Here is a 72089-nt window from a genome sequence, read left to right on the forward strand (position 1 = left end):
CTTGGTAATTCCTGCACTCATTCTGAACTAAAACAAAATCTTTGTTTCAAAAATGATACATAAAATGTATTTGTAGTCCATAAATTTCTGTTCTTTGAAACTTTCCTTGTCTTTTCTTACAAAGCATTGAAATATTTTGAATACCACCCATCATCATCGTTTAATTATAAGATCTTTGAATTGCAATACCTTTAAGAAGTTATATTTTTACAAGAATCTATGTCTCCAGGAGCCCCTGTGTAACACCTTTAGTGAATGCTCATTTGCCTTATTCGTGCACATTTGAGTGATGGAGACGCCATGGCCTCTTGAGGCTACCTATCCCTTTTTTATATAGCAGTTACAATTAACCAACATCATAAATTAAGCCAAAATTTGCTATCTTGTGACTTTACTGGTCACAGAGACACCAAATCTCTAGTGTTTCTTCCCCTCTTTCTATTCACTCATTCCCTAGGTTCAGTCACCCAGGCCTGTCAGTCCTACCTCCCCTGACTGTCTTTGTATGTATTCCCCACTTTCATTCATATGCCACCTCCCTAAATGAGCACTTTCCAACTCTACCAGAATTAGTGGAACAGCTTTCTGAGGGGCCTCCCTACTTTTAGCTTATTGATGCTACAGTTCTTTCCTAACGTCAAACCCAGCTTTCTTCTACAACACTGTTTGAGCTCTTCTCCTAGAATATCCAGTAGACTCTAAGAGAAAAGGTAATAGTACTTTTATTAGTGTAGGTAAGGTAACACTTGCTATTATGAAACACAGACACACACACACACACAGGCTCAGTGGCCATTGGGAGCACAGACTCCTTCCATCTTCATCTTTTGGTACTCTCTTCTTCCAAGACTTCAGGGTTTTTCCCTTGCAGGCTGAGAACCGGGAAAGAGATGGTGGAGAAAGCTCATCTGCTGTTAATCATGCTGGACTGGAAGTGACACACATCACTTCCATTCAAATTCCATTGTTAAGTCATGTAGCCCCACTTAGAGGCAAATTGGGAAAAAATGGAGAGTCCCTGCCTTGGCAGCAGCTGCCCCAAATCAATGGGGAATGGTACTATAATATAGAATGGGATGGCAAATCTTTAGTAAACAATTGATAGTCATTTTTTTTTAACCACGACTAACATTTCACAGTAGAGTATCCAAAGCAAAGTGTTCTCAATATTACATTTCAGCTTCAACTTTTACCTTATCTGTTCACAATCCTTAAACTCCATTCACCATATTACTTTTTTTTCCCCAACAGCACCATTTACCGAGATGTCCCTATGTCTTTAGGTCCATCTTGGAAAGCTTTTTGTTTTTTCACCTTTCCCACTTCCACGAACCCTTGAAATCCAAATTTCAAGTCTCAGCTTAAATTATGTTTTTCTCTACAATCTACTTTAATAATCCCATTGTAATTAGCTCCTTCCAAATTATTTCCTAGCACTTCTTAACTTTTAGCAGGGTTATTTATATGCCTGCCTCTCCAATATTTTGTGCATCTTCTTAAAAGTTTTACCTTCTTATATCTCTTTTCTGTCGCCTTACTCTGTTGGCAAATAATGGCTTGTCATCACAGCTATCACTTATAGAATCTGCTATGTGTCAGACACTAGTCTAAGTTTTTTTTTTTTTTAAAGTGTAAATTATCTTACATGATCCTCATAACGACCCAATGAATTAGGCACCAAATAATCCCTATCTTGTAAGAAAAAAACTGAGACACAGAATGGCCATGCACTTTCTGCAGGGTCCCATGGCGAATAAGTGGTGAGTTGGGATATGAATCCAACCTGACCCCAAAAGACACTCTCAATTCCTATGCTATAGCAGATTATTGCTCAATAATTATTGGATATATTTTAGCCACAGTTTGTAATTCTGACTTTCCTCACAATGTTACTTGAATAACCACACATCATTTTCATCTTTTTTAATAATAGTCTCTATTACTAAAATTACTAAGCATTTGTTATTCTCAAGGAAAGACATTCACTGGAACTTTAATTCCTTTAGCTTTCAGTTATGAAACCAACTTGAGATAACTAATACTCTTTTGCATGTTTTGTTACATAAACTCCATGTTCTCAGGGTCAATATAAAAAGGTCTTCAAAACTTAGGAAACTAATAAATATCAAAATTTAGAATCAGGGAAATCAATTTCACAATTGATGTTATATTTATTAGTTTCCTTGATTCTAATATTTTTTCTTATGAAAATACAGTTTTATTAACTACATTAACAATCATTCCATAGATTTGAAAATAGATTCGTTAAGTAATTCCACAGTTCTTTCATGGTATATTTTCTTCTTATCTTGCTGCCTGCAAGTAAATAATGTAAATGAGGATAAATTTTGCTTAGCGATTAAGTCTATCCTTAGATGCAGAAAGTCCTTGAGATCTTTATAGCTTCATGTAGAGATGCGTTTCCTCAGGTTGGCATCAGGGTTTTTTTCCCCCCGTTTAGTCATACTTACTTTTATCAGTCTTCTGGATCTTTTTTTATCAGTTGACTTGCTTTCACATCATGAGCAATATATAATATCCATGTATAGAAATAAATATCTTCTGTTTGTACATGTGTGAAAGAGACAAAAAGGAAAGAGTGTGTTCATTATCATGAGTTTGTGAGCAAGATAAGCCATCACCAGGATAAAAATTTAAAAGGAAATCAGGACTGCTCATCATTTGTTACTCATCTGTGGTTTCTAGGACTCCAGGTCAAATACGTTGTTGGAGGAGGTCATTAAGAGGATGGAACAACCAGTTGACCCTGGAGCTGGACCTGGGCAATCAAAGTCTCTTCATCCCCCTGGCCTTACAACCTGCCATTCCCACAGTGAAAGCCATTTTCAAGGAGGCACCCTTGAGAGAGCAGTGTGTTGTGGAGACTATTCTGAATGGTATGCATGACTGAATTCTGTTAAGGGCTTTATATAAAATTTTAAGATGCTGGCTGGCAAATGTGGAGATCTACACATCTCCTCAACTTGCTGCCTCCAGGAGCAAGCCTCGTAGGTAAATTCCCTTGTATACTAAACTTGCCACCTTTGATTTCAGGTGGCCTGCCTCTTCCATCTTCCTGACCCTCTGTGTGCGGCAGCCAGTTGGCAAATCAATATTAACATCCTTTTTTTTCTTGAATGTGGAAGTTAGTATATACATTTAAATAGATTAATTTTCACAATGTTTTCTTTATTCAAACAATTAAAATCAGAAAACAAATATGTTATACACTGAATTACCGAGTTTATTTCCATTTTAGTCACCAAAATGTCACTAAAGTGGGTCTTTTTAGGTCAACAGATTAGGAAGGGGGTTTCTGTGGGGATATATTTACTGTGCAATGTTTCTTGAAGCCATAGGCAAAACATTTGATGAGAATCTTAGACTAAATACGATAGTCTATAGTGACAAAGAAGGGATGGAGTTCTTTAAAATAGATAGAGATGTTGCTTATTTTACTTCACTCTTGGGTTTCAAATTGTGTATTTGGGGGTCACTGACATGTTGCCATGGTCCAACTGATGTTACTTCTTCCAAAATGTCTTTGCTCTATTCTATCTTGCTATATCATGTAAACTCTAAATGAAGTTTCTATTTATGACTGGAAGTTTGAGACAGCTACTTATGAAATGTTCTATAAAGGATGCATATTTATGTTTTCATTTCTACACTGTATTTTTATGGCCATATGGCTTATATGATTGGTTAATTAGCAACAGAGTCGGTAAATATATATTTAACAATTTACTGTGTTCAAAGATGGCATTATGCCAAGCATCATGGGATATAAAAATGATTTTAAATATGATTTATCCTCAAGATATCTGATCAATATAGTAAAAAATAAATAATTTAAAACAAAAATAGGATTGAGTCCCAGCTTAAGGCACTGCTACCTAAAAATTGCACACCAATTTGTTCCCTACCAACATGTTTGTTTTCTGTCCTATGGAAACAAGATACTGATAATTATCAACAAAGTCTTGGCAAACAAAATTCTTTCACAATAATGTAAAATATATAAACACAAAAAAGAATTAAAGCCACAGAAGAAATTGTATTTCTCAAAACCTTGGAATTAGAATCTTGTATTCATTATGGACTCTAGTTCCCAAAGGAGAAATAAATCAAAGATGTTCACTTGGGTTCATTATCACTTTCACAGTTGCACTTTTAATTGAAATTTTATTGACATAATTGTAGATTCACATGTAGTTCTAAGAAATACAGAGATATTCCATATATGTGTACACTTACCCAGCTCTTCCAATGTAAACATTTTGAAAAAGCATAGTACAACAACAAGGATATTGACACTGATACGATCCAATGATCTTATTTGGGTTGTGTGTGTTTGTGTGTGTGTGTGTGTGTGCACACACGCTTAGTTCTATGAAATTTTATCACATCCAGGGTTGTATATCTACCAAGACAGTCAAAATACTGAAAAATTCCATCCTCACAAGGATCCCTTGTATTTCATTTTTACAATCACATCCAACTTTCCCAGCCCTTCCTAGACTCTGCCACCATTTCCAAAATTTAGTCTTTTCAAAATGTTATATATACTGAATCATTCAGTACATAACCTTTCAAGACTTTTTTCCTCGCTCAGCTAATTCCTTAGAGATACATCCAGATTGTGGCATTTATCAATAGTTCATTTCTTTTTATTGCTGGGTAGTATTCCATGCTATGTATGCCCTAAAATTTGTATATCCTTTCATCTGTTGAAGGAAATCTGGGCAGCTTATAGCTTTTGATTATTACAAATAAAGCTGCTATAAACATTCGTGTACAGGTCTTTGTGTATTCACAAGTTTTTATTCCTCTGGGATAAATGCCCAAGGGTGCAGTTGCTGGGTCATTTGGTAACTGCATGTTTATTTCCATAGGAAACTGCCAAAATTTTTTCTAGAGTGTAAGTTTTGCATTTCCATCAGCAATGTATGAATTACCTATTATCTATGCATGCTTGCCAACATTTGATGTGGTAACTTTAAAAAAAGTATATAAGCCATTCTGATAAAAGTATAGTGATATCTCATTGTGCTATTAATTTCCATTTCCCTGATAGGCTAATGATGTTCATCATCTTTTCAAATGCTTATTTGACATTTGTATATTCTTGTCAGTGTAATGTCTCTTTATACCTTTTGCCCATTTTCTAATTAGATTATTTTTACTATTAAGTATTGAGATTTCTTTATACAACCTCTAATTTTTTTTTGTCAAATGTCTAGTGAATTAGCTTCCTCTTGCTGCTGTACCAAGTTACCACTAAATTAGTGACTTAATACAAATTTATCTTCTTACATTTTAGAAGGTCAGAAGTCCAAAATTAGCTTTATAAGGCTACATCCAAGGTATCTGTAAGGATGGTTCCTTCTGGAGTCTACAGGGGAGGACATCTATTCCTTGCTTCTTGTACCTTCTAGAGGCCCCTGCTTTCCTTGCATTGTGACTGTATCACCATACTGTCTGCTTCCACCATCACACTGCCTTGCCCCTGTCTAGTCCTCTTGAGTCCCTCTTGTAAGAACCTTTGGTAACACTGGTCTTCATTATCCCCCTCCTCATAATACAGGATCATTTCCCCATCACATCTGTAAAGTCTCCTTTGTCATATAAGATAACATTCACGGTTCCTGGGATTAGGACACAGATATCTTTGTGGGGGAATTATTCAACCTACCACACATGATTTGCAAATATTTTCTCCAAGTCTGAAGCTTGTTTTTTCATTTCCTTCACATGGACCTTTAAAGAGTCTAGTCTTAGATACTATTTTATCCCCTGTGTTTTTCTAAACGTTGTATAGTATTACATTTTCATTTAAGTCTATGATTCATTGTGAATTAATTTTATATAAAGTGTGAAGTTTAATCAGAAGTTTACTTTTTTGCTCATGGATGTACAATTGTTCCAGTCTTATCCATTGAAAAGGCTATCCCACTTTTATTGAATTGCTTTTGCACCTTTGTCAAAAATCAGTTAAGTACATTTGTGTGGTTTTATCTCTGAATTCTTTGTTCTGTTCCATTGATCTGTGTGTCTGTCCTTCTGCCAAAACCACAAAGTCTTTTTCATTTCTGTAGCTATATAGTATAATTTAATATTGAATAAAGTGGTTCCTCTAACTTGATTGTTCTTTGGCAAGACTGTTTTTAAGCTATTCTGAGGCCTATAGCTTTCCATTGTAGAATAAGCTAGTCTGTGCCTACAAAAAAAACCCAAAAGACAAACAAACAAAAAATAAAACAACAATAACAACAACAAAAAACCTTACTGTGATTTAGATAGAAGCTGCATTAACATATAAATAGATTTGGGGAGAATTGACATCTTTACTGCACTGAGTCCTTGAATCTGTGAACACAATATGTCTCTCTGTTTAGATTTTCCTTGTTTTCTTTCATCAGCATTTAGTAGCTTCCAACACAGAGTTCCTGAATATGATTGTTAAGTGTATATATAAGTATTTCATTTTCTTTGGAGGAATTATAAATGGTACATATGGTGTTTTTAACTTCATATCCATATGTTCGTTGTTAGTATTTACATATATAGATTACTTCACCAGTAGCTGTTGTATCCTTTGACCTTGCTGAACTCACTTATCAATTTTAGAAGTTTTAGATTTATTTTGTATAGGTTCCTCAAAATTTTCTGTGTAGACAATCATGTCATCCTAAAATAGCAACAGTTTTCTTTCTTGCTTTTCAATCTATGTGCTTTTACATCTTTTTACTCCCTTATTGCACTGGCTAGAACTTCTAGAACTATATTAAATAGGAGCGGTGACAGTGGATATCCTTGCCTTGTTCCTAGTCTTAGAGAAACACATGCAGTCTTTCATCATTAAGTATGAGCTTAGCTGTAGGGTATATTAAATAAATTAAGTCAAGGTCATTCCTGTCTATTCCTAACTGGTTGAGCATTTTTATCATAAATATATGTTGCATTTTGTCAAACATTTTTTGTGTCAATGGTTATGATCATCTGATTTTTCATCTTTAGTTTGTTGATATAGTGAGTTACATTAACTGATTTTTAAATATTGGATAACTAGGAAAAATCTGAATAGATCATACTGCATAATACTTTTTAATTTCAAATTCCACTCCTTCATTGCTAGTATATAGGAAATTAATTGATTTTTGTATTTTAACATATCCTTCAAACTTTCTATGATTGCTTCTTAGATTCAAGAGTTTTTCGTCGATTCCTTCAGACTTTCTACATGTTGATGATCATGTTATCTGTGAACAGGGACAGTTTTATGTTTTCTATGTTGTATACCTTTTATTTCCTTTGCTTGCCTTATTGCATTAGCTGGGATTTCCAAGAGAATGTTTAAAAAAAATGATGAGAGGAGACATCCTTGCCTTGTACCTGGTCTTAGTGAGAATGTTTCCCACCATTATGATGTTAACTATAGGTTTTTGTAGTTATTCTTTAACAAGTTGAGAACGTTCCTCTCTATTCCTAGTTTACTGAGAGTTTTTATCATGAATGGGTGTTGGATTTTGTCAGATGCATTTATAGCATTTATTGGTAAGATCATGTGATTTATCTTTTTTTTTTTAACCTATTTATGTGATGGATTACATTGCTTTTTGAATGTCTAACCAGCCTTACATATATGGGATAAATCCCATTTGGTTGGGTGTATAATTCTTTTTATAAGTTGTTGGATTCAATTTGCTAATATTTTACTAAGGATTTTAAAATCATTGTTTGTTGATAGATACTGGTCTGTAGTTTTCTTGAAATTTGTCTGTTATTGATATTCGGATAATGCTAGCTCATAGAATGAGTTAAAATATATTCCCTCTGCTTCTATCCTCTAGAAGAGATTGTAGACAATTGGTATAATTTCTTACTTAAATGGTTGGTAGAATTCACCAGTGAACCCATCTGCTTTCCATTTTGGAAGGTTATTAATTATTGATTCAATTTCTTTAATAGAAGCCTAATCAGATTGTCTGATTCTTCTTACATGAATTTTGTCAGACTGTGTCTTTCAAGGACATGGTCCATTTTATCTAAGCTATCCAATTTGTGGACCCAGCTTATTTTCAGAATACCTTTATTATCCTTTTAATGTGCATGGGATCTGTAGTGATGTATACTCTTTCATTTCCAGTATTAGTAATTTGTGTCTTCTCTCTTCTTAGCCTGCCTAGAAGCTGATTGATTTTATTGATCTCTTCAAAAACCAGCTTTTGGTTTCATTGTTTTCTATTGATTTTCTCTTTTCACTGTTATTGATTTCTGCTCTAATTTTTATTATTTCTTTTCTTTTGCTTGCTTTGGATTTAATTTGCTCTTCTTTTCCTAGGTTCCTTAGGTATAAACTTACATTGGTTTTAGATCTTTCCTATTTTCTATTATATGCATTCATTCAATGCTATCAATTAGCCTCTAAGTACTGCTTTCACTGCATTCCACAAATTTGTTTTAGTTGTGTTTCCTTTTCATTTAGTTCAAATATTTTAAAATTCCTCTTGAGATTTGTTCTTTGACCATGTATTATTTTGAAGTGTGTTGTTTAATCTCCATGTATTTGGGGATTTTCCAGTTACTTTTCTGTTACTGATTTCTAGTTTAATTCCATTGTGGTCTGAGAGCAGGCATTACATGAGTTCTATTTTTTAAAATTTGTAAAGGCATGTTTTTTGTGTCCCCGAATGTGGTATATTTCAGTGACTGTTCCGGGGGAGCTGGAGAAAAACATGTATCTGCTGTTGTTGGATGAAGTAGTCTATAGATTTATTATATCCTGTTGATTGATGGTGTTGAGTTCAACTATGCCATTGCTGATTTTCTGGCTGCTGGAACTATCCATTTCAGGTAGGGGGATGTTGAAGTCTCCAACTATGGTAGTGGATTCATATATTTTTCTTTGCAATTCTATTTGGTTTTGCCTCACATAGTTTGACACTCTGTTATTAGATGCAACACATTAAGGATTATTATGTCTTCTTGGAGAATTGACCCATTTATCATTATGCAATGTCCTTCTTTAACCCTGATAGATTTTCTTGCTTTGAAGTCTGCTCTGTCTGAAATTAATTTAACTACTCCTGCTTTCTTTTGATTAGTGTTAGCATGATATATTTTCCTCTGTCCATTTACTTTTCACCTATATTTGTTTTTGTATAAAAAATTAGGTTTCTTTTACACGATATATGGCTGGGTTGTGTTTTTTGGTCCGCTCTAACAATTTTTGTCCTTTAATTGGTGCATTTAGATCATTGACATTCAAGGTGATTATTGAAATAGTTGGATTAATATTCTTCTTCCCATCCCATCTTGTATCATTACTGTCATTCATTTCACCTATATAAAAACATATGTAGATAGATAAGATATATGCATAAGTGTACATATTCAAATACATTGTTGTTATTTTTATTTTGAAGAAACTGTTATCTGATAGATCAATCATGAATTAAGAAAAGTTTTTATTTTACCTTCACTTCTACCTTTACTGCTTTGAGGCTCTTCCTTTATTTATGTAGACCCAAGTTTCTGATGTAGATTATTTTCCTTTTCCCAAAAGATCTTCTTTTAACATTTTCTGCAAGGCACATCTGTTGGCAAAAATTCTCTCAATATTTGTCTGATAAAATCTTTTTTCCTCTTCACTTTTGAATGATAACTTCACAGAGTACAGAATTCTAGGTTGGTGGGTTTATTTTTTCTCTCAACACCTTAAAATTTTCATTCCACTCTCTTCTTGCTTGCATGGTTTCTGAGAAGTCAGATATAACTGTTATTTTTGTTTCTCTATAGGTATGCACCCCCCGCCCCCCCTTTCAGGATTTTTTCTTTATTTTTGATTTTCTGTAGTTCTAAAATGTTATGCTGAGGGTAGTTTTTTGTTTTTTGTTTTTTTCCTGCTAGATGTTCTCTCAGCTTCCTGGATCTGTGGTTCGTTGTCATTATTGTTTCTCTTTTCCTTCTCTTGGTATTCTTCTTATGCATATGATACACCTTTTATAGTTGTCCCACAGTCCTTGGATATCCTGTTCTGTATTTCTCAACTTTGTTCTCTTTGCTTTTCAGTTTTTGAAGATTCTATTGATATAGTCTCTAGTTCAGAGATTCTTTCCTTATCCATATCTAGTCTACTAATAAACTCATCAAAGGTATTCTTCATTTCTGTTATATCTTTTCTTTTTTGACCTCTGGCATTTACTTTTGCTCTTTCTTAGGATTACGTTCCCCATCTGCTCTTGCATACTGTCTATTTTATCCATTAGCGCCCTTAGCATATTAATAACATTGTTTTACATTCCTACTTGGATAATTCCAACATTCCTGCCATGTCTGGTTCTGATGCTTGCTCTGTCCTTTCAAGTTGTGTATTTTGCATTTTATTATGTCTTGTAATCTTTTGTTCATAGTGAGTCATGATTCACTGGTTAAAAGGAACGCTTGGACATAAATCTTTAGTAATGTGGGGTGAGGGGTGGGGGTAGGGAAAGCATTCTATAATCCTATGATTAAGTCTTAGTCTTTTAGTGAGCCTATGTGTCTAGACTATAAACTTCAAAAATGTTTCTCATTTTTTTCCCACTTACGTGGTACAGGATGGCTGGAGTGGGGTGCAGTTAGGTATTTCCCTTCCTGTATGCCAATTTGGCTCTGATAATGACCCAGAAGGCTAGGCTCTGGTTAACTATTTTCCCCCGAGGAAAGGCCTTGTTTATAACAGAATGCTCTGGCACATTTCAAAATGGTTTCTTTTCACCACCTCCTGCTGGAAGAGGATTTTTCTCCAGTATTTACTGTGGAAACCTGGTTGAGCTTCTGGATGTAAATTTCACACATATATTGTGGGACTCTCCTTATGACTGGGTTCCCTGGAGTTTTTAAATTTCAGAGTTGTCTACACTTTGTCATTAGCAGTTCTTCAGTTACAGTTCAGGTTTCCTTGACAGGCTCCCTTGGTGGTTTTCCCTAGTGAGTCTCTGCTCTGATAACCTTATGACTCCCTTATTTGCTGGTCTCCAATCTTTGAAGTAGTCATTTGTCCTGTGTCTTTCTTCCTCCGTAGGGTGATCCAAGAACAATTGGTTTTAAATCTGTTCAGCTTTTAATTTGTTTTAGGATAGAGTGACAGCTTCCAACATCCTTACGTGTGGAAACAGCCAATTCTTTTTATGTATTATTGAATTCAGTTTACTAATATATTGGGGGATTTGCTGCTTAAGATCATGGGATATAACAGTCTGTAGTTATCTTTTTATTGTACTCTTTTTTTTTTTTCAGTTCTGGTATCAGAGTAATAATGAACTTATAAAATGAATTAGAAAATATTCCTTCATTTTCTAGAAGTGATAATGTAAAATTGATGTTAATCTTCTTTGTATGTTTGATGGAATTCTCCAATGGAATCATCTGGGCCTGCAGACTTCTTTTTCAAAAGCTTTTAAGTTATGAATTTAATTTCTCTAGTAATTTTCTGTTTATTCAGATTATTATTTCATTTTGGTTGAATTTTGGTAGTTTATGGTTTTTAAAGAATTGGTCCATTTATTTTAAGTTAAAAAGGTTTTGACAGTTGTTTATAATATGCCCTCATTCTTTTTTTAATGGCTGCACGGTGTGAGGTGATACCTCCTATTACATTTTCAATATTGGTGTTTTGTATCTTCTTTTTGTTTTGTCTGTCTTGGTAGAATTTTATTCGAATTTTATCAGTTTTATTAATTTTTCCCCAAGAACCAGCTTTCTGTTTATTTTATGCTTTCAATTTTATTCCTTTCTGGATTGCTTTTATTATTTCTTTAATTCTGCTAACTCTAGCTTTATTTTGCTGCTATTTTTCTAGTTTTTTTTGAGATAGAAACTTAGATTATTGATCTAAAATCTCTCTTTTCCCATATAAGTATTTGGTGTTATAAATTTTCTTCTCAGCACTACCTTGGCTTCATCACATATTTAGAGAGTTGTATTTTCATTTTCATTTAGTTCAATATATTATTTATCTTATTTGAGACTCTTTTTGATTAATGGATTATTTAGAGGTTTGTGTTGCCTAATTTCCACAAGTTTTGAAACTGTAAACTGTCCTGTTGTCTCTCTGTTATTGATTTCTAATTTGATTTTGTTATGGTCAGGTAACATACTCTTTAAGGTTTCAATTATTTTAAAATTGTTGAGTTATTTTTCATGTCCCAGGATATGGTCTGTCTGGCACCTGTTTTAGCTTCCATGGTTTTAGACAAGAAATCCATTGTCATTCAAGTTGGAATCCCTCTAGAGGTAATGTCTCAAGATGTTTCCTTTGTCTTTGGTTTCTTCCCCAGGAGAATCATCTCTGCTCTCCAGCCCTGCCTGTGGAGATGGAGGACATTGATAATAAATGCTCTGGGAACAGCTAGTGGATTCATGGCTTCTGTTCCCTCCAAACTCAACCCCCTACGTGCCTCACTGACTCTCTTCTGCTCTCTATCTTCTGCTAAATTAGACAAGAGACAACTAGTTCTCCTTTGGTTGTCTTTCACATTATTTTCAGGATATTTATTCGTGCTTAGAGGTAAAGAACAGGAAGAAACAGGTATACACTATCTAGTCTGGATGGGAAGTCCAGTCATAATTGCAAATTAAACCATTTTGTATTTTAAATGTCCCCAAATATGAGATTAATAATGATTTATTTAGCATGTTATATCATGAAGATATTACAATATATTATATTATAAACAAAAGCAGGTATTATAAGTCAGTGTGTATGTTTTAGTCTCAAATTTCTAAGTATATAGGCATATTAAAATATGCACAGAAAGGAAATATATCAGAAATATTAAAAATAATTATTTCTAGATGATGGATAATGGCTAATTTTTATTTTTCTCCTATTTTTATAACTTCCAAATTTCTTGAGTGTGCATATTGTGCATATTTATATTATTATCAGAAAATAAGTAGGAAGCAGTCAATGGAAACAATTTTTATAATAGGGAAGAAAGGGGAAAGTGTAAGAGGAAGGTTGGCCAGTGCTATTAAGAATATTTTGTAAAAACTTCTGTTTGTCCACATTATCCTTCCAAAAAGAGGATCCAGGAGAAAAGGGTTCATGTAATAATATCCTTCCCTATAGTTGTGGGATAACTAAGCAGCTAAAACAAACAAACAAAATTAAAAGAAAAAGAAAGAAAAGATAAGGAAAGAAAAGAAAGAGCATGGCTGCTAAAGGATTGTGTTATCCCAGAAGAAACCTAGCTCTTGTCCTTGAACGTTTGTGATTCAAATGCATACATAAGACACCATTGATGAAACAGATATAAATGCCTGAAAACAATTACAGACATCCCTTCAGGAGATTTTTTCATATCCTACATTCTTTCTTTGCCTATCGCCACTTCCCATACATAAAAATAATTGTCTCAACAAGGTACATAAACAGTTATAGTCCAATCACAGACTGGTCTTATGTACAACTAATCTGTAAGAGTTCAGTACATGGCTATTGCAATCTCAGGATCAATTTATCTAATATCTCAAACCTCAAAACACAAGCAACACCAGAAACAAAAATATGTCTTAGTTACCTTGCATATTTCAGATGCCAATTTGGGTTGGCCTAAACAGGAAGGGCAACTTATTGAAAGTAGAAAGATGCAGGGATAGTTCACAGAACAGGTGAACAATTAAAGCACAGTTAAGACTAGAAACAGAGAAACATCAATGATATCAGCAGAAGGAATAAATGGAACTTATCTCTCATCTCCAATATTCACTTGATTAACAAACTCATATCTCTTGTGTCTCAGTTTAAATTCCTGGCATTGGGGAGCACAAGCCAAGGGGGAGACAGACCGAGAAAGAGGGAGAGATTTAATTTTACCAATATATGTGAAGTATCCACTTTTTGTGTTATGGACAAATAAAAACATGATTGCTAAGGACATATTTTGGTAGGTAAGTTGGGCAGTTATAATTACTCCACACTATATTTCACCACTTTGTTGTTCAACCTACATATACTTTTCTTATACATAATTCAAAATACAGCCAGTATCACATATACAACTAGAAATGCACCCATAATATCTCAAATGGAGATAATCAGAAGCCACATCTACCATCTATATTTTATTTTCTCTTTTTTTAAGAAAAAAGATTTTATTTATGTATTTATGTATTTATTTATTTATTTGGAGAGAGAAAGAGAGAACACAAGCAGGCGGAGGAATAGAGGGAAAGGGACAAGCCGACTCCATGCCGAGCTGGGAGCCTGATGCAGGGCTCTATCTCATGACCCTGAGATCATGACCTGAGCCAAAATCAAGAGTCAGACACCTAACCAACTGATGATGGCGCCCCCTAGCATCTACATTTTTAAAACATTCCATCTAACAGCTGCAGAATACACATTCTTCTCAACTGCACATGGAGCATTCTCCAGGAATAGATAATGTATCAGGCTACTAAACAAGTCTTAATAAATTTAAGAAGATTCAAATCATATCAATTATCTTTTCTGACCACAATGGTATGAAGCTAGAAATCAAATACAAGAAGAATATTATAAAATACACAAATATTTGAAGATTAAACAACATTCTCCTGAACAATCAATGGGTAAAAAAAAAGGAAATCGAGAGACAAATAAAAAAAATATCTTGAGACAAATGTAAAGGGAAACACAACAACAGATCAAAATGTATGGATGCAGCAGTTCTAAGAGGGGAGTTCACAAAGATAAACAGTTGCACTTAAAAAAAAAGACAGATGTAAAATAAAATAAACAACCTAAATTTATACCAAAAGAACCAGAGAAAGACAAACAAAGTTTGTTACCAGAAGAAAGTTAGCACAAGGTAGCAAATAAAAAAGATCAGAGGAGAAATAAATAAAATATAGACTAAAAAGACAGTGGGGTTCCTGGGTGGCACAGTCAGTTAAGTGTCCCACTCCTGTTTTTGGCTCAGGTCATGATCTCAGGGTCGTGAGATCGAGCCCCACCTCAGGCTCTGTGCTGGGCGTGGAGCCTGCTTAAGATTCTCCCTCTCACCCTCTGTCCTTCCCCCTCCTGCTTATGCATGTGCATGCTCTCTCTCACTTTCAAAAAATAAATAAATAAATAACAAATAAAAAAATTAATTTTTTTTTTTTGAAAAGGTGCCCCTGGGTGGCTCAGCTGTTTAAGCATTTGACTTGTGATTTGGGCTCAGGTCATGACTCATGGGTCATGAGATCGAACCCCATGTTGGGCTCTGCACTCAGCTGGGAGTGTGCTTGAAGACTCTATTTCCCATCTCTATCAAAAAATGCATCATCCCTGGAAGGGTCCCAAAAGAATGAAGCAAAGAATATATCACTAAGAAATGCTAGAGGAGGCAACACCTTGTTTTACTGGGCAACAAAGTAATTTTGTGGAGATTTTGCATCTTATCTACCTATTTTAGAATTTAATTCAGAATGTAGATGGTAGTCACAATAATGCATATTAAAAGTAATCATTTGAATTGAAAACAAAATTAGACTCTTTCTAACAGAACATAAATCTCATTTGGTTAATTGTATTTATGATAAGAATCGGCTTTGCTAATCAATTTCTATCCCATAAGCTGAGTTAAATATATAGTTCAAGGGTTTGATGCAAATAAATTTAAAGCAGATGGTAAGGTAAATGCAGTTTGTTTAAAAACTGCATTGGCAAAGGTGTAGTAGAACTTGTATTATTTCCATTTTCTCAACCCTCTCTGATCATACTATGTTAAATAAGAGGCCTCTAACTGAAAAAATAGCAAGCATCATCAATAATCATTGCTGAATTTCTTGAAAGGATTTTAGACACACATTTCAGAGACAGAACTAAATAACCCTGGTGACTAACAAATCATTTTGCCTTCTAGGCAGCTTTTAATTCTTTGCTTTCAGTTAATCAGATCAATAAAAATAATTTTTTATGATATACCACTATATGATTTTAGGTATATAACTAAGAGGAATTAAAAATAATGCGTTATTGAATAGCTAAAGTCTTCCATTTCCATCTACATCTTATAAAAGTATTTGCAAGTGTAAATCCATAAAAACTAATAATACAGAACTCATGCTGAACACTACTTCGTTCTACCAATAAATATTCACTTGTGTATAAATTAAACAATTTTTAAAAGTCCAATATCATGTTGAGATACATTTCCAATGTATTTTATTTTTAATAATTATCAAAATTGATTATATATTTTTGATCAATTGTTTAATAGAATAACCACAATAATTTTAATCCTGTAGACATTTTCAAAATTCAGAGACTTACAAACACACATATACACATACACAGCTATAAACTGCAGAGATGTATGATCTGTGATTAATAAGTTTATCAAACTTAAAATATATTATGCTAGGATAAAATTTTGTGGGAAAATTAGAACAGAAATACACAAATATGAAAAATATAAATTTCGACTGTAATACCTTTTACTATAATGTACTTTTAATAGACTGAGGTATCAAATTAATATAAATATAAATATAAAGGTTATGGCCTTTATATTCAGTTGTATATATTTAAAACATAGCATAGGGGTGCCTGGGTGGCTCAGTCGGTTAAGCGTCTGCCTTCTGCTGGGGTCATGACCTCAGGGTCCTGGGATCGAGCCCCACATGGGGCTCCCTGCTCAGCGGGGAGCCTGCTTCTCCCTCTCCCTCTGCCCTTCCCCACCTCCACTCGTGCTCTCTCTCTCTCTCAAATAAATAAATAAAATCTTTGAAATAAATAAATAAATAAATGAAAAGTAGTATAAATGAATTTGAAGTGTCAATATTTATAACACACATAGATTATATCATGTGCCACAAGTAAGTTATGAAAAACAATTATGTGTCAACTTAAAAATTTGTAAGAGTTATGGAATTCTTAAGGAAATTACTTTAACAGTATTAGACTAAAAAAGTTTGAAAACTACTACTAAGTAACCCAAACCCATATGAAGTGAGTGGTGTATTAAATCAAGTTCTTCAGTGTTACCAAATGTGGAGAGATTTCAATGAAGTTCACCAAAGATGGCCATGTCAGGTTTTCTCTCTGCCACTCGTTCTTCTACCACTCCTCTTCTGTGGCATTTTCTTGCCATAAAGCCTTCTTCCATTCATTACTTGTGATTTCTTGCCACTTCATACTTGCCGTACTCACAAATGCTTTCTCAAGCAACGGAGATTTCCCAGCCTTGTCTCTCTGCATATCTCCATATCTCCATTACATTTCGTGCTGTGGTGATAAGCAGACTTATTCTTACTGGACTCACTTGAGGCTCTAAAATCCACTACAAGTGATGATTTCTCTGATTTTTTTTTTTTTTTTCGTTTCCTGAATTACCTTGGTCCCACTCTAATAACTGGGATTTGGATTCATCAGGGTCATGGTTACCCCAATCACGTAAAAGTCCAAGTCACTGAGCAACAACTTAGTACAGCAACAGCAAGACCCAGGGAATTGGTAATTAGGGCAAGAAAATTTTTTTTTTCCCTTGAAAGTCTTCATCTTATATGAATCCAATAGTTTCCTCATCAAACTGTACTCATCCCATCTTTATTGCATTATCTACAATATATTCAAAATACATTCCCAAGCAATACCTATGTTTTATTATTCAACAAAGGATAGTCCAATCAGAGTCAGATCAGAGAAGATGATTTATGGTAAGGTGGAAAGGAAGTAAGAGTTTTCTAACGGAAGGATCTGAAAAGTTGCTGGCAAGGCAGCCAGGCAGTGTGGGAGCAAAATGTTCTAGGAAATATTTTATTTTTATTTATGTTGGCTATGAAATAAATATTGCATAGTTGAATCAGTGGATTTTATGTGTCAGGCACTATTTCCTGCTGCACCCAATCACCGCAGAGCTGTCAGAAGCAAAGTGTGTGTTTGAAGAGGCTACCCTCTCTGAACAGAAAAAGAAAAAAACCAAAACAAAACAGGAGGGTTGACAAAATGCATCCTGATGAGTGTCTCTCCCTGTTTTTAAAGCTTTTTGGGTTTATTCCAATTTTAACAAATGCGAACCCTGCATGAAAAGTAATTGAAGGCAATAGTTTCAAAAAAGACCCAGTGAGGGAAGAGGGAAGACTTACATTTTCTAAGCAGATAACATTACATAGGTATAATGTATGTCTGAAGAATATGAGACAGAATGGTTTCATTGCAGATTGGATACCTTTTCCCTTTACTCAGTAGCAGAATACATAGAATGTGATGAGATGAGCATTTTATATTGTGGGTGTCCGGTCACTGACCTGTATGTTACAGCCACATCGGTATAGATGAGCACCAGGAACAGGCCAATGAGAATGCCCCGAAAACAGCAAATGTCAGGAGAGTACAGGCAGGGAAGCAACAATAATTCAGCACGTGCCCCTGCACAGAATTTGATTGGAATTACATGGCAGAAGGATGGCTGATGATAAGGCCAGAGAAGGCCCAGCACACACACCTGAGATTTAGGCTAGCCTTTTAAAACAGCTTTCCTGGGCAGGCCTCTTTGTATTCTGTGTCCTCGCCTCATTCCTGAGAGGCAGAGCTCCAGAGACTGAGACATTGGCTTTTGGCTGTTTATTAATTGCTGTATATGTTTGCTGCTGTTATGTGACTCAAGAGCCTTAAGTTATGAATAATTAAAACCTTGACTCTCACTGGGCATAAACTATGATATAATAATAACAGTCCCTTCAGAGTATCCCTTAATACTGCATGGATACTAAAATTATTCCCACCTCTCTCACGCGGCCACATACGCACACATTCTCACTAACATAGTCAACTCACTTGTTTCTTAATAATCTCAGTTACACTGAATTCTTTTAAAAAAACTAGCACTGATTTCTGTGTTCTAAAAAAATCCTTTCTTTTTGCTGTAATGAAATAGGTTAAAATAATACTAAGTAATGAAATTTGTACCATTTCAGCACCTTTGATAATGTCGTATTAACGGACATACTATTTGTCCTAAAAGATAGCAGATAAACGCTTTATCCTAAATGGGCTAACTAAACAATTTTGAGTGCTGAAAGTCTTCAGAGCGTGGCATTGTTTTCCTTTGTCCAGCATTCAGGCACCTCCTAGATTCCCAGGTTTGAGCATGCGTCCATATATTTGTTTCTCCTGTACCTCTGCTCACTCGTGGCCTCAGCTGGTTGAAAGGAAAGGAGAATTTCTAATGGTGAAATTATAGGCATTTTGACAGGCCAATGGAGAGATATTCTGAGGGTGGGGAGCTTCCCAGCATCCCTCAAATTTAAATGACAACAAACAGTAGGGTTTAATTTCTTCAGTCCAGGTTTTAGCAAGATTCTTGTCAGTCAAAGACATTCACAAAACACCTGCCCTATATAAAATATTTCTCTTCACATACTAATTCCCTGCCTGACACTTGGCAGTTTTTATAAAGAAAGATGGGAAGCTGAGTATTTGCTCTGTAGAATGGAAATTTGATTCACAGCAATTTACTTATTTAGAATGAAATTCGACCATGGCAAAGCTGTTCATTCCTATGGTTTTCATTGTAAAGAAATCTTGCTTGCACCTTAATTTACGCTGGTTTCTTAATTTTAATAAAGGAGGATATTTGCTGTTCAGTCTTTGAAATATATTTGGGTAGGCTTTTAGCAGAAGTGTAAGAGTACAGACCATTGCTGAAAACAGCTGTAACTGCGTCTTACCTTCTTGTACGGAGAAATGGGGAAGATGAGAAGCTAAAAAACTGTGATCGCACCATTTACATTATTTACATCCTGCATTCCAGCAAAACGTAAAGCCCTTGTTTTTTTCATCTTTTAGTGCACTCTGAGGTGGGATTTTTTTTTTCCCAGTTAGCTTCAGATATTGTTTTTCTTTCATAGAATAATTCTTGCTAATGGGAAATCTGTGGATCGGCTGCATTCTCTCAAAATAGGCTCTTTACTACACTTCATATGGATATTTAATTGGCCAAGTTAGACACAGTCCAGTACAGAAATGGGAGTAAGAACTCTGAGGATCATATATTGCAACACTTTCATTTATTTGCTGAGTCAGTATCTTTATAAAATGAGGAAAATAAATCTGACTTTCTTAGATACTGTAAAGATGAAAATGAAATAATACTTTTAATTCTTAAATAAAAGATCTGAAACAATCCTGTAAACATAGTTTTTTCTAATTGTTCCTCTCTGCTTCTATTTCTGTCACTTGTAAAGAAAGGGGGACTCAAAATCCTTGAGAGAAAAGACTACATTCTTGCGTAGCATAACCTTTTAGAGGAAAAACAACATCGTTAAGGTGTAATTGACATACAATAAACTGCACATATTTAGAGTAAACAATTTGATAGGTTGTGTGTACATATCAGTGAAACCATCATTACAACCAACATGGTGAACATATCTATCACCTCCGAAATGTTTCTGATACCTCCATTCTTACCCCCATTTCCATCCCTCAGATGACAACTGATCTGCTTTACATCACTGTATTTTTGCATATATTTTCTAGATTTCACACTAAATGGAATCAATCAGTATGTACTCTTTTTTTGGAGAGGGGTTGTCATGTTTCTTTCATCCAGCACAATTATTTGAATTATTTATTCATGTTCTGTGAGTATTGATAGTGCATTTATTATTGCTGAGTAGTATTCCATTGTATAGATGAATTTGTTTATCCATTCACTGGTGGGTGGGCATTGGTGTTGTTTCCAATTTTAGGCTGTTACACATAAAAACGTTATGAGCATTTGTGTGCAAGTATTGAGATGGGACAGGTGTTTTCCTCTTTCTTGGAGAAATACCTCGAAGTGGAATGGGTGTATGTTGTTTTTGAAAAAAACTAACACACTGTTTTCTATATTGGTTGTACCATTTTGCATTCCCACCAGGAAATTAAAAGAATTCTAGTGGGTCCACATCCTCATAAAAACTTAACAGAAGTCTTCTTAAATTTTAGCCATATTAATAGCCATGTAGTGGCATCTCACTGTGGTTTTAGCCTGTTGTCTTAATTATTTGCTAATTTGTCAGAAAGATGGACATTGGAGGGATGTAAAGTGACAAGAAGTAAAACTTTAGTTTTCTAGACCTCTCTGTCACCACAGGGAACTCTGAGAAATGGGAAGAGTTATTTATGTCCTCCCTATTCTCTCTACAATTTGATTGCATTTATTTATTCATTATTCACTATTATAATAACTTAATACAGTATTTGGAAAAGTTACATAAAAGAATAAATATTCATGTTTCTCTCACCTTGTTATTTTTACTATTCAGATTTTGGTCTATTTCATTCATTTTCTCAATCATAATAAAATTACTAACATCTATTAAAGACTCACAATGGCCCACAATTAAGGTAGATAGTCTAATATATCTCATACAATTTTTTTCAATAATCTTGTAAGTAGATATTATTTTCCCAACATATAAATTAAAGCAAAACAAAATGAAACAGAGACTTGGACAAGACTTATATGATAAGCTAGTAACTAGCAGAACCCCAACTTGATTCAATATATTTCTGACTCCAAAGACTATGTCTCTTGAGTTGTCTGGTTTCTAAAAAAATCCAATTAAAAAGAAAAAATATATAGCTGAGTGTTAATGATATTGAAAGCAATTATTCATTAGAAGTCATGAAACTAACTTAAGTGTAATTAGAAAGATGGAATAAACAGACTTGAAATAATCAGCGCGGCATAGTGAACCAAGCTTCTGTAGACACAGCTCGTGTCCCAAGCCTGCTACAGAACAGTGCTGACACCTTGGCCAAATTACTTTATTTCTCTGATTCATTTAACGTCTCTCAGATGAGGTTGTGTTAGAAGAACTCTAAGTCAAACTGTAGCTCTGAAATGTTTTACTCTATTTGGAATGGAGAAGCAGTAAAATGGGTTGAATGACCTCCAGATTCTCAGCTCCTGGGTAGTGGGATCTAATTCAAAGTTGATGATGATAAATGACAGGGGGATATAAGAAGATTGTTGGCTGATCAAAATATGGCAGAGGCACATTGGATCTGCAAGTGCCAAGTAACACATTTAAAGAAAAGAAACAATCTACTGAAGTAATTGAACTATGAAGTTTGATTCCTTATTCAGAAGAAAGCGTTTTTGTTCATTGCCACCTGGTTTTTAAAAATATCAGCTCAGAGCCACAACAAATGCCACATTATTTTTTTCCTTTCTTTGAATAGTTATAATTTATATATAGCAGAAATAACTCTTTTTTTAAATTCCATTAATTAACATATAATGTATTACTGGTTTCAGAGGTACAGGTCTGTGATTCATCAGTCTTTTTTTTTTTTTTTTTTTAAAGATTTTATTTATTTGACAGAGAGACACAGCGAGAGAGGGAACACAAGCAGGGGGAGTGGGAGAGGGAGAAGCAGGCTTCCCGCTGAGCAGGGAGCCCGATGCGGGGCTCGATCCCAGGACCCTGGGATCATGACCTGAGCCGAAGGCAGATGCTTAACAACTGAGCCACCCGGGCGCCCCTTGTGATTCATCAGTCTTATATAATACCCGGTGCTCTTTACAACACATGCCCTCTTTAATATCCATCACCCAGTTACCCCATTATTATAAGCAACAAAAAAAATATATGTATAATCCATAAGTCAAACCAAGATTCACAACACCTGGAAACCTTTCTCTGTTCATTTTGCTTTAGACATTAAAATGAAGCAATAGACATTCTAGAAAACATTAAACCAAGACGTTAGAGAATCTGTGTTAGTATCTAGGAATGAAAAGATTAAAAACTATTATTCAATGTCAAAAACTAAAAGCTGAAAGTTTCTATATTTGAAATGTAAAACTAATTAAAGGTATAAATGAGGAAAGAAAACTTGTTCATTAAATCGATGGATTCTAGAACAAAATGTTGATTTTAGGACAAATAAAAATAAGCTACTTTTTCTACCCGTGGTTTATAATGTATGAGGCTCATTATCACTTTATGTGGTATAGAGTAGATGGAACATATTGAATTTGAACAAGATGATTATGGAGAAACAACTGATATTTGAGCCATAAATGCATATTGAATGAATATAAAGATTACTTAGCAAACATATTCTTTATGTTGTATTTGACATTGGAAAATAGCTTGGGTTTTCTTCAGATTCATTGATATCAACAATGAAAAGAACGCTGTCGGAGTTTTAGTTGAATTTTCTCACTTTATACCTGAAGAGATTGAGACTTGGAAATGTGTAGAAAATTGGTCATCTCATGAAAGACAGCCAGCATTTCTACAGAAGCATTTTAGGGCTGTTCTCAGGCTAAAAATGACTTGTGTGACCTTTGACATGATACCCAGACTTTCTAAGACAATTTTTTTCATATATAAACTATAAATGTTAATATGTGTAACTAAAATTTTGAAAAAAAATTTAAATAACATTTCACCAAATCTAATACATTATTTATTCTAATAGTCACCTTTATTTTTTGTATCACTAAGAAAAAAACTATAATTCTTTCTTTCACTTAGAATTGTGTCTTTTATTCATATTTAAAGAGATATTTAAGGTTTATCTAAGTATTAAAATTGAAATGAAAATAGAAGAAAAATACAGTGGGTTAGTTATTCCCCAAACTTAACAATTTCAGAGCATGACTATTTTAAGTCACTTTGAAACTCAAATTGGTCAATGTTCATACTGTTGCTCTTTGTTTGTTTGTTAGTTTTTTAAATCATAGTATTGTTCTCTGTGCAGTTAAAAGCATTAGTATTGAAGATTTTCTTAAGAGGGTGATACATTATTATCTCTGGGATTTTCTCCCACATTAGTAACACTCATTCTAGAACTGTTTTTGCTGGCAATTTACTATTTATCTAAACATAAAATTTCATTTTTTTCTCTCTCATTTCAATCACTAAGTGCTGGAAATGCGAACAACTTTTGTTCAAAGTCAATAGAAAGTTTCTAGCAAATTGACTGTCAATGTCTTAATGATGGTCTTGCTTTGTGGAAAAATCAATCTTATCTGCCCCTGGTTTCTTTGAAGTTTCCTTCATCTATTTTAAGGGATCCAGCAATATTCATGCCTTTAGTTATAGGGCTTTGTTTATGATAAGCAACTCTTTCCCACAAAGTTCAGAAACAATACGTAACAGAGATTATTGCAGTTCTGGCTATCTTGCTTTCTTAGATCCTGAAAGCATTTGGCTGTGGCATTTCAAGAAAAATATGGGATTGTGGTAATTCCTCTGATGAATTGTTCATTTACTAACATCCAATTTAGAGTTCATTTCCATGTTTATCTGCATATACTTGTTTTGTATCTGTGCACTTTTGCATACTGGATTATTATTTTCAATACCTTGACACATTGTAATATTTTTTTTATTTTTTTTAAAGATTTTATTTATTTATTTGTCAGAGCGAGAGCAAGAGAGAGAGAGAAAGAACAAGCAGGGGAAGCAGCAGGTAGAGGGAGAAACAGGCTCCCCCCTGAGCAGGGAGCCCGATGAAGGACTCGATCCCAGGACCCTGAGATCACGACCTGAGCCGAAGGCAGACGCTTAACCAACTAAGTCACCCAGTCCCGACACATTGTAATATTTTAAAACTCATTTTAAACAGCATTAAGCCTAACATGTGTAGTAGTAACAAGTGGGTTGAAATGAGAAAAATCTGAGCAGCGATGACCACGTGTGCCCATGTGCAGGCAATATCAAGTAGACAATTGTCTTGCACACAAAGACTGTAAGAGGTCATCTATTTTAAGAAGAATCTATTTCAACAGGTATTAATATATGAGAAATGGCTATCACAACATTAATGAAATATGATATATTAAACATTTAACAATGTCCGGCTTACCAATGTGGTAGCCATTGTTGTTGTTATATTATTGTTATAACATTGTCTAATGGGACATTTTGACATTCTTTATTAGTTTTCTGACGGTGCAACAGCTTACTCCTAAGACAGTGATATTACACACTGAATGGACATGGTTTCCTTGGAAAGTCCAGGTACCCTGTCTTTTCCTGCCTTGATAAATCATACTTTGGTTCTCAGAATTGAACTTTTGCCATAATTCTTATTATACAAAACAATAATTCACTGCTCCCTCAGGATATTTATAGAATCCAGAGCTTATATCATCTGGTCACAGAATCGTTTATAAACACATTTTTATAATGAAGAATATATTCATTTTGACCTGGTGATTAAAGGACTTTTTATCCATTTGTGAGTTCTGAAATATTAATGAGGGTAAAGCTTCTTATTGCTTAATCAATTTTAGATCCTGTGACTTTAATGGTCTTGCATGTTTTCAAATACTTGAATAGTTGAGCATAGTTTCAACACCCATATCTGATAGAGTTACTTAACTAGAAACCATTTGCCCCTATATTTCTTCTCTGCTAATTTCCATTTATTTTAACAGGCTAAATACTAAGGTGGAGTGCTATATATTAGATAGGTAAAGCTCATAAACAACTGTGAAGTAGTTATATATATTACTGTCTGTGTAGGCCAGAAAGGAAGAAAATGTTATTAAAGTGCATCGGTGTCAAAACTCTTTAATGATAAGCTTACAAAAATTGGGTTCTATAATATCTGAAGGAAAAGCCTATTTTGGAAGCAGTGATTACGTAGATGGCATCTACCCAGTGAATCTGGGGATTCATCTTCAAAGATGGGACCTTGTGAGTGAAAGCTGTGATTCACACATTCACAAGAGTGACGTTTGTTACACAGACCACGGAGTGACCCTTCTGCAAAAATAGATAGATCAATAAATCTTCTTTGAAATATATGGATCTTTAATATAATAAATCTACAGATCAAAGGTTTTCACTTTCTCCTTTTAACATAAGTACTCTCAGTATCATTATACCTGTTTCACCCACTGGGAAAGCTATTCCCCATCTTTTTAACAAGCCATTAGACTATACTATCCCATTATTCTTTAATACTTTGCTGGAGGGTTTTTTTGTTTTGTTTTGTTTTCCAAATGAACTCCACCTATTTTCATTCACTTCTAAGGTAGAGCTGTAGGTAGAAAAGGCTTAGTCTGGACTCAGAGACTTAAAAGGATCACTTCTCCTTGTAAAAACTTATTTAACCTTGAGCAAGTCACTACATGTCTTAACAGCCTCTGCTTTACCTAAAAATATCTTCATTAAGGTGTTGGGATGATTAAAGAATATACATGAAAGCATCTGGCACACAGTAAGTGTTCAATCGTTTGTTTTCCTTCATTATTATTTTGTTTCAGTTAGTTCTAATTATTTAAATGTTTGTATTTTTTATACTGAATTCCATTTTTGTTCAATGTGCTGTGCAGTTAGTTAATTGTATTATTGGCTGCAAGCCTTCATTCTGTCTGAACCCACACTCTTAACCATGTGACTTTTCAGTTTCTCTGTTAAAACAGTGAGATGTATTCCTGCTCCTAAGCATGGGTTCAGCCATGTGACAGCCTTTAGTAAATAGATATGAAATAAAAGTGAAAGTATGCCTTAAGAGGCCTTGCATGTTTTTACTTTATTAGGACTCTTTCTTTCTTTCTCTTTCTTTCTTCTTTTTTTAAGATTTTATTCATTTGTCAGAGAGAGAGAGAGAGAGCACAAGCAGGGGGAGCGGCAGGGAGAGGGAGAAGCAGGCTCCCACTGAACAGAGAGCCCGACGTGGGGCTTGATCCCAGGATGCTGGGATCGTGACCTGAGCAGAAGGCAGACGCTTAACCGATTGAGTCACCCAGGGGCCCCTCTATTAGCACTTTCAAATTTAGTTTAAAAAATGTAGAGGAACATACATGCATTAATTATGGGGCATATTCATACCACTTTATTCATTGTTTATCTAAAATTCAAATTTAACTGGTGTCCTGTATTTTATTTGGCAATCTTATCTACCATGCCTCTACCATTTCCTAAGAACATACCAGATCGCACTTTGGTCCTATCTAGGAAGACGATGAAGAACAGGCAGAACACAGCTGCCCTAGCCTAAGTGCAGCATGCAGTCGAGATGCCAAAACAAACAGAAACACTGTCATTACTCAATTATGCATGCATAGATAACATGATGGTGTACGAAGAAAGTCAAAGAGAACCTGAAAATTTTTGGAATAAGTAAGTGATTTTAGCAAGGTTTCTAGGTAAATTAAATATATAAAAAATGTATTTCTATATTTACCAACAAAGAAATTGAAACTTAAAATTTTAAATATAATACCATTTATAATGAATCTAAAAACATTGATTACTTTGGAATATATCTAATGAAAATACACAGAACTCTATAATGAAAAATAAAAATGAGCACTGGTTATTATATGCCACTGATGAATCACTAAACTCTACCTTGAAACTAATAATAATGCACTATATGTTAATTAACTTGAATTTAAATTTTAAAAAAGGGTTAAAAAAAGAAAAAGAAAAAACATTTTTGAGAAAATTTAAAGAAGATAAATAAATTGGGAGATATACTATGTTTCTGGATTAGAAAATTTTGTATGTTTGAAAATATCAAGCCTTTCCAAATTGATCATTAGATTCGACATTATCCTAACAAAAATCTTAACACTTTTATTTATCTGTGGATATGACAATCAGTTCTAAAATTTATTTGGAAAATGTAAGGCCCAAGAACGGCCAAGGCAATCTTGAAGAAGAAAAAAGTTGGAGGACCTACAATACCAGATAAAAAGATTGATGTAAAGCTATGTAATTAATTAACAATATATAAAAGGATCAATGGCTAGAACAGCCAGTCCAAAAAAAGAGCCTATCTAAATAGAATCAGTTTATATACAGGAAAGGCAACATTGCAATGCAGTGGGGAAAAAATCTGATATTGTGAATAAATGAAGTTGGGTCAATTAGACATTTATTTGAGGGAAAATACATATCACAAAGATAAAATCATTATGAATTACAAATATAAATGTGAAAAGTAAAACAATAAAGATTTAAAAAAAATAGAAATTTGGTCTTAGAGTCTTGGAATGGAAAAAAATTTCTTAAACGAGACAAAGAGACAGTAAATTTAAAATAAAAGATAACAAATTGGACTGTAGTAAAATTTACCACTTCTGTTCATCAAAAGGCATCATTAAAAAGTAAAAGGCAACCCATAGGTTGGGAGAAATATTTATCATATGTATTATTTATATATTTATTTATATTATCCTTATATCCAGAATATATAAAGAACTATAAACAACTTAGATTAGATAAAGACTGACAAACTCATAGAAAATGGGCAAAAACTCTGAACGGACACTTCAAAGAAGAGAATATTCAAATGGTCTTTAAATATAATTTTCAACCTCATGAGTGAAATGTCCATTAAAACCACTGGCTTGGCATGAAATAATGCAAAAATCACCAACTGTATGTGAGGATATGGAGCAATCAGACTTAAGCACTGCAGGCAGGTATTTAAATGTATATAACCACATTGGAAAACTGTATTTATGGAAGCTGAAGATATCTGTACTCTCTGCCTCAGAAATTCCATTCCTAGGTCTGTACTCAACAGAAATGGGCACATTTGTTCACCCAAACACACTGACTAGTGTGTGTATAGACAAAACTCTCTCATCAACAGTAAAATAGATAAAACTGTGACAAATCCAGAAAATGGAAAATAACATAGGAATGAGAATAAACAATCGGTCACTATACACAACAGTAGATAAATCTCAAAAATTAAATATTGAGCAAAAGAAGCTGACACAAAAAGAGGACATACTTTAAATTCCTTTAGTCAACTGCAGACTGACCAAACTCATGTATTCTATTTCAGTCAGAATAGTGATCACGCTTTGCAAGGAACAGTGCTGGCTATATGGGAGTGTGGGGGATATTCTGGTGTTCTAGTAAGGGTCTGTTTGTTGATCTGGGTACTGGTGACAGTTTATAAAAATTCGTGAAGCTTTACTCGTGTGTGTGTGTGTGTGTGTGTGTGTATCTTTTTTTTATTTTATACTTCAATGAGAAATTTAAGAAGAGGAGATAGAATGGTATAATGGAGGCCAGAAAAGAGTACATATAGTTCCAGGGGAGCATTAATGATTGCTCAAACCAAAGCATGAATTTAGCTGAATGAATGTGATCTGAAAAAGTTTCTTTGCTTTTGTGAAATTAGAAAGAACCGTTCTTTTTTTTTTTTTTTTTAAATAAGGTATAATTGACATATAACATTTATTTCGGATGTACAACATAATAATTCAATATTTGTATATATTGTGCAATGACCGCCAATATAAGTCTAGTTAACTTCTATCACCATACATAGTTACAATTTTTTTTCTTGTGATGAGGACTTTTAAAATTTAGCAATTTTCAAATATGCAATACATTATTATTAACTACAGTCACCATGCTGTACATTACAAAGGAGAACCATTCTTTCTGAACTAAAAAAAGACGAACATGACTCTTATTTTTTAAAATGAATTTGTTAAGATTTTGTAAAAGTACAAATTAATCACTTGATAATTTCTTCCATTAGTGGCCAGCTAGATCTTTTAAAGCAAACCTCACATCAAGGACAATTAAAAGTTTTTGGAGAAATGTTTTAAATATCTTTTCTTCTTAAAAGATAAGACAGAACTTGGGGAGCCTGGGTGATTCAGTCTTTAAGTGTCTGCCTTCGGCTCAGGTCATGATCCCAGGGTCCTGGGATTGAGCCCCGCCTGGGGCTCCTTGCTCAGCAGGAAGCCTGCTTCTCCCTCTTCCCATGCTTATGTTCCCTCTCTTGCTGTGTCTCTCTCTGTCAAATAAATAAATAAAATCTTAAAAAAAAAAAAGATAAGACATAACTTAGCTAACATAATAGTAAACTACTTACCTGGCCAAGATTCGGGAGGAGATGGGAACCTAAGCAAGGAGCACTTTAGACTTTTTGGTAATTTCCACAATTAAGAGATAAAAGTTCAATCTGGAGGCCCATGAAATGTGAAGTCCTGGTTAACACAGTTAGCTTTGTGCTAGGCCCCTGAAGCAACTCTAGATAGCAACTCTGAGTAGTGGTAACTCCATGCGGTAACTCTGGGTACTACCAACCCCAGGCCCCACCAACTGAGGCTTGTTATTGTTGTTACTTGGTTATTTATCTTTTAGTGACTGGCTGTATTATTTTAGTGAAACTATTTCTCCTTCACAGTTTTAAGCCTCTGATACTGTTCCTCAGAGAAATGCAGGCTTGAGTACGTCCAGTCACCCTGGGGTCACATGGTTTTTGGCAGGGCTCTCTTACTTTCTTTCCCTGACCACACCCAGCTTTTAAGGTCCATTGATTGCTGGCTGATTGCTCCATAATTGTCCAACTCGGCCCTAAGCTTGAGGTGGTACAATGGCAAGCTTGTCTCTCAGTTAAATCCCTGATCCAGGAACTGAGCACTCAGGGGAAGAAGGGGACAGCAATGTGCAATCTTTTCCAATTGTCTCTCCTGGCATGGGGAAAATTCTTGTTTCTTTCCTGCTTTATGAACAAATATTTTTCTTTTTATAAAGACTCTTACTCATCTATTTACCCAGGTAACAATAGATTTGGCTTGTAGTAACTCCAAATATATAATTCCTGAAGGGTCCTGGGTGGCTCAGTTGGTTAAGCGCCTGACTTTTTTTTTTTTTTAAGATTTTATATCTTTATTTATTTGAGAGAAGAGAGAAAGAGAGCGAGAGGAAGGGTGGGGAGAGAGGGAGAAACAGACTCCCAGCTGAGCAGGAAGCCTGAGATGGGGCTCAATCCCTGGACGCTGAGATCATGACCTGATCAGAAGGCAGATGCTTGATTTCAGCTCAGGTCATGATCTCAGGGTTGTGAGATCAAGCCCCACATTGAGCCCCACAACTGCTGAAGATTTTCTCTCTCCCTCTCCCTCTGCCCCTCCCCACAATAAATAAATAAATAAATAAATAAATAAATAAATAAATAAAATGTTTTATATATATATATAATTCTTTAGAAAAATTTCCAGTTATATTTCCTTCACTAGCTCTATCACAATATCCTAAATTACATTTTTTACTCTTTTTTTTTTAGAGAATATCTGATGCAATTGGTGAATAATTTAAATAACTAGAATGACTAAATGGAGGGTGAGCATTAAAAAATAGCAATAATTTTAAAAGCAATAATCAAGTTTCCTAGATTAAGACATATATGTGTAAGCATGGTAAATCATGAAATCATGAAGGATATTGAATTAACACAATTAAAGTAATTGTGTTAAACTTGGTCAATCAATTCCCTTCCTCTCTTCTTTCCTTCCTTTTTTCCCTTCCTCCCTCCCTCCCTCCCTCCTTCCTTCCTTCTTTTTCCTACATTTCTCCCTCCTTCTCCTTTATCTTCTTTTTCTTCTTCTTTTGCATTTATAGGTCAGGAGTGTGCACTGTTGAGTATTTACCTAAATAAAACCATCTTGTAACCTATATTTATAGGATATATTTGAATTAAAACATAAGAAAAAGCAACACCACCAACAAGGGACCTCTTGTTCATTCCCCAATTTTTAAATTATATCCAAAAAACTGTGTAGATAAAGCAATATAGAGAATTTACTTTCTTTGAAGTGATTAATTTTGATTGATTAATTCAACCCATGCCCATAAAAAGTTAAGCAAATTTAAACAGAAATGAATTGAAGCTGCTCGGGGAATTCTGCCAAAACCTTGAGTCAAATGAAATTTAATCCTTCTAGAGGTCAGATTTGGAAAAGAGAGATTCCTCCTCTGTTTCTGCTTGTGAGAGCCACACCACCTAGCACTGCTTTTGGAATCTTGCTCTGGGCTAGGCTTTAAACTCATCATATCTTAAGTTGTAATAGAAATGATATGTAAGAAAACTCAATTAAGCTTTACTTAAATTTCTTCCTGAGATCTAGCATAACCAAGTGGACATACACTTATTCTCAACATACGGTAACTTTTATTGGATTGAAGTTTTTCCAGACTGAACTTCTGGCATACATGTCCTACCTTGGACTTTGTCCATTTAGTCACCATACATTAATGTGCAAGGTATTTTGTTCAGCAGTGCCTTTAGAAAGTATTGAAATGATTATAATATAGACCTGCCATCATGGAGATCAGATTCTAGCAGGAGACATAACAGAATCTGTACACAAATTGCTACTATTTAGAGATTTATTATGAGTGCCATGTGACCAGTGGAAAGACCCTTGAGGAAGCTAAGATAATCAATGCTGTGTTAAAGGAAAAGACAGCATTTGATCTGGATGCCAAGACTGAGGCAGATTTCACAAGGTGACAATAATAATAGATAAAATTGTACTGTTTTAATATGTGCCATGTCTTATTCTATGTTTCTTACATGGGTTATATCATTTAATTTTCACTTACATTTATTTAATGTGATAGATGTTGCTATTATACTCAATTTGTAGATGAGGAAAATGAGACAAAGAATGGTTCCTCTTCCCTTTCAGAGAAGAAATAGATGTGAACTTCTCCTAGAAGGAAGAAAACATATATGAAGATTGAAGTACATATACCTACAGTTAGTCAAATTAATTTGTGATGCACTTATTTAAACTTATTATATAATAGAAGTAAACTAAAATGCAAAATTTTTCCCAAGATAAAGGTTAACTCTTTGAAAGTTTCATAATATTTACTTTCTGCTTGGTAATATTTAATATTAATTAAATAAATAAATCATAAAGTATTCATCTATTGTGTTCAAATGTTATTTTCTAATTATTTATATGGGAAAGATAAATCTATCAAGAGAGGCTAAGATAAACAAATGTGGACTTTTCAAAAATAGGAGAAGACAAGTGGTTAACTACATGTTCGAGTAGATACCTCTTTAGGGTTAAAACTTAAGAAATGAAGAGAATGGTAAATTCCTTATATTTAATCATTCTAAAAATTTGCATGTGTAGAGCACAGTGTGTTATCACTGCTGTGAGCTCGACAGTGCCTATTTCTTTTATTTGTTTTTTAAATGGGAGAGAAAACTCCCTCATAAAAGGTTAGGCACTTTGTCCCATATCATATTCTAGTATCATCATTGCACTTAAAAAAGTGGAAGATTATTTACTCCCTGAAGCCCATTCACAACTGAGAGGTTTATCCCCAGGGTTTCTGTCTCTTGCAAATCAGATGTGTATGAAATGCCCACTGATTTCAGAAACAGCTCCACAGTTGGAATACCATCATGGGTCATGAAATATGATGAGAAATCTAGCAGTGTCTCACCCACAGAGTTGATTATTACACTGGGATTTATAAAGCAACGGGTTCTTTTCTCCTTTGTGGAATTGTCTCATTTTTATCTCCAATCTTGACACCTCGTCTTAGAATACTCTACATGAGAAAATAAGTGAATAGCAATTATATATTAAAGGCATTTTTGTAAAACTGTATTATAGAGGATTCCCACTCAAGAGATATAAACATAACACTACCATGTCATGTGCCTATAACATTTTTCATGTGTCTGTGTGAGTGTGTGGCCAGTCACAGTTATTATAGTTTCCCAAATATTAAAAATATGTAAGAAATTATTCACTTTGCACTGCTGGTCTGAATTCATGGAGTTAGATCCACCCCCCACATACTAACTTCTTCATGCTGTCTGAAATAAGAGGAGCTTCTGCTCACACAAGGAGAGACATAAAGTAGGTGTGCTGAAGATGACATAAACCAAATCCTCAAGGAGGAGAGAAGAATCTTTGTGATACATTGGGCTGCAATGACAGAGGACCCCTATAGTGAAAAGGAGCTCCCATAAATGGAGAAGAAAAAAAGTAAAGCATGGAAGCTGTATATGGACCAAACATAATAGAATTAGCATTTTCCAAATGCTTAATATGTGGCAGGTATACCTGTCTATTAGCTTTACACTGTATAGTAATCCGACACTGCATATGATAGTGTTTTCAATGGACAAATGTGGAAAATGACCTTCAAAGAAGGTGACTGTGTGCAGGAACTCACAACAGCAGTGGAGGCTTCAGAATTCTGTATGGGAAGGTATCAAAAGGGTCAAGATAGTTGGAAGACAGGGCTTAAAAATGAATTTTATATAACACTCTAGATAATATTAAAGAATGAGGGAAGGGCAAATGCAATTATCTGAGGGGTCAAGCTAAAACCACCTTGTGTTCTCTTGTGTCTGCTGACGTGGCTAGTTGGAACAGGCTGGGACTCCCACCCATTCTGTCTGATTCCAATATGTGTTTGTTGTTCACAGTATCACACTGCCTCCTAAATTGTCAGGTTCAACATCACATTAAAGTTGAACTTTGAGTGATTATCTAAAGAGTAAAACTGAATTACAAAAGCCTCTCTCCCCAAAAAGAAAGATGAATACAAATTGTTTCATTAGTCTAAAAACTCTCTATTGCTCACTTCCAAACTGAAGATTGTCACCAGTTGTCTGCATCCCCAGGATCTCCTGGACCTGAATCATAGCTCTGAGCTGATGGTCACACTGAGCCCACAGTAGCATAGAAAGACAACCCTAGGGGCGCTTGGGTGTCTCAGTCGTTAAGCGTCTGCCTCCGGTTCAGGTCATGATCCCAGGGTCCTGGGATCGAACCCCACATTGGGCTCCCTGCTCGGTGGGAAGCCTCCTTCTTCCTCTCCCACTCCCCCTGCTTGTGTTCCCTCTCTCACTGTGTCTCTCTCTGTCAAATAAATAAATAAAAATCTTAAAAAAAAAAAAAAAAGAAAGCCAACCCTAAGCATACCATTGGTCTCCTGTGGAATTTGCATAGCTGTAAGTCCAAAATCTCTTTCATTAGCAGTCACAGTAATGTCCTGATCAGCCTGCTCCACTTCAGCAGACATGTGATGAGCAGCCCGAATAAACCACAACAAGGAAAAAAAAAATTTTTCATACACCATAATGATACTTTTTGGGTTATCCCTATGTCAGGTTGCCAAAGAAAGTACAGAATATTCAGTTAAAGTAGAATTTCAGATAAGCAATGAATAATTTTTAATGTGAGTATAAATATATATGCTAGTAAAAGTATAAATATTAGCATAAGTATGTAAGTATGTCTATGTAGTATTTAGGATATACTGATATTAAATATTAGTATTTATCTGAACTTCAAATTTAATTGGGCATTCAGTATTTGACTTACTAAATTTGGCAAATTTACCTATGTGCCAGTCAAAGACCTAGTCTCTGGACTCAAGGAATTCAGTCTGGAGAAATAGATATATACACCTCGATTAAAAAGAAAAATGGTAAGTTCTTAAAAAATATATAAAATGCTTTGCAATCTCAGAAGAGGAAGTGCCTAATTGAGAACGGGTGGAACGAAGACATATCAGTGTCTTTCTGTTTTACAGCTGGAATCAAGTCGGTAAATAAATGGCTATATATTAGCATAAAGAGCTTGCTAAAGAGTTGGGGAAATAGGGCATAAATATAGGCAAAAGTAGCAAACCATACAAAATAATAATAAAAGAAATACCACAAGGGGTTATGACCAGTTGCTAAATAAATCGTCAGTACACTACTACCTAAGAGGACTTAATTTGTTGCTCCTTACACTACTCATTGAGGAGAGATTTGATTTATATAGCAGAGGAGAATCTCTCTAAGTGTTGGGTAGAATCAAGCATTCACTTGTGCCCCCAAAGCATTTTATATATACTCTTATTACTATACTCCTCAAATATCTCATTAGTATTTGTGTCCTCTTTTAGACTATTAATTCCTTGCAGGCAGGGAGTTTTTTTGATTTTCTTGATATTCTTCTTTATTTCTTAGGCCCCTAAGTAACACATGTACAGTGGAGGTGCTCAGCAAATATTGAACTGACTCTGTTGGAATTAATGCGGGAGGAAATACCCCTTTAGGGGAAACGAAGGAAATGCTCCTTCAGGGGAAATAAACATAAAATGCTGAAAATTGAAGTGATAATTGTGTAATGCCTGAGTGTGAGTGCGTTTGTTTGTATGTGTGCTAACATGCATGCTTTTTGACAGCGTGTGGTGACCAGCATACCACAGAAGCCTGCAGCTACAAAGTTATTATTTGGTTTTAGTAACAGTGAAGATAATGAGGAACAAAGGAAACGGATAAGAAACAGAATTCACAAACCAAAGATATGATAGCAGAAAATAGTTTTCATTTATGTTATACAATTTTGTCCAGAAGATAAGCTTTTATCATTTTAATCCCTCATCTTCCAAATGTTATCACTCTAATCAATCTCATACATATTACCTAAACTATTGAACAAATGATCACCCCTCAATCCTGTCATTTTAAATTCCTTTTGTTCTTTCATATGACCCTACTTTTTTACCAACACAAAATGAAATATTATATATGCATATACATATATCCAGCCTGAAACAAGAGCCTCATGGAAGCTAGGGGAATTAATTAATATTAATTGATTATAGTTGTTTGGAGAGAAACAGATTCCTTGTGTTCCTTCCTCTCTCACTTCCCAATTGCAGCTATTTTGCTCTGTTGGTTGTCCTAAGTTCTAATTACCTATACTCTCTACCATTTATTTTTTGCCATCATTCTTATTAAAGCAAAAATTGTGTGTGTGTGTGTGTGTGTGTGTGTGTTAGAAAAGGGCTTAAGGAAATAACCTATATAAACATATAGCATGTAGTGATTTTTTTAAATGTATACTTTGTGTGTATATATATGCATATAAAATACATTTTATATATATTTCATATCTATATACATAAATATATATATATATACATATATAATGGGCTTAAGCAGATAGCATGAATGATATTTTAAAGAGTATTCTCTTTGTGTGTGCACATTGTTTTGCTTAAAATCAAATTTTGATAGTAAGAACAGGTTGAATCATCTATTTTTTATAGAATACCAGGTATACTGTGGGTGCTTAATAAATGTTAAATAATAGTAATCTGCTCCTATCCATTGATCCTCTGTCTGCAATTAAACAATGGGGTGCCAAATTACATATCAAGCAGTTTTTATTAGGTTATATTTTTCTAGGCAGCAGGAGGGGATTCACAACACTATGCATTATAGATCTTCCTCAGAGCAACTTACCATGCAGTTTAAATACATAAATTTCTGACCCACACCCTGCAGCGAGATTGTCAAGGCTAAAAGCAATATTCAGACTGTTTGCTTTTGCTTTCTTTCTCTCTTCCTTTACTTCAATTTTATTACTTCTTATGTAATAAATAAAGGCTTTTACATTTTTTGAGCAAATTTTTATTATACTTGAAATTGGTAAAAATTCCCCATGCCAATTTTAAGTTTTGATATCAGTAACTCCTTGGTGATTTTCTTTTCTTTTCTCTTTGTGTTTTGGTTGTATTTTTTTTTAATTTTTGGCTTTTTGATTCAAGTATATATTATGCTTTAATTGTTACAAATAAAAGATATAACATTTCTAAAGCAGAGGGACAAAGGGGGAGTAATTATTTTGTTTGAAAGAGAGATGGTAGAGAATGGAGCACTGGTACATATTGATCATAAAAACTTAGAGTGTATCTTAAATATCTAGTCCAACTCTCAATCTAAGGAATTCCTCTTTATTTTGTCCCGGTCATGAAGTCTGTGCAATCTGCAAAAATACTTAAAATGATGAGGAAATCACCTCCTCAGCAATTCTAAGATGGTTTTCTTGAAAAGATAAACAAAATAGACAAACCTTTAGCTAGACTCACCAAGAAAACAAGAGGCCTCAAACAAAATCAGAAATGAAAGAGAAGTTGTTACAACTGATACCACAGAAATATAAAGGATCATAAGAGACTACTAAGAACAATGTGCCAACAAATTGAACAATCTTGAAGAAAAGGATAAATTCCTAGAAATATACAGCCTACCAAGAATGAATCATAAAGAAACAGAAAATCAGAATAGACCAATGAGTATGGAGATTGAATCAATAATTTAAAAACCTCCCAACAAAGAAAAGCCCAGGACCAAATGGTTTCACTGTTGAATCTTAACAAATATTTAAAGAATAGTGCCAATCATTCTCAAACTTTTCAAAAAAATCGAAGAGAAAAGAATATTCTTAAACTCATTTTAAGAGGCCAACATTACCCTCATAACAAAGCCAGATAAGGACATTACAAGAAAAGTAAACTATAGGTCAATATCCCTGATAAATATAGATGTAAAAATTCTCAGCCAAATACTAGCAAACTGAATTCAGTAGCACATTAAAAGGATCATACAACATAATCATATAGGATTCAGTCCTAGAATACAAGGTTGGCACAACATATGCAAATCAGTAAATGTGATCTGTGCCATTAATAGAAGGAAAAATAAAAATCACATAATTATTTTTATAGGTGCAGAAAAAGCATTTGACACAATTCAACTCCTTTCATGATGAAAACTCACCAAATTGGGTATAGAAAAAATGTACTTCAACATAATAAAGGCCACAGATGACAAGAACACACCTAACATCATACACAATAGCGAAAGGTTAAAAGCTTTTCTTCCAAAATCAGTTATAAGATAAGGGTGCCCATTCTCACCATTGCTATTCAACATTAGTACTGGAAGTCTTAGCCAAAGCAAATAGTCAAAAAGAGAGAGACAGAAAGACAGAGAGAAGTCATACAAATTAGAAATAAAGAAGTAAAATTGTCTCTGTCTGCAGATGACATGATATTCTAGATAGAAAACCCTAAAGATTTCACTAAAAAAAAAAATTGATAGAACTAATACATTCAGCAATGTTTCAGGAGACAAAATTAACATACAAAAATTAATTACATTTCTATACACTAACAATGAATTATCTGAAAAAGAAATAAGGAAAACAATCCCATTTACAAATGCATCAACAATAACAATGCAAAAACAATAATATACTTTGGAATAAATTTAACCAAGGAGATAAAAAAAGCTGTACACTGGAAATTATAACACATTGATGAGAAAATTGGAGAGAAAACAAATAAATAAAAAGATGCCCCTTGTTCATGGATTTGAAGAATTAGCATTGTCAAAATGCTAATAATACCTAAATAAGTCTATAGATTCAATGCAATCCTTATCAAGATTCCAATGACATTTTTCAAAGAAATAGAGAAAAGAATGCTAAAATTGGTATGGAACCAAAAAAGACCCAAATAGCCAAAATATTCTCGAAAAAGCAAAACAAAGCTTAAGGCACCATATTTCCTGATTTTAAACTATATTCCAAAGCTATGGGAATCAAAACAATATGGTACTGGCATAGAAAGAGACAGATAGACCAATGGAATAGAATTGAGAGCCCAGATATAAACTCATGCATATGTGGTCAACTAATATTTGACAAGGGAACCAAGAATACTCAAGGGGAAAATATAATCTCTTCAATAGTTTTAGAAAAAATGGATATTCACATGCAAAAAAATGAAACTGGTCTTCTACTTTATGCCACTCACAAAATTTAACTTGAAATAAATTAAAGACTTAAATGTAAGACCTGAAACCATACAATTCCTAGAAGTAAACATAGCAAAAAAATCCTTGACATTGATCTTAGCAATGATTTGGTGGATATGTCACCAAGCACAAACAACAAAAGTAAAAATAAGTAAGACTATACAAAATTTAAAAAGTTTCTGTACAGCAAAAGAAAGGATTAACAAAATGAAAAAGCAACCTAAGTAATGGGAGAAAATATTTCCAAACCACATATCTGATAAGGGGTTAATACCAAAATATATAAGGAACTCATACAACTCAATAGCAATAATAATAACAATAATAATAATAATTTGATTTAAATGGACAAAGGACCTGAATAGATATTTTTTCCGAAGAAGAAATTTAGATAGTCAACAGGTACATAAAAATGTGCTCACTATCATTAATCATCAGGGAAATGCAAATCTAAACCACAATGAGATACTACCTCATACATGTTAGAATGGCTGTTTTCAAAAAAGACAGGAGATGACAAGTATTGACAAGGATGTGGAGAAAAGGGAGTCCTTGTGTACTGTTGGTGGGAACGTAAATTGGGGCAGCCACTACAGAAAATGGTATGGAAGTTCCTCAAAAAATTAAAGAAAGAACTACCATGTGATCCAATAATCCCACTTCTGGGTACACATTTGAAAAAAAAAATCAGGGGCACCTGGGTGGCTCAGTTGGTTAAGCAACTGTCTTTGGCTCAGGTCCTGATCCTGGAGTCCTGCGATCGAGTCCCACATCGGGCTCCCTGCTCGGCAGGGAGTCTGCTTCTCCCTCTGACCCTCCTCCCTCTCATGCTCTCTCTCTCTCTCTAATAAATAAAAAAATAAAATAAAATAAATTTAAAAAAATGAAAAAAATCAATATCTGAAGTGATATTTGCACTATATGTTCATTGCAGCACAAACAAGGGAATAACCTAAATGTTCATTAATGAATGAATGGATAAAGAAAATGTGGAATAAATAAATACAATGGAATATTATTTAGCAGTTAAAAAAAAAGGAAATTCTGTCATTTGTGGTAACATGGAGTAGTTTTGCTGACCATCACTCTCAGACACCCACGCTCAGATTTAGGACTTCCTGTGCCTTCTCTCTGGGATCTGCATATTTGAAGATTCTGGTTCCCAAAGGGGAACACTTTCACAAGGGGCATAGAGAAAGAGCCAGGGGATTATATGTTAAAATTGCCATCTGGGAACTTAGGGGTCATTGAGTCAAGAGAAGAGCAGGCAAAGAGAAAAGATACCACCTTTGTAGAGGTAGATGACCCTGATCATCAGGATGAGTTAGGCCTGCTATTGCATCATGGGGGCAAGGAGGAATACATGTGGCATCTAGATGACCCACTTGGGCACTTTTCACTCATTTGCTCAATTATAGAGGCAAGTAGCAACCCTGACTTGGAAAAGGTAGAGTGATCAGGAGCCCGGACTCCTAAAGGATGAAGGTCAGGAAAGACACTGACACTAAGAGAGGGATGAAGGTTGAAGACATTTAGAAACTGGATAGTGAAAAACATACAAGATGAGAGTCCTTGAAAGCCTTAGAGCTATAGTAGTGATAGCTGTATTTCATCCCATTCACCTTAATATTTCAAATTTCCCTCAAAATCCCAAAACAAAACAAAACAAAAACAACAACAAAATAGAACGAAAAACGTGTTCCCAGAATATATATGAAGAAATAGATCCCAGTAGCCTAAGGTAGCTGTGGTAGATGCTATGATGTGCAACCCACATGACCTCAAAGAAGATCATGAACATGTATGTAACAGGTTCTTTTTTTCATCCAAAGAACAGTTGTTGAGCACTTTTATGCAATTCGGTACTGTTCTATGTGTTGGTGATTTACCTGTGACAAAACGAAAAAGGCATATTTATTTAATGTCTACCAATAATTCAAACCTCCATGAAAGGATAAATAGTAATCTTCCTTGTTTACTGCTATATCCACACAACTTATCAGAATGTTTAGCACCAAGTAGTCTCTCAATAAATATTTATTGATTGAATAAATGAATTAATTAATTTATGTCATTCTTACTTAGATTCCAACAGAGGGGCCATTCCTAAAACACAACATTATCAGAATATCTACCTAATCCCTTCACTGCAGCACCCAGATTACTTTTAGATGGAATAGTTGGGGAAGATGTGTGTCTGTTGCTTCTTCTTTTGAGCTGCTTCCTTTGGCTGCTACTTCCTTTGAGCCCACTCTAACCTGAAGAGGAATTATGAGGAGTGTAGCTCAGCCTAGATAAATTCACACATCACAAATCCAACATATTCATGCATGACTGAAATGAGTTCACTGATTTATATTCTGAAAATTCAATAAAAAAATCCTGGGGACATCAAATGGCAACATTCATGCTTTTAACCAATATTCTAATTACTTATTTCCACCCAAATTGCCTTCTACACACTTTAATAAAACTTGATTATAGGATTATATTTTATAATATATGCTGAATTGTTTAGAATTTCTCCAACTAAAGGTTCTGGCTGAGGATATTTGTACTTTGGCATGTGCGATTCCAAAATCGGTGCTCCTAGCTATATTTTTTTTTAGAGGAGAAGACTATCCAATTACAAAGACTAATTATATCCTTTGAGCGATTTTGTTCAAGTTACAAGTGGGTGGAAACTCACAGGTGGTTACAGGGCCTTAATGATGACAACATTCTCTTCTCGGTGCTTCCTTCCATTATACTAGCAACTTTTAGCCATATTCTTTTCATTAATTCCCTCACTTGCATTGGGAATGACCCTTAGATCTACCCTAGATCTATATTGGATCTATGTGACTATTTTGGAAAGAGAGAGGTACTTTTCATAACCATGGCTTCGTTCATTTATATGGCCACATTTCTGAGTTGTAAATTTGAGCAGAGACCTGAATAAAGGAAGGAAACAAGCCACTGAATGGAATGGGTGATAATTCTCAAAAGGGATCTGCCTTTTAGGGGGTGATTTTGTTTGTCACCATTGGAGGGCATCGAGTGGACAGAGGCCTGGCATCATGGTCATTCTGCAGTTGGGGCAGCCTACATAATAAATAATTGTGTCCCATTCATTATGACTTTTAAATGCCCCCACAAGAGAGGCTTCTGTGAATTCCCACAGTCCCAGACACACTGCTCTCTGTCATCATTCTATAGCAGCAACTCCTGCTTCATATGACAATAAGGATCAATCATTTGTGCTAAGGAGTCCAAAGTGACTAAGCAATATGTGGAGCCTTAGGTTCAATGGAATTCAACCTATCATCTTTGATTTTGTGAATGCATTTTTGATATTTCTATCAAAAAAGAGAATAAGAAACAGGTCACACTCATATGGAATGGACAACAGTATACAAGTCTATGTTAATAACTCACTTCTCTGCAAGAACTAGCAAAGCCTTGTGGGAAAATCATCCTAAGTACTAAATCAGTTATAGTAAAATATGTCTGGACCTTAACCTCTAGGTTTTTTTGTGCAAAACTTAATTTTAATTCTCAGGAACAATAAACTCTATGGGACTGTCCACATTAGGTGGTTGTACTAGTACTTTAATGCATCCTATGTTAAGTATTGCTTGAATAATATAAGCTGTTAACTGTAGCTCTACTGAAACATTCTTTTTATTAGTATATATTGAGGTATTTTTAAATATATTCTTTAAAGATATTAATATATAAGAAGTTCTATTAAAATCCATTTGGAAGGGTAATATTTATTACTTACAAACATTAATCCAAATATTTAAGTTTTATTCTTTTTTTTTTTTTAAGATTTTATTTATTTGTCAGAGAAAGAGAGAGAGAGCACAAGCAGGGGGAGCGGCAGGCAGAGGGAGAGGGAGAAGCAGGCTCCTCGCCGAGCAGGGAGCCCGATGTGGGGCTCGATCCCAGGACCTTGGGATCATGACCTGAGCCTAAGGCAGCCGCTTAACCGACTGAGCCACCCAGGTGCCCCATAATGAAGTTTTATTCTTATTAGCTTCCTTAAACATTTAGGAAATGAAAAATAGTCTATTTTACATTGATTAGAGTTATAGTAAACATATTGAAATTATAAACATAATTATTCATTAATTTAAAAAAAAATATATGTACATTCATCACATACCATATCAGTTATAGAAATAGGTGCTTTAAACACAAATCAAATATATAAAGAAGATAGGCTCTTCTAAATTTCCTGTGGAAGAATATATAAAATTTAGAGAACTTCATTTTTTTTTTTTATCTGAGGATGCCAAGATATGTCAGAATAGACATCTTGCAGCATGAAATGAGTGAAGATGGGAGTCATACAAAATTTTGGTAATGAGAGCTGGAAACTGGCTCGTTTCCATTTTTATTAGGAATCTGAATTTAGCTTATGTTCACTTAGAAGTTTATTACCTTTCTAGACAAATCTAATCTACATTTTTAGGTCATTCTCCACCCTTTCCATTCATTCTCACTAAGATCTAATGGGAAATCAGCTCAGGAGAATGCCATTTTCCTATTCTTGTGCAATTAACATTCCTGATTGAGCACATAGGTTATGGGCTGAAAGACTTTAAAAGAGATAGAAGAAGATACTGGGCAGGCATGTTACTTTCTACCGATATGAGTATAGTAGGTTTCAAGTTTGGGAGAAATATGTGTCTGTAATATTTAGAACTTTGTCAGAGAAACAAACAAATATAAAAACAAAAAACGAGGACACAAAAATATCCAGCTAATTAATTCATCAGTTCAACAGAGATACATTGGAGAAGGTCCTTCTTTTAAGGAGTTTATAGTCCTTAAGTTTATAGGAGTTTGTAACAAGATATTGTACATAATTCCCATTATTCATACTTGAAATTTTTTTGAGAAAAGCTAGTCAATGATTACAAACTTCAGAACGTTTCACATTGTCCCTAACTACACTTTAGGTTTGATATAGTGCCCCATGACTCCTCCCCAGGTTCGACTAGGTCCACAACTCAACAGAACAAAAATTTACAAACCTCTGTTCCTGAACTGCCTCTTACCTACCTGAAAAATTCCTGCTTAATCTACACACTAAGGCCAATTTTAATTTTTATCTTCCCCAAACAGAATATTTTAAATGTTAATATAAGGCAAAATTTTCTCCAAATTATTTTGTTGAAAAGAGGAAATCACCTGGGGTTATCTGGGTGGCTCAGTGCATTGAGCATCCAACTCTTGATTTCGGCTCAGGTCACGATCTCAGGGTCGTGAACTAGAGCCCTACATTGGGCTCTGCACTCTGGGGAGAGTCTGCTTGAAATGTTTTCCCTTTCCCTCTCCCTCTGCCCCTCCCCCACTCTTGCTTTCTTTCTCTCTCTCTCTCAATTAAATTAATAAATCTTGAAAAAAAGAAGAAATCATCTGATACTAAAATCCTTGTGAAGCCTTTGTTATTACAGGTCTCTTTTTTACTTTCTTTTGAAAAGTCTTATTGAAGACAACTTAGCCTGAAAATTGTTCAATGACATTGTTGGGTGCTTATAGAGTCTTCCTGATGGAATTGGTTTAAAAAAAGAAAGAGAGAAGGAAGAAAAGAAATGTAATGTGAATTTAGTTATTACTCATTTTGTTCTTGAGATGGGACCTAAAATCATAATAATTAGTTATCTTTTTTTTTAAAGGTGAAATGAGTGATGCAATAAGTAGTCAAGTTACAGAAATCACAAATATACACCAATAGGACGATGTATTGACAACTCCTGGATACCTTGATACCTGGATACCTGTGCCCTAGAATAAAGTGTCCAACAACGAAAGCACAGACAAACTCAAAGATTATCTAAGAAAAGTAAAAGCAAAGGCAAAATCCTCCAGATGATATAACACCAAACACAACTTTGATGAATAAAAAAAAAAAGACACTAATATCAAAGATACTTGTGAAGGGGTAAACAAGCTTATTTCATGAAATATAAAAGAGGAAAAAACAGCAACATTTGTAAATAAAAGGATGATTTTTGTAATTTGTGGATCTTTCCATCTCTCTCCATGTAAGTAGCCCTGAAAAGCTCATCAATTCAAGTTGTTCCTCAAAAAAAAAAGTGTTTGGATTTTCTCACTGATCAGTTGTGGAGTGAAGGAGATCCCCTGATAAGCGTACCTATGTGATAGCAAACACTCTTTTATTTGTATGCATGTTAATCATTGATTGATGTTTGTGCCTACTTACAATACTTATTATTTGTGTGCATGTTAGCAATATACAAATATTATCGTGAGCAAGCTAAAAATTGCTTGACGTTTGTCCCTATTGTGAACAAATGCTATCTGAACAAAGAACTGTGTACCATCTGTGATGTCTTCTATGTAACAGGAAATTTATCGGATAGTGGGGACATAGAGGTAAACTGCCCTCTTGAGGATCACTGTTCTATTATGTCCTTATACATAACTCTCTCTCTTTACTTTAAAGAATATTAAGAAAATTATATTATAGTTAGCTATATATTTATAGGTCTCCTGTTTCTTCCTACTGCTCAAGATTGTGAATTTCTTGAAAACTGAGTCCATGTAATGGTATTTCACTACGTAACATTGTGGCTGACACATAGATGACATAAAAACAAGTTTCCTCGATTAAAGAATAGTAATATTCAATCTATTTCAAGAGATATATAATTCAAGCCTCAATTAAAAAAAAAGTATTATTAAATGACTTATAATCTGGGCCAATGAATGTTATACTTTGAAAAGAAAAAGTAGTCTATTTTTTTATTATTGAAGTATAATTGACATACAATATCCTATTAGTTTCAGGTGTATCTCATAGAGATTCGAAATTTTTATACATTATGAAATGATCCCCATGATAAGTCTACTTACCATCTGTCACCATACAGTTATTACAATATTATTGACTATATTCCCTGTGCTGTATATTACATCCCCATGACTTATTTATTTTATACCTGGAAGTTTGTACCACTTAATCTCCTTCACCTATTTCACCCATAACTCCCTTCACTTTGCCCCACTACCCAGCAACCACTACTTTGTTCTCTGTATTTGTGAGTCTGTTTCTGTTTTTTGTTTTGTTTTGCTTTGTTTTTTAGATTCCATACATAAATAAAATCACATGGATCATATGGTATTTGTCTTTTTCAGCCTGAATTATTTCACTTAGCATACTACTCTATAGTTCCATCCATGTTGTTGCATATATATATAAAACATGTATATGTTATATTCATATATATATAATATACTATTCATATATGTATATACTATACTATAATATATAATATATATATACTATGTAATATAATATATAATATACTACATACACACACACACACACACACACACACCACATCCTCTTTATCCATTCATCTATCGATGGATATTTGGTTTACTTCCATATCTTGGCTATTGGAAATAATGCTGCAATTAACACAGGGGTGTATATATCTTTTCAAATTAGTGTTTTTGTTTTCTTTTGGCAACTTTCAGGAATATAATTACTGGGTCATATGGTATTTCTCTTTTTAATTTTTTGAGGAACCTCCATATTGTTTTCCACAGTGGCTGCAACAATTTACATTCCCACCACCAGGGCACAAGGGTTCCCTTTTCTCCATATCCTCACCACCACTCATCATTTCTTGTCTTTTTGATTCTAGCGATTCTGACTGATGTGAGGTGATATCTCATTATGGTTTTGATTTGCATTTCCCTGATGATTAGTGATGTTGAACATCTTCCCATGTGCCTGTTGTTCAACGGTATGTCTTCTTCTTCAAAAAAAAAAGTCTATTTAAGTTCTCTGCCCATTTTTTAATCAAGTTTTTCATTTTTTGATATTAAGTTGTGTAAGTCCTTTATATATTTTTAATATTAACCTCTTTTTGGATATATGATTTGCAAATATCTTCTCCCATTCGCTAGGTAGCCTTTTTTTGTTGATGATTTCTTTGCTATGTGAAGCTTTTTAGTTTGATGTAGCCCCATTTGTTTATTTTAGCTTTTGCTGCCCTTGAAAATAGTCTATTTTATAAAATTGGACTGTGGTGGGGCACCTGGGTGGTGCAGTCTGTTAAACGTCTGGCTCTTGGTTTCCGCTCAGGTGATGATCTCAGGGTCCTGAGACCATGCCTGTATTGGGCTCCACACTCAGCACAGAGTCTGCTTGAGATTCTCTGTCTCCCTCACCCACTGCCCCTTCCACTCATGCTCGTTCTCTCTCGCTTGCTCTCTCTCTAAAATAAATAAATAAGGGGCGCCTGGGTGGCTCAGTTGGTTAAGCGACTGCCTTCGGCTCAGGTCATGATCCTGGAGTCCCGGGATCGAGTCCCACGTCGGGCTCCCTGCTCAGCGGGGGGTCTGCTTCTCCCTCTGACCCTCTTCCCTCTCTTGCTCTCTGTCTCTCATTCTCTCTCTCTCAAATAAATAAATAAAATCTTTAAAAAAAAATAATAATAAAATAAAATTAAATAAATAAATAAATCTTTAAAAAAATTGGATGATGCTATGTTTTTCTAAGTAAAGAGAGCTCTAAAATACTATTAGATTAAAATCCAGGAATTGTAATGCAGTTTTAAATGGCATTTTTAGGATTTCTAGGTCCAGAAAGTAGATCTTTTTTGGTGCCTTCCAGTAACTATTTATCATCTTACTGCTCAGTGATAATAAAAATTCTGATTAAAGATAAAACAATGTTTAGCCTATCAAATTAGAAAAGATTCACAATGATATTATATAGTCCTGGCAAGGGTACTCTTTATGATTGGCACTTTCTTTCCTACTAGTAGCTGTGTAAATTTTCACAGAGCTTTTGGAAAGCAATTTGGCAGTATATGCTAACTTTTAAAATCTTCATCTATATTGACTCACAAATTCCAATTTTAGGAAAAACATACTAAATTAGTATTTGGAGATATAGCACAAATTGGCTATACATTTGTATTATTCTTATAATTACAAACGATTTCATGTCTAAATATAGGAGACTATGTAAACACATTCCAGCGAATCTGTTTGAATATTATATAGATAATAAAAATATATTTTTAGAGAATATTTAGAGATGGAAATTTATTATGTAATGTTAAATTAAAATAACTAGGTATAAGTTTAAAAATGGTATAAATGTACAAAACTCCCGTTACAAACACTAGCCCAGAAAAAAGCGTAAGACCAATTTAAGTAGTTTGATGATATCATCTTTGCTAGATATGCTTCCAATTTTTGAAAATATAGTTGATAATTTTTATTTAACTTGGCTCTTAAATACAAAGGCAGCAGGCCACACATTCAACTCACAACTACTCCGATGTTCACAGAAAATTTAACTATTTTATACTTTTTCACTCACTAATATGGCCATCCTCCTAGCCTCCCATATCTCTGGTTGGCAGGGGAGATAATTAAACTCCCTTAGCTATAGCTGATGATTTAAAAAATCCTTTAGACAGTGTCAGATGGATGTCTTTTGGTAAATTCTTACTCCAAGAGATATTTAAGTGACTGGAAGGAGAGAAATGCTTTTGTGGGTCTGTGGCACAGCGCAGAAGCATCTCCTCCCCAAAGTCCTCATGCTCTTCTTTTGGTATATGTTGGCTGACATCTGCTCTTCTCAAGGACAAGGGCCCCCACTCACTGGGGAGCAAGCAGACTTGCTCTATCACATTTGTTCTAAAGTCTGTGGCTCTTACCTTGTGCTTTGACTTCTTTTGGCTTGAGTGGCATTCTCTCTCATCCTCCTTAGCTCATTGGACTTCACTCTGGCTCAGGTAGCACTAAAGATCCTTCCAGGCAAGCATCACTTTTATTTCTGCCTTGGTTTTGGCAGTGCTTTCAGTAGATACAGTTTATTCCATTATCTTACATTTGACAAGACAGCCAGACTCTGAACTATTTCTGGCTTCTCTGTGACATGCAGTCATATACCATAGTGGATTAGGAGAGTTAGGAGAGCTAACTTCAGTGCTTCCTTCTTCTTGGCATCATTCATACACTGAAGTTATTTTCATGTGCCATATCCCAGGTTGATATTGCCCCCCAACCATCAAGAGGTAGATGGGCTTTTCTTTTACTTGTCTACGGTTTGCCTGTTTTATTCCTGAAATTATTCCTTGCCTTAGTGACTTCCAATCCTGCTTGTTGCTGACATGTTAATGAGGATGTTAAAAGGAAATTTAAAGCAATTGTGATAAAAATCAGAATGGTGGTTGCCTCTGGTGATGATAGTGTTTGGAAAGTTTCAGAATGAAATTTTTAATAAAATATTTAATATTAATACTATATCATTTGAGAGAGAGTTACAGAGCCCACGTATTTGTCAAAATTGATCAAACTCTATAGTTAAACTATTAAACCACAATAAAAATATATATAAGAGAAAGAATTAAAAATCCTCTAAAGGAAAGCATTATCTTTCCTTATGGTATTACCTTCTTGAGTAGATCTATATTGCTTGTCAGAGGCTGAACTGTCCTTCTGATGGTCTTAAAAAAACCCTTTTTTATAAATTTAATTGTGGTAAAATATATGTAACATAAAACTTAACATTTTACTTATTTTATTTATTTATTTATTTATTTTTTTAAGATTTATTTATTTATTTGAGAGAGCGAGAATGAGAGAGAGAGAGAGTACATGAGAGGGGGGAGGGTTAGAGGGAAAAGCAGGCTCCTCACCGAGCAGGGAGCCCGATGCGGGACTCGATCCAGGGACTACAGGATCATGACCTGAGCTGAAGGCAGTCACTTAACCAACTGAGCCACCCAAGTGCCCCAACATTTTACTTATTTTTAAGTGTACGATATAATGGCACTAATTATTTTTCACAACATTGTGCAATCATTATCACTATTTCCAGAACTTTTCCATCACTCCAAACAGAAACTCCATACGCATCAAGCAATAACTTCCCATTCCTTTCTCCCCTCAGTCCCTGCTAATCTCTAATCCACTTTGTTACTATGAATTTGTTCATTCTAGATATTTTATGTAGTCAGAATCATATAATAGTCCTCCCTTTGTGTCTTTTTATCCACTTAGTATGCTGTCAAGTTTCATCCATGTTGTATAATATCTCAGAACTTAATTTCTTCTTTTTTTCAGTAGACTTTACTTTTTTTTTTTTTTTTTTTAAGATTTTACTTATTTATTTGACAGAGAGAGAGAGAGAACAAGCGGGGAGAGGGACAGAGAGTGAGGGAGAAGTAGGTTCCTCACTGAGCATGGAGCCTGATTGGGGCTTGATCTCAGGCCTCTGACATCATGACCTGAGCTGAAGGCAGACACTTAACCGACTGAGCCACCCAGGTGCCCCAGACCTTATTTTTTTAGAGCAAATGTAAGCGCAAGGTACAGAGATTTCACATATACTCCCTGACCCTACACATCATAGCCTCTCCCACTATGAATAGCCCACATCACAGTGGTAAATTTGTTATAATCTTGAACTTATATTAATACATCATTATCACTCAAAGCCCATAGTTTACATTATGGTTCAATCTTGGTGGTATACATTCTATGCATTTAGGCAAATGTGTAATAACATGTATCCACCATTATAATATCATACAGAATACTTTCACTGCCCTAAAAATCCTCAGTGCTCCAGCTATTCATCTCTCTCTCATTCCTAACCCCTGATGACCACTGATTTTTTTACTGTCTCCCTAGTTTTACCTTTTCCAGAAAGTAATATAGTTGGGATCTTACAATATGTAGCCTTTTTCAAGTTGGCTACTTTCACTTAGTAATATGCATTTAAGTTCCTCCATGTCTTTTCAAGACTAGATAGTTTTTTTGTTTTGTTTTGTTTTGTTTTGTTTTGTTAGCATTGAATAGTATGTCAGTGCCTGGATGGCCCACAGTTTATTTATTCATCCACCTACTGAAGGACATTTTGATTGTTTCCAAGTTTTGGTAATTTGAATTAAACTGGTTTAAACATCCATTTGCAAATTTTTGTGTGAACATAAGTTTTCAATTCATTTGGGTAATACCAAAGAGTGTGACGGCTGGGTTGTATAGTAAGACTATGTTTAGCTTTGTAAGAAACTGCCAAAATAACTTCCAAAATGGTTAGATCATTTTGCATTCCTACCAGCAATGAATGAGAGTTCCTATTGTTTCACGTCCTTGCCAGCATTCATTATTGACAGTGTTTTGGTCATTCTAAGTAGATGTGTAGTGGTATCTCATTGTTAAAATTTGCAATTCCCTAATGATATATGATGCTGAGTATCTCTTTTCATATGCTTATTTTCCATCTCTATATCTTCTTTGGTGAAGTGTTCAGATCTTTTGCTCATTTCTAAATTGGGTTTCATTCTTATTATTGCGTTTTAAGAGTTCTTTCTACATTTTGTATAACAGTCTTAGATGTGACTTTTGGAAAGATTTTCTCCCAGTCTTACTGCATATTTATAGAAAAAGGAGTGAATTTAAATACTAAAAATAGTAACCAATGGTGATGGGATTAGAAGTGATTCTTATTTACCTTTCACTAATGTTAGTCCCAAAATTTATGCAGTGGACCTATATTTTGTATATAATGAGAAAAATAAAAAAAAAAAAAACATTAAGTCTGCCAAATGCAGTTTCACCTAACTTTTACCTAAAATGGCAATGATAAGGAAGAAAAGGTTAAAAAACACAGCACCCCAAAACTAGGAACTAGAAATGATAGCCAAGCTACTGTCAGAATGTGGGAGAAATTTTTTTTCTGGTAACTGCTAGGCAAATGGGATTAAATAAAAATTGGCTCTCCCTGTTCATAGTGCCAAAACCAGAGAAGAATGTAACCCAAATCTTTCTTGCCCTCACATGAAATCATAATATAAGTAATTACTCAAACAGGTTCTTGTCTCTATATACTCAGAGCTACTCCAGTCCTTACCAAAATACTTCCAAATTATGAACTGAGTACTCAGAAAGTATCACATATCTCCTCAGGATTAAATCCATGCAGCCTAGCAGGACTACTATCCATACTGACTGTGACGGCATGTGCCAGATAATACCCCTACTCTCTGGGCAACATGTTCAGTTCATCTCCCCATAAGTGGGACTCTAGTTGAGGTAGCTGATCTATCATGACTTTATGTCTCCACCAGATACTCCTTCCCATGCTTTACCATCTAGTAGTCACAGCTCTTGGGAACAGTAGTGAGTGGTATATGATGTTGCTCAACCCAGTGTTTCAGCAGAAATGACCCTTATAGTGTGGAAGCTGTGTATAAAGTCTGTGGTAAAGAAAAAAGACCATTGTTTGTTTCTTGCATTTATTAATTTTTTTTAAAGATTTTGTTTATTTATTTGACGGAGAGAGCACAAGCAGGGCGAGCAGAAGAAAAGGGAGAAGCAGGCTCCCCGCTAAGCAGGGAGCCTGATGCAGGGCTCAATCCCAGGACTCTGGGATCATGACCTGAGCTGAAGGCAGACGCTTAACCATCTGAGCCACCCAGGCACCCCGCATTTATTAATTTTTAACATTTATTCAACAAAACTTTTATTTTTACTTTTTAAATATTATGTTAATTTCAGTGTCATTAACACACAGTATTATATTAGTTTTAAGTGTACAATATAGTGATTCAACAGTTCTATACATTACTCAGTGCTCATCATGATAAGTATACTCTTAATCCTCTTCACCTATTTCATCCATGTCCCCACCCACCTCCCATCTGGTAACCATTAATTTGTTCTCCAGAGTTAAGGGTCTATTTTTTGGTTTGTCTCTTTTTGTTGTTGTTCATTTGTTTCTTAAATTCCACATATGGGTGTAATCATATGGTACTTGTCTTTCTCTGACCGACTTTTTTCACTCAGCATTATACTCTCTAGATCCATTCATGTTGTTTCAAATTATATATATATATATATATATATATAATCACTTCTTCTTTATCTATTCATTTATTGATGGACCACTTGGGCTGCTTCCATGATTTGGCTATTATAAATAATGTTTCAATACATATATGGGTGCATATAATTTTTTGAATTAATATTTTTATAGTCTTTGGATAAATACTCAATAGTGGAATTACTGGATTATATGGTGATTTTATTTTTCATTTTTTGAGGAACCTCCATACTGTTTTCCACAGAGGTTTTACCAGTTTGCATTCCCACCAACAGTGCAAGAGGGTTTCCTTTTCCCCACATCCTACCAACAGTTGTTGTTTCTTGTGCTTTTGATTTTAGCCATTTTTACATCATACCCTGATATAAAAATATCAGGGTAATTCTGCCTCATAGACAGGTGTAAGGTGACAACTCATTGTGGTTTTGATTTGCATTTCCCTGATGATGAGTGATGTTGAGCATCTTTTCATGTTTCCATTGGCCATCTGTATGTCTATTTTGGAGAAGTGTCTGTTCATGTGTTCTGCCCATTTTTAAGTTGGTTATTTGGTTTTTGAGTGTTGAGTTGTATCAGTTCCTTATACATTTGGATATTAATCTTTTATGTCATTTGAAAATATCTTCTCCCATTCAGTAGGTTGTCTTTTACTTTTGTTGATTATTTTCTTTGCTGTGCAGAAGCTTTGTATTTTGATATAGTCTCAATAGTTTATTTTTGCTTTTGTTTACCTTGCCTTAGGAGACATATCTAGAAAAATGTTGTTATGTCCTATGTCAGAGAAATTACTGCCTGTGCTCTCTTCTGGGATTTTTATGGTTTCAGGTCTTACATTTAGTTCTTCAATCCATTTTCAGTTTCATTTTTGTGTATGGTGTAAGAAAGTGGTCCAATCTCATTCTTTTGCATGTAGCTGTTAGTCTTCCTGTCTTTTTCCCATTGCATATTCTTGCGTCTTTTGTGGAATATTAATCAATCATATAATCATGGGTTTATTTCTGGACTCTCTATTCTGTTCCACTCAACTACATGTATAGCTTTGTAGTATATCTTGAAATCTTGGATTGTGATACCTCCAGTTTTGTTCTTCTGTTTCAAGGTTGATTTGGCTATTCAGGGTTTTTGTGGTTCCATATAAATTTTAGGATTATTTGTTCTAGTTCTGTGAAAAATGCTGTTGGTATTTTAATAGGAATTGCATTTAATCTGTAGATTGCTTTGGGTAGCATGAGCATTTTAACAATATTTGTTCTTCTAACCCATGAGCATGGAATATTTTTTCCATTTGTTTGTGTTGTCTTCAATTTCTTTCATCAATGTGGGATAGTTTTCAGAGTTCAGGTTCTTTCACCTTCCTGGTTAAGTTTATTCCTAGGTATCTTTTTTGATGCAACTGTAAATGAGAATATTTTCTTAATTTCTCTTTCTGCTATTTCATTATTGGTATGTAGAAATGCAACAGATTTCTATATGTTGATTTTGTATCCTGCGACCTTACTGAATTCATTTTTCAGTTCTAATAGTTTTTATGTGGAGTCTTTAGGGTTTTCTAAAACCCTAAAGTATGTCATCTGCAGATAGTGAAAGTTTTATTTCTTCCCTACCAATTTGGATGCCTTTTTTTTTTTCTTGTCTGATTGCTGTGGCTAGGACATCAATACTATATTGAATAAAAGTGATGGGAGTGGATATCCTCATCTTGTTTCTAATCTTAGGCTCTCAGTTTTTCACCATTGAGTCTGATGTTAGCTGTGGGTTTTTCATATAAGGCCTTTATTATGTTGAGGTATGTTCTCTCTAGACCTAGTTTGTTGAGGCTTTTTATCATGAATGGATATTGTTCTTGGTCAAATGCTTTTTCTGCCCCTATTGAAATGATCATATGATTTTTATCCTTTCTCTTGCTGATGTGATGTATCATGGTAATTGATTTTCATATATTGAACCACCCTTGCATCCCGGGAATAAATCCCACTTGATTCTGATGAATGATTTTTTTACTGTATTATTGGATTCAGTTTGCTAGTATTTTGTTGGGTATTTTTGCATCCATATTTATCAGAGACATTGGCCCATAGTTCTCTTACTTGATAGTATCTTTATCTGGTTTTAGTATCCTGAGGGTAATCCTGTCCTCATAGAATGAATATGGAATATTTCCTTCCTCTTCTATTTTTTGGGATAGTTTTAGAATATTGGGTATTAACTCTTCTTTAAATGTATGGTAGAATTCACTTGTGAACCATCTGGTCCTACTCTTTCATTTGTTGGGAGTTTTTTAAGTTACTGATTCAATTTTATTGCTGGTAATCAATGTGTTCAAATTTTCTATTTTTTCCTTATTCAACTTTGATAATTTATATGTTTCTAGGAATTTATCTAATTCTTCTAGGTTGTCTAATGTATTGACATATAATGTTTCATAATATTCTCTTAAATTTTTTTTGTATTTCTGTGGTGTCTGTTTTCATATCTGATTTTGTTTGAGTCCTTTCTGTCTTTCTCTCTCTCTCTCTTTTTTTTTTTTTTTATGAGTTGAGTCTGGTTAAAAGTTTATCAATTTTATCTTTTCATAGAACCAGCTCCTGGTTTCATTGATCTGTTCTTTTTTTTTTTTTTTTAGTTTCTACATCATTTATTTATGCCCTAATCTTTATTTTTTCCTTCCTTCTACTGGTTTTGGGGTTTGTTTGTTCTTTTTCTAGCTCCTTTAGGTGTAAGGTTAGGCTGTTTATCTGAGATTTTTCTTACTTCTTGAGGTAGGCCTACATTGCTGTAAACTTCCCTCCTAGAACAGCTTTTGCTGCATCTCAAAGACCTTCAACCATTGTGTTTTCATTTTCATTTGTTTCCATGTATTTTTTGATTTCCTCTTTGGTATCTTGTGAGTCATTCATTGTTTAGTTGCATATTATTTAAACTCTCTTTTCTCCTTCTTTAAAAATTTATTTATTTATTTGAGAGAGAGAGAGAGTAAGCGAGCGCACAAGCAGGGGGAAAGGGAGAATCCTCAAGCAGACATCCTGCTGAGCATGGAGCCCTACATGGGGCTCGATCCCAGGACCCTGAGATCATGACCTGAGCTGAAATCAAGAGTGGCCTCTTAACGGACTGAGCCAACCAGGCACCCTTCTCTCTTCTTCTGGGATACCTATAATGTAAATGTTATTACCCTTGATGGTGTCACTGATTTCCCTATTTTCATTTTTTATTATTTTTTTTCTCTCACCTGCCTGGCTTGATTGCTTTCCATTACTCTGTCCTCCAGGTCACTGATCTGTTCTGATTCCTCTAGTCTACTATTTATTCCATCTAGTGTATTTTTAATTTTGGATATTGAGTTCCTCATCTCTGATTGGCTCTTTTTTGTGTTTTCTATCTCTTTGTTAATGGTCTCACTGAAGTTCTCCACTCTTCTCAAGTCCAGTGAGTATCTTTATGACTATTTAAGTTCTCTACTATGCATACTACTTATCTCCATTTCAGTTAGCTCTCTTGCTGTGATTCTGTCTTGTTCTTTCATTTGAAACATAATCCTCTGTCTCTTCATTTTATCCAATTCTCTATGTCTATTTCTATGAGTTACAAAAGTCAGTTATGTCTCTTGATATTGAAAGTAGTGGCTTTATAAAGAAGAGGTCCTGTAGTGTCCTGCAATACATTGTCTCCTGTTGACTAGAACCTGGTGCTTCGGGGTGTCTTCTATGTGTATTGCATGTGCCCTAATGTTGTGGCTGAGCATGTTTACCTTCAGTCCAATCATTTGCAAAAGTTCTTTTTGCCTGTTTTGGGCAGGGTTTGGTCCCTGTGTTTTTAATGGACCAGTCTGGGGCCACTTTGGGCTTGAATTAAATACCAGGCATTTGCCCGAGATATGGTAGCATGTAACTGCTGGACACTTTCCCTATGTTGTCCCCTGAGAAGTTTTCATTGGTGAGTGGGCCCTGCAGACCAGGTGTCTGCCTCTAGACCACTGCTGGGGTTGCAGTCTGACTAGTGTGTGTGGTTATTTTCCCCTCTCCCCAGGGCAGGAGTCACTTTGGAGTGGTGTTGATTCCTGTCTGGGCTACTTGCACCATACCGGGTTTGTGGAACCACTTTGGATGGACTCTGGTCAAAGGTGTATTGGAAGGGTAGGTCCACAGGAGAATGTGGGGGTGGGGTACAAGGTGCTAGCAAGTTTTGAGCAGGTCTGCTGTGGGAAGGGACCTGCAGCTGAGGCATGGCTGGAGGGGAAGTGCCCACAGGAGAATGCAGTGGGGTGGGAGCATGCTGTTAGCAAGTTAGGTAAGAAGTATTGGCACCACTCTGGTTCCTGCAAGTTTGTATGTGTCTAGGCTGGGGAGTGTGGGAGGGAAATGGTGCCTGCCAGCTCCTTTGTTCTTGAAGAAGTCTCTCAACAATTCCTGCCCCTCTAGCACATGCTCTGAAATTGGTAAACATATCTCCCTCCCTTATACCACTTTTCAAACTGTTGCTTCTATGATGTATCTCCAAAGGGCTATTTATTGTGTTATCTCTTTTAGGGCAGAGACCCAGTTTCTTCTAGCCTTTCTGGCTCTCCCAGACCTGAGCCCACTGATTTATAAAGTTCCAGGTACTTAGCCCCACTGACTCACAAATTATGCCCCTCTGGTTTTCATGTGTGTTTCCTGTGCCTGGGGGCTTGGTGTGAGGAACTCTTCCTCTCCCCTATTCATGACTGTGATGTCCCTCCCTCCTGCATCCATTTAGCTCCCAACCACATCTCTACCCCTCCTACCCTTTTTTATGTGCCCTCTTTTCTACATCTGGCTGTGGAGAGTCTGTTCTGCCAGTCCTTGGGGTCATTTTTGGGGTTGTTTACACACTGATGTGGGTGTTATCTAGTTGTATCCATGGGAGGAGGTGACCTTAGGGTCACTCTACTCTACCATCTTCCTCAGGAAGTCTATTCAACTAGTTTTGATTAAGAACCTGAGGTGAATAATTAAGGCAATATTGAAGTGAACATCTCAGTCTTGATTCATGTTTTAGAAGATAGATAAAGGGACTAGGAAAGTTTATAACAGGGTAAATAATATAAACTGTGGGACTGGAGAAGGCTTTTCTGAGGAATAGCATTTAAGCAGAGACCCATGGAATACATAGGTACTTAGTTCCAGGTACTTAGCCCTATGGAAGACACCCATGGAATACATAGGTATTCCATGGGTCTCTGCTTAAATACTGTTCCTAAACACTAACCCTCTTGGTAGGGAGTCTTCAGATGGACCCACTTATACAAAAGCTCCGAGAAACAGAATAAACATAGTGTCTGTGTATTCAAGGAACTAACTGAAGACTAATGAAGCTAGAGCATAGAAAATGGGGAGAGTAACACATTTGAATAGACAAACAATATTCAGGTTATATAGGGTCTTATAAATCATGGTAAAGATTTAGATTTTTATTCTAGTTAGGCTGAATGCCACTGAGGAGTTGGAGTGAAAATGTGTGGGAGGAGACTTTTGGATACAGTATGGAGACTAAATTAGCAGGGAGACAAGATTAGACAGAGGGGGAGCAGTTAGGAGGCTACAGCAAAAAAAAAAAAAAAATTCAGATGAGATTGTAGGGGCCAAGGGTAGGCCACCCCAAGATGGGCCACTTTGGCATGAAAATTACTTTGAGCTGAAGCCAATCATGATGCTGTAGGCTCAAGAGAAACCTTTGCCCCTCCCTTTGAAAGAAGACTTCAACTACTTCCATTTTGACCTCAAACTTTCTAGTTGGGTTTTTCCTTTCAGCCATCATTTGACTCAGGAGGAAGACCCTGTAGGCAAAACATTCCCTGATTGGAACCAAATCTAGCCCCCCACCGACCCCGCCCCAAGCACTAAGGACTGCCTTGAGCCAGCAAAACCCCTTTGTCCCACTTTTTCCCTATATAAACCTGGAAGCATTTTTGACACTTTGGAGACAGTCTTTGAGAAGCTAGTCCCCTGTCTTCCTGGTGTTGGCCTCACTGAAATAAATTCCTTTCTTATTTCACCACCACTCCTTTCTCTGCCTTTGGATTTTGTCAGCAGAGAGTGGCAGAACCTGTTCTGTTCGGGACCCCTGAAACCAGGTGTTCTGCCTGCCAGCTACACCTTTGGATTTAGAAGGATCTAAATTGAGGGTCTTTCTCAAAATAAGGGTCATTACCAGAGATAAATTTGACTTGAGTAACCCATCTGTATGGCAGGGCAAACATCTAAATTACCAAACATCTGCTCTTCTTCATATAGCCTTGTAAATTGTATTTCTCTCCTATGAATTCCCAGACCTCTACCTCTTCTCCTTAGTTCAGGATAACATATATACCTCATTTTGCCTGACTGTCTTTGGAATTTCCATGTCTATGTGGATTTCTGGTAACTATTACTATCAAATTTGATTTTTTCCTATTAATCTGTCTCATGTTAATTTGATTCTTAGTCTAGCTAGAAGGACCTTGATGGGGACAGGAATTCTTGCTCCCTAACAAGATATTGTGACATTGTGATTTATAATAAGAAATATATCTTTGATCTTTTTCCCTGTTTGTGAAATCAAGCTTTTGAAACTCTTGGGGTTTTCTAAGTGAAGAGAGCAATAAAGGTGTCTTTTATTATGTTAATGAATTGGCTTTTGGAAAGCCCTTAGGTAACCTAAGGATGGGGGCTAGTTTTCTGGGTAACCAACCTTGTCATTAGAGAGTCAGAACTTTAAGTCCCATCCTCTGACCTCCAGGTAAGGGGGCGGTGCTAGAGATTGAGTTCAATCACCAATGGCCAGTGATTTAATATAAAGTTACAACGTAATGAAGCCTCCATAAAAACTTGAAGGGACAGGGTTTGGAGAGCATCTGGGTTGGTGAACTAGTAAAGGTACTGGGAGAGTGGCATCTGGGGAGAACATGGAAGCTCCGTGCCTTTTTCCCACATCTTGCCCTAGGCATCTCTTCCACCTTGCTGTTCTTGATTTATATTCTTTTATAATAAATTTATAATCTAGTAAGTAAAATGATTGTCTGAGTTCTGTGAGCTGTTCTAACAAATTAATCAAACCCAGTGAGGAGATTGTGGGAACCTCTGATCTATAGCCAGTAGATCAGAAGTATAGGCAATAACCTGCACTTGAGTAACTGGCCACTGAAGTTCAAGGGGAAGGCATTATTGGAACCTTCAAATTATAGCCAGTTGGTCAGAAGCACAGGTAATAATCTGAACTTGTGACTGGCATCTGAAGTGATGGGTGGGGAGGACTTGTAGGACTTGTAAGATCAAGTGCTTAACCAGTGGAATCTGATGCTACCTCCAGGTAGATAGTGTCAAGAGTTGAGTTGAATTATAAAACACCCAGCTGGTGTCTGAGAATTGCTTGGTGTTGTGTGAGAAGCCCCCCCAACACACACACACACACACACTCATTGGAATTGGACCCAGGAACCCAAAAGAAATATTATAGTAGCTTTCACTAGGAAAAGGAAGTAGAAATAGAAAGAAATAGAAAGGTTCAGGAAAAAATTAGGAAGAAGATTTGACATAATTGCTGAATATATGGTAGAAGTGAGAAGAATCAAGGGTAACTCTCATATTTTGGCTGAAATCTAGTAGAAGGATAAAAAAAATAGAGCTAGTGGCATCAGCAGATTTATCAGAGTTTCAGAGAAATTATTCTTTCAATTCTTATTTGTAGTCTTTACTTTCTTATATTATTAAGACAAAGGATCCAAAGGTCCAAGGCAATTGATTAAAACAGGTATCATGTTATACTTGGAATTTCTCCTCCTCTCTTTTCCTTTTCCCCTGCTCCTTCATGCCTTAAAATAAGTCTTTTCATGGGAATTTTATAAGAATATCTGCTAGGGGAATTCTGTTTGATTATACCACCAGTGCCTCAGTTATTCTCAGGAGTGGAAACAGCTTAAATTATTTCCAATACTCGTTTTAGCTCCTACACTAATAGACTTTCATGGTTTTCAATACTTTTTAAGAAACATCACAGACTTACTATAAATATTGAGGTGCACATGCCCCTTCGGATCAGTACATTTGTATCTTTGGGGTAAATACCCAGTAGTGCAATTGCTGGGTCGCAGGGTAGCTCTATTTTCAACTTTTTGAGGAACCTCCATACTGTTTTCCAGAGTGGCTGTGAAGGGGGTGGGAGGGATGGGGTGGCTGGGTGATGGACATTGGGGAGGGTATGTGCTATGGTGAGTGCTGTGAATTGTGTAGGACTGATGAATCACAGACCTGTACCCCTGAAACAAATAATATATCATATGTTAATTAAAAATATTTTAAAAATTTAAAAAAATCAGACTTACAATAAACTTGGAAGTATAGTACCAAAAGCTTTCTTCCCCCCAAACTATTTGAGAATAAGTTGCTGATCTGATGCCCTATTACTCAAAACTTCTTAAGGTTTTATTTCCCATAATCATTTCTCCTACACAGCCAAAATAAATCCAACAAAATAAAGAAATTTCCTTACATTTCTGGCACAAGAAAATGGTCTAGGCTTACTTTCCACTTCTTTGCCCAAGATCTGAAATTAGCCATCTTCAAGTATACTTGATTCCTTTTAGTGAGGAACGGTATTCTGTTTTTGTTTTATTTTGTTTTTTAAAGATTTATTTATTATTTTAATTTTGAAAAGATTTATTTATTTATTATTTGAGAGAGAGAGAGAGAGAATGAGAGAGAGAGAGCATGAGCTGGAGGGGCAGAGGGAGAGGGAGAGAATCCCAAGCAGACTCCAAGCTTACGTGGAGCCAGATGCAGGGCTCCATTTCATGACCCTGAGATCATGACCTTAGCCGAAACCAAGAGTTAGTCACTTAACCAACTGTACAAACCAAGGCACCCTGAGGAGTGGTATTTTGAAGCCAATATCTTGGCAATACATATGCTCCCAAGCCCTCTCAGTAGACAGAAATTGGGAAATAAATGAGTGTATACACACACATCCATTCACATATACGTGAATACACACACACACAATTACATCTATTCTATCCACCCATCCATTCATAGAAACCACGGAAACAAAAACTCTAGTACTTCCACTTCCAGTCTAACACAACACTATTTATTTTTGTTTTCTCCCTCTAGATATTTGTTCACTTTTCTCTTTTTCACTTTCCAGTAAAAAAGCTGGTTTCCATTCATATTTATTTATTTGGTCAATCCTCCTGTATTGGCCGCTGCCTTCGTCTCTGTGTGGATGCATACCTAATACTGCTTTGGATTTGATACTCTTTTGTTGGGTACTATGCCTCCTCCTCTCCACCTCCCATCCTAAAATGTTCCCTAAATGTTTTATTTTATAAGCAAAAAATATGTACATTACTGAAAATAGACAAACCTTAATTCACGCAAAACAGTCATATGTCAGTAGTGAAACAAAGCTTCATTTCAGCTTGACAATGATTAGAAGCTCATTTTATGGAAATATAACAAGGAAAATGATCCACAGATATATTACTTTACACCGTGGGTCTATGCATCTACAAAGTCTCCAGAAACCAATATTTTCCACATGTAGCAATCAATTGATTTTGCTTTCAAGAACAATAAAAGTAAAACTTCTAATACCATTTTTCTCAACATATTATTATCATTAAAGAACTATATCAATATAGAAGTTACTGTGTGATCAGAAATAGAAAAATTACAAATTGTGAGGAATTAGCCTAAGCTGCCTCAGACCTACATGTACTAATCCTAATGACTCACCTATTTACCTAGCTCAGTCTCTCCCTTCCTTCAGGTCTCCACTCAAATGTTGCCTTTAAGGAGGTCTTTCTTCACATACTTCCACCTCCAGCCCTCTACTTCTGCTTTGTTTTATTTCTTAGAATTTTCATCATCTAGAATAGTAAGTAATTACTTTTAATTGTCTGTTTCTTCCCAATAGAAAGTAAATTTCATAAAATCAGATTTTGTTCTTATTTCATTTACTCTATTCCCAGTGCCTGAAAGAATGTCAGGCACATAATATATGAATAATAATTATTTTTTGAATGAACAAATAAACAAATATTGGTGTTAGTAGAGAGGGAAAAACAAAACAAAAGAAAAAAAAACAAGAACAAAAACTTCCTGGGACTCTTCAGCTGCTCTAGGACAGTCTATTGTAAACTGACCTGCGGAGACACCTCGGTGGCTCAGTCAGTTAAGCGTTTGCCTTTGGCTCAGGTCATGATCCCAGGGTCTTGGGATTGAGTCCTGAATTGGGCTTCTTGCTCAGCGGGGAGCCTGCTTCTTTCTCTGCCTGCCGCTCCCTGTGCTTGTGCTCTTTCTCTCTCTCTGTAACAAATAAATAAATAAAATCTTTTAGAAAATAATAAAATAAATAAACTGAATAATTTCTTTCTAGATTCCACCTTTATCTTTTCAGCCATCTTGTTGACCTTCTAGGTGATGAGTACATAAATGACACAGTCCAGTAAGGGCTGTGTTTCCTGGAGACATTAGCAGAGAATCAACCACTTGGATATCCATGTGGACATGGGATGAGATTTGAGTTAAGATTTCTAGTTATCTCTTATACTCACATCAGGCTGGCTATACATCTGTGTCCACTGACCTTTTCAGTGTTCCTTCAACTTCAGCAATGAACTGCCTGAGTATTGAAGTTCTCATAACATAGCTTAGGCGAAATAAAAGTTTTTCTCCTTGATCTAGGGAAGTGGCTTTTCATTGTTCTTAGAAATATTAATCAAATGTGCTCACCAGGGGCTTATGCCACAGCTTTCTGAGTTTCACATATGGCATGTAGGTCAGCAGTTTTCCATATCATCTGCTCTGCCCTTGGTTTGTAATGTCTTTTAGTGGGTGAAAAAAGAATTGTGAGAGACCAGGCTGATACCCATTCCAATGACCATCTTCACCAAAGACAGTCACCATAGCAATCATGAGTGGTTGTCTTATTTCGAAAAAAGAACTTTTTTCGAGTGAGTAGAGGAAAGGGCAACCCCTTCCACATTACACTGACTCTTAAATACAATAAAGACTCAAGGGGAAGACTGGGAAGATGTTTCAGCAAATACTATACTTACTATTTAATAAATACATATTGCATAATAACTATAGACCAGGAAATAATCAAAAGTCAAATGATTTGACAATAAATAACAGTTCTTGTAAGTTTATATTCCAAAAAGTGTCCCACAAATATATACTATCCAGGTGAGGTTAAGAAAAGAAAAACAGTGAAACATGGTAAGAGGACAGAGAGTGACAGCATTGAGATGGTAGTCTATTTTATTTTATTTTTATTTATTATTTATTTATTTGTCAGAGAGAGAGCCAGAGAGCACAAGCAGGGGGAGCAGCAAGCAGAGGAAGAAACAGGCTTCCCGCTGAGCAAGGAGCCTGATGCGGGACTCCATCCCAGGACCCTGGGATCATGAACTGAGCCGAAGGCAAACACTTAACCAACTGAGCCACCCAGGAGTCCCAGTAGTCTATTTTAGACAGTGTGGTCCAGGACAGTCTCTCTGATCATCTGAGATTTGGTAGAGATATAAAAGTAATGAAGATGGTAACCAAATAAATATGTAGGGGAAGTTTACTTTGGGCAAAAATTACAGAAAGCATGAGAGTGTTTGAGGAACATAGTGAACATCAATGTGGCTGGAAAAGAGTGAGTGGCACAGAGTGGGAAAAGGTAAGATCACAGGGTAAGAAATGGAATAGGCAATGTAGGGTTTTGTTAGTGTTGCTAAATTTAGACGATTTTCCTGATGAGATGGGAAACCACTGGAAATTTCTAAGCAAAGGAATTGCATTATGTGACTTACATTTTCAAGAATCACATAGGATGCTCTGCTGGGAATATACTAAAAGGAATTGATAGTAAAAGCATTCAGGCTAGTTAAAAACTACTCCAATTGTCTGACTTGAACCAGAATGGGACCAGTGGGTTTAGTAATAAAGATAAGATATAATCAAAGGTGGAGCTAACAAAATTTGCTAATGAATTAAGCACTGTATGTGAGAGAGAAAAAATGAGTTAAGTATGCTTACAAATGTTATGGCCTGAACTACTGGAAGGATGGCATTTCTAGTTACTGAGACATGGAAGAATGTAGGGGAAGCAGGTTTGTTTGGAGGCAGGAATCAAGACTTCAGGTTTGAACAGTTCTAATATGAGGTACCTTTCCAAATGGAGATGTATGAGCAAGATCTCTGAGGCTCCTTTACTTTCTGTCTGTGTGACTTGGGTTAAACATTTTAATTTCTTGGTGCTATTATTTTCTCATCTATGATACACTGATGATAATAATGATACATACTTCATAGATTTGTTATGAGAATTAAATGAGGCAATTTATGCCATGAATACTTAGACAAATGTCTGGCTCACAGTAAGGGCTCAATAAATATCAGCTATTATTATTAAGAGGTGATAGTAGATGATGAAAAATGGTCAAATTTAGGATACATTTCAAAAATGGATGATAAGATTGTCTAACAGACTGGATGAAGAGTGTAAGAAAAAGGGATGAGCCAAAGATAGCTCCAATAATTTTTCCTTGAACATCAAGAAAATGGAGTTACTATTTAAAAAGATGGTTGGAACTAGGAGAGAAACAGTTTGTAATAAGTACGGAAAGAATAAAAATTTCATCTGTAGACATGTTAAGTTGGACATGCCCTCTAGACATCCATGTGGAGATGTCAAGTAAGCAGTTGCATATTAAAATCTAGAGGTTTGATCAGACATCCAAGCTGAAGATATTAAATTAAAAAATCCTCATAATACAGAGGGGATTTCCAATCATGGGAATGGATAAAACCACCAAAAAAGTGAGTATTGATCGAAAAGGGGATAGATCTTAGATGTGGGGAATTCCAATATTTAGAAGTCTGATAGACACAAGACAACTAACTAGAAAGACAGAAAAGGAGTGGTCGGTAAGATAAGAAAGAAACCAAGAGAGAGTTAATAATACACAGAAGGTGAAGCAGAAAGTATTTCAAACAAGTGGAATTAACTGTGTCAAAATTTGATTATAATTTACATGATAAGAGGACAGAAATTTAACCATTGGGTTCAGCATTGTGGAGTTCACTGACCTTGATAAGAACATTTTAGTGACACTAAAAAGATAGAAGCTTGAGTTGGAGTAAGTTCAAGAGAGAATGAAAAAAGGAGGAATTGGAGACTGACCACTATTAACTATTCTCTTAAGAATCTGTGGCAAAGGGGAGCAATAGCTGAAACAGCATGTGGGGTTGAGGAGCTCTGTTTTGTTTTGTTTATGATGGGAGAAAGTATATATGTATGTACATATATATGTGTACGTGTATATGTACACACATATATGTATACTACTTGTAAAGACATATACATACATTGTATACATGTATATACTTACATATGTAAGTATATATTTGTAATATATTTATTATCAGTTATTATCAGAATGGGGAAATCGGTGATTCAGGACAGAGAAAATGGGGCCACATATAAAAATAAAATCCTTAAATATGTGAAAGGGACTCTAACACCCAAAAGAAAATGTGGCTTTATATACAAGCATAGACAGTTCAGACAGTTCACCTGGAAGAACTAGCAGAAATTTAGGTATATGCGTTCAGATGGAGATTGGTGCTACATTTTGTAACTGCAGCATGTAAAATTTCTCTCCTGGTTGTTTCTAAGCAATCAGAAAACGAGGATGCAATGTCTTCAACTAAGAGAGAAGAATGAGAATGGTGTTGGGAGTCAGAGAAGAAAGGAGAAGTGTAAAATAGTCACGGAGGAGAGTGAAAGATTTTCCTCTTCCCAAAAAACTGTGGTGGGATGGTCCAGGAACACCATGGGCCCACTTGAGATTCATGGTGATGAATTTAAAATTAGACTGATTGGCATGGATGTTTTTATTAAGTCAAATTTAGATATTAGGGTGTTCTCTGCTTGACATCATTAACCTAGGCCACAGGTTTTTCACTAGCATGGACACCAGTCACACTGCACTTGTCCCCCCCCCCTTCCACTCCTCCACAGTGACAAAGAAATATCGATTCACAGAGGATAACACTCTTAATATTGAGGGGAAAAAAAACATATGTAGTTTAAGAAGCTCTAATAAAAATATCCTGACAACACCAAATGTTGGCAAAGATATGGAGCAACAGGAACTCTCATTCATTGCTGGTAGAAATGTAAAATGGGACAGCCACTCTGGAAGACAGTTTGGCAGTTTCCTACAAAACTAAACTTAGTCTTACCATATGATCAGCAATCACACTCTGTGGTATTTACCCAAATGAGTTGAAAACTGATGTTGATACAAAAACCTGCACAGGGATATCTATAACAGCTTTATTTGTGACTGCCAAAACTGGAAGTAATCACGATGTCCTTCAGTAGGTGAATGTATAAATAAACTGTGGTATATCCAGACAATGGAATTCAGTGCTAAAAGGAAATTAGTTATCAAGCCACAAAAAGACATGGAAGAACCTTAAATACATACTATTGATAAAAGAAACCAATCTGAAGAGGCTATATGATTTCAAATATGTGACATTCTGGAAAAAAGGCAAAATCATGGATATAGTAAGAAGATCAGTGGTTGCCAGGGCTAGGGGAGAGGGGAGGATGAATAGGCAGAGCCCAGAAGAGTTTTAGGGCAATGAAATTATTCTGTATAATACTATAATGGCAGATGCATGCCATTATACATTGGCCCAAACCTATAGAATGTATACCATCCATAGTGAGCCATGACGTAAATTGAGGACTTTGGGTGATAAGCACATGCCAACGTAGGTTTATTGATTAAAAAAAATGTGCCACTCTAATGAAGGATGTTGATAGTATAGGAGGCTGTGCATGTAGGGGAGGGGGCATGGATATATGGGAATTCTTTGCACTTTCCGTTAAATTTGCTACAAACCTAAAACTGCTCTAAAAATTAAAGTGCATTAAAATATATATATTATATAAAATTAGACTGGAATATATATAGGAATATATATATATTCCTTCCCTGAAAATATCTTCCTACTTGGCCTTCTATAGTTGGATATTATATATTAAAATTAAAGCATAGCTCTTTCAGAGGCTCCCAGATGAAAGTAAATACCCATAGAGAGATTAAAACAAACAACAACAGCAGAAACTTTTATGTAGATAAGATTACATACATTGTCAGTTCCAAAGGATATGTTTCAAACCCTTCATTTTTCTTAGTCTATTTAAGTTGCTTGGATTCTTTCAATTCCTCACACCCTACTTATGTTTTGTACATTGTGGCTAATGGTAGAATGCCTTTTATCTACCAGCCTCTCCTAGATTCACTTTTTTTTTTTTTTTTTACTCCTTCTGTTCCTTCCTCCTAAGAAATTAGAAGGGCCTAAAAGGCGTTTCGAGTGGGAATCCAAAATTCACACTGTACTAATGTAAACGCAGCTCAAAAAAAGAAAAATTCCCCCACCTATGGCTTTATTATTTTTATAATTCACAACAAAATTACAGTTCCCCTGACCACTGTATGAGTATTTCCTATTGATTGTTTAAGTCACAAGGACAGTGTAGTGTACAAAATGAGAAAAACTTATCTTACTGACTTGAAAGAAAATGCATACTAAATGTAGACTACTTCTTCAAGAAAATGAAATTGACCTACATTTTATTACCCAAGAAACAAAGAAGAAAGAACTTTCTCCTTGGAAAATGTCTTATTTTTATTCTTTTTAAAGATTTCCTCTCTACTTAAGGAGCAGATTAAAAAAAAAAAGCAACTGGATAGAGAAAGAAGGCAATCGTATAGAGAATAAGTGTAAGTTTAAAAAAATGATGCTTGAAGAAAAAATAATTAGCAAGGGCATCCAGGGGACATATAAAACAACAAAGCTATAACAGGTTACCATTAGCAAAGGATATAAAGGGAAGCATGTCAGAGATTAGAAGTGATTATAAAGTCAAAGCACGCAGTGGGAAGGGTGGGCTTGTTACTTTTCAGGGACAGAAGGAAAAGCAGAATGCATCAAGGTGAAGGTTGAATTTCTTAATAGCTGCTTTACCTCAGTCATTGACAACAATTATAATGGGAACAGGATACTCAGGGCAATAAGAGTTAATGAGAAAAACATGTAACTGGGCAAAATTTGAGTCATATTTAGTTTAAAAAATATCTAAGTAACTTGGAATGTATTCAAATCTGCAGAGTATATGATATCCACTGTAGAATATTAATGTTTAAAAAGGTAAATGTAGCAATAGAACCATTATACCACATTCTAGAAAACTATAGTTAATTTCTTTCAAGTTTTCTTTTTTCATTTTAAATTACAAAACCCTTACATGAGCCCTGTAAAAATACAGTAAAAAATAAAAACTCTCCTTCATTATCCAACTTTCTCAGATCTTCCACTCCCTGAACAAGTGCACTGTCTAACCCTTAGGTAACCACTATTGACAGCTTAGTGCCTATACATTCTGAGACTTCTTTTGAAGACTCAGACACACATTGCAAATATAGGTACATATCGGATATAGACCCCCATTTACAAATTCAGGTGTAAAAGAAGAGTAACTTCTATTTTCTATAGTTGAGCTAAAATTGTATGAGTTGCCTTAATTAGAAACCTAATCTCCACTTGCTTCGGATTCCTTCCCCCTCTGTCTGGTGTTGTGCCATAATATCATGGCCACAGTATCACGGCCACAGTATCACGGCCACAGTATCATGGCCATAGTATCATGGCCACAGTATCACGGCCACAGTACCACGGCCACAGTATCACAGCCACAGTATCACGGCCACAGTACCACGGCCACAGTACCACGGCCACAGTATCACGGCCACAGTATCACAGCCACAGTACCACGGCCACAGCAACAGGATCTCACGAGTGGACCTGAATGCCAGTGTCTGAGCATGCCTGCACCCACAAGACAGCCCCAGTTCTCATCCAGTCTTTGACCTTCATTTCACTGATTATCTTTCCCATGCCTTCCCTCATTTTCAATTCTAAGGTCTCTTTATTTCCACTCGTTCTCTACGTCCTGCCTTCCCTGGTTTGGAGAACATACCTCACCTAAATAAATGCAATAATATCTTAGCCACTCTCCTGCTACCTTCCTTTTCCCTATGATCCGTTTTACTGTTTTATATGTTAAAGAATGAGCCAAATCATGTGACTCCTCTGCTTAAACCCCTTTAATGGATTCCTATCTCACCCCTGGTACAGTTTAAGTTATTTCAATGATCTACAAGGCCCTTGTGATCTGGCCTCTTTACCTGTAGGACCAATCCTCTCCCGTCTCCACTTGCTTACTCTGCTCCAAACACACTAGTCGCCTGGTTCTGTGAACCCACCACGCATGCTTCCACCTTAAGGACATTCTATTGCCTCATTATTCCTTCTGCTTACAATGTTCTTCGCACGGATATCTTTAAAGTGTTTATTCAAAAATCACTTTTTCACTGAAATGCTCTACAAGAGCCCTATCTAAGATTTTGTTCTTCTATAGCTAATACTTCATATATTCTTTAGAAGTCTTGGCCAATATAATATACATTTTATTTTTTATTGTGCTTACAGTTTCCAACTCTACAATGTAAACTCCATGAAGGCAAATAATTCTATTCATTACTATATTCCAAGTCTCTAGTAATGTGTCTACATGTAGAAGGTCGTCAATAAATATCCTTTAAATGAATGAATGAATGGTGGGAAATTTACTACTGTTCTTACCCTATGCTGACGTCATAGGAAATGCTTCAAAGTTGTCTCAAATCTATTTTTTACTAGGTTGGTATTTTCTTTATTTTCATATTCTGTTGAACAGAAGAAATCAATTAAAATCTTGTTTTTGGAGGAACTTCCCTGGGAATGGTTAGAGATCATTTCCTTCCTAAGACTTGCTAAATATGTCTGGTAATTATACCTTTTTGAAAAAGATGCAGCTACAAAGCCCTAGTTCAGGAAACTTCTACCATCCAAATTCTTCTTACTTTCAATTCTTTCCTAGTTCTTGAAATATTTTCATAGAAGAGGAACAGTGAAACCCTGAGTTATTTTGGTTATGAGTACTCAGGGACACAGACTTTTCAAATTTAAAAACCAAGATCGACTCTTCTGTTCAGAAAAACTGTGTTATGTCAAGCATATTGAATGAAAAGCTAAGTGAATGAACAAGATAGAAGTCCCTAGCCATCACTGAGGGAAAGATCACAGTATAGCATAAAATAACAGAAATAAACAACAAAATTTATCCTTTAGTATATCAAAGCATTTTTTATTTACTTAGTTAGCTATGAATATATAATACTTTAATATGAGTGGAATTAAACTACTCTTGATTTGCCTTCCCCCCCCCCCCCCACTTAACAGTACACCTTGGAAAGTATTCCTTAATAAAATTAATGGTCTTATCTTATTCTTTCAAACAATGCCATATCCTTAGTATGATTGTACTAAATATATATTATTGTTGCAGCATGAAAGGTAACATAATCAAATTATGACAATCTGAGAAGGATTGAATAAAGGGTCTATGTATAAGAGTGCAGCTAAGGTGTAGGGAAAACAGAAAAGACAGTACAGAAATCTGAAGAGAAGAGGTAGGAGTTACCAAAATTCAGGGAGCCTGAAAAGAGGAAGTTAACCAGGGAATACTCGTCTTGACCTTACTCTCCTCTTTCTTGGTTCCCCAACCAGGTTCCCCTTTGATTAAACTAAATAAGCAACCAAATGCATGGAAGCTCACTGATGTAACCTTTTAACCAGCCTCCAAGGGCAGAGAGAAGGATGAAGAAGGGAAGAAGAAATAGCAGATTTTGATTTGTCCTTCCAGAAAAATCTGTGAAACATCATATACATA

This window comes from Phoca vitulina, unplaced genomic scaffold, assembly GCF_004348235.1.
Source record: "Phoca vitulina isolate PV1807 unplaced genomic scaffold, GSC_HSeal_1.0 scaffold3, whole genome shotgun sequence".
Taxonomy (NCBI): domain Eukaryota; kingdom Metazoa; phylum Chordata; class Mammalia; order Carnivora; family Phocidae; genus Phoca; species Phoca vitulina.